General features: G+C 45.1%; 4 protein-coding genes, 1 long non-coding RNA gene and 2 other non-coding genes across 9 annotated transcripts; 1 reads left to right on the forward strand and 6 right to left on the reverse strand.

Moving 5' to 3' along the window:
- Positions 1–458: 458 nt before the first annotated feature.
- Positions 459–6,360, reverse strand: TUFM (Tu translation elongation factor, mitochondrial). Its single transcript, XM_054995612.1, has 11 exons — positions 6,300–6,360; positions 4,018–4,064; positions 3,739–3,898; positions 2,884–3,050; positions 2,485–2,589; positions 2,162–2,326; positions 1,952–2,084; positions 1,697–1,801; positions 1,334–1,485; positions 986–1,105; positions 459–850 (listed from the first exon to the last, which is right to left on the reverse strand). The coding sequence occupies exons 1-11, from the start codon at positions 6,328–6,330 to the stop codon at positions 677–679; spliced, it is 1,359 nt and encodes a 452-aa protein (XP_054851587.1). The 5' UTR covers positions 6,331–6,360; the 3' UTR covers positions 459–676.
- A 2,203-nt stretch (positions 6,361–8,563) lies between these two features.
- RABEP2 (rabaptin, RAB GTPase binding effector protein 2) lies at positions 8,564–19,940 on the reverse strand. 2 transcript variants are annotated; one of them, XM_054994762.1, is made up of 12 exons: positions 19,707–19,940; positions 19,183–19,413; positions 18,735–18,856; positions 18,519–18,638; positions 17,696–18,010; positions 16,205–16,300; positions 16,008–16,106; positions 11,710–11,841; positions 11,423–11,600; positions 10,648–10,659; positions 10,473–10,543; positions 8,564–8,859 (listed from the first exon to the last, which is right to left on the reverse strand). In XM_054994762.1, exons 1-12 carry the CDS (start codon positions 19,711–19,713, stop codon positions 8,797–8,799), a joined length of 1,446 nt encoding a protein of 481 aa, XP_054850737.1. In that variant the 5' UTR covers positions 19,714–19,940; the 3' UTR covers positions 8,564–8,796. The 2 variants fall into 2 exon arrangements, 1 of the variants encoding a protein (XP_054850737.1); XR_008598000.1 differs by lacking the exon at positions 8,564–8,859 and having other exon boundaries at positions 10,475–10,543; positions 10,648–11,105.
- Positions 19,941–23,744: 3,804 nt separating this feature from the next.
- On the reverse strand, positions 23,745–32,740 carry LOC129338207 (integrin alpha-M-like). Its single transcript, XM_054992263.1, has 7 exons — positions 32,595–32,740; positions 32,161–32,244; positions 30,218–30,345; positions 29,598–29,743; positions 27,065–27,218; positions 25,482–25,632; positions 23,745–24,129 (listed from the first exon to the last, which is right to left on the reverse strand). Exons 1-7 carry the CDS (start codon positions 32,644–32,646, stop codon positions 23,918–23,920), a joined length of 927 nt encoding a protein of 308 aa, XP_054848238.1. The 5' UTR covers positions 32,647–32,740; the 3' UTR covers positions 23,745–23,917.
- A 2,570-nt stretch (positions 32,741–35,310) lies between these two features.
- LOC129339029 (uncharacterized) lies at positions 35,311–51,984 on the reverse strand. 2 transcript variants are annotated; one of them, XR_008597985.1, is made up of 5 exons: positions 51,782–51,944; positions 51,271–51,355; positions 50,178–50,283; positions 46,877–49,038; positions 35,311–35,393 (listed from the first exon to the last, which is right to left on the reverse strand). It is a non-coding gene; the product is annotated as an uncharacterized LOC129339029 (long non-coding RNA). The 2 variants fall into 2 exon arrangements; XR_008597986.1 differs by lacking the exon at positions 35,311–35,393 and having other exon boundaries at positions 47,933–49,038; positions 51,917–51,984.
- LOC129339028 (testicular acid phosphatase homolog) lies at positions 35,318–47,043 on the forward strand. Its single transcript, XM_054993629.1, is given in 12 exon segments — positions 35,318–36,298; positions 36,972–37,067; positions 37,266–37,352; positions 39,499–39,636; positions 40,082–40,180; positions 42,557–42,619; positions 42,622–42,657; positions 42,736–42,868; positions 44,112–44,194; positions 45,380–45,486; positions 46,656–46,828; positions 46,945–47,043. Coding segments are annotated over 12 exon segments (1,278 nt in total). The 5' UTR covers positions 35,318–36,121; the 3' UTR covers positions 47,031–47,043.
- Positions 49,989–50,078, reverse strand: LOC129340763 (small nucleolar RNA SNORD88). Its single transcript, XR_008598066.1, has one exon. It is a non-coding gene; the product is annotated as a small nucleolar RNA SNORD88 (small nucleolar RNA).
- Positions 50,834–50,927, reverse strand: LOC129340764 (small nucleolar RNA SNORD88). The gene has a single exon (XR_008598067.1). It is a non-coding gene; the product is annotated as a small nucleolar RNA SNORD88 (small nucleolar RNA).
- Positions 51,985–53,347: the final 1,363 nt, after the last annotated feature.

A 53,347-nucleotide genomic window follows, 5' to 3' on the forward strand; every position in this document is an offset into this window, starting at 1 on the left:
GCTTATTAGAGGACTATCTCCTGAAGATGGAACATGCATACTTCAAGAAAACATTGAACTAGCATAAAAGTTAATAGTAATTACCAATGCAATAGCTCTCAAACATTTCTATAGTAGCCTTGCTATTGTGAATGAAAGCAGCCCCCGTTACAAACTAGGTTCAGCATAAGGAGAGCAGCTCTTGGCGCTTAAACGCTAATATGCGTGGCTTGCTGCATCGCCATGAACCATGTTTAAAACTTTTTTTTCTGTATTAATCACTTTGTCAAGGTCTACCATATACAAGGCAAGCAACTCTGATTCAGGTTTGCTGATGGAGTTCCTAGCCCTATGATTTTTTTTAACCCCTATAAGGTTTGGGCTCGTACAATAGGGAGAAGCCTATATGCCCTTTCCATGCCCTACAGAAATAGATTTTTCTATACAATAGAACTTTTAACAAAAACACTGGTTGCCACTTAGAGGGACTTCAAAGTGTTTTATTTAAATGGTCTTTCCCTCTGAAATAAACAGGGCTGAGCAGAACACATCATGAACATTTAATATCCCCACCCACAGCCTTGAATGCGATATTCTGAAGTTTACATGAAAAGTCTCTCAGAAAATGCCCTCATCTCCTCTTTCCCAACAGCCTTAGTTCTGTCTTTTGCACCATCCACTGCTGTAGGATGTAACTTCAATTTTCCCACTTCTCTTTATCTGCTGGAGTCACTGGTAATGTCTTTGTGACCACTCCAGTACCAATGGTTTTCTGTCCATCGCGCAGTGTGAAGCGTTGCCCCACCTCCAGGATCATGGGGCTTCGCAAAACCATAATCAGAGAGGTATCCTCCCCTGGCATAACTAACTCCTATGGAAGGAAATTGGAAAGAAATGCACAAAACCAATGATTACTGCACTGTTCTCCAAGTGAAGCTATTTGCTGAAAGGATAAAAGTTTTCAGCAAAGCTTGAGAGAGACAAATGGAAGATCAGGAAGAAATACCTTCCCTGCAGGCAATTCCACACGGCAGGCCATGTCCCAGGTCAGGGAAAACATGACAGGTGTGAAGTTTGAAACAAATGGCTTGTGACGACCACCTTCATCTTTGCTCAGGATGTAAACCTAGGAGAAGGGAGTAGCAGGTTTAACTTAAGACTGCTGCACTACAGCAAAGAATTGCGGTATAGGGCTGCCACATCCATCAACCGTGACAGTGCTCATGGGTACTCCAAAAAGGACAGCCAAAAACCCAGATCCCTCTACAGTGCAGGAAAGCTCCCAATAAGACATCTTCCCATTTCAAGTCAACTCCAATCACATCCAGAGAAAACCTATTCTGCTCCTGCTCACCTGAGTCTCAACCTTCTGGTGTGGCTGGATAGATCCTGGCTTGCACATGACCATCCCCCGCCGTACATCCTCCCGCTTCAGCCCACGCACTAAAGCACCCAGGTTGTCACCAGCCTCTGCCCGATCCAGTTGCTTGTGGAACATTTCCACACCTGAAGCCAAGGGAATGCATTATGCTTTGCAAACATTTTATACTGTCTCTCTCTGTATCCCTTTGCCAGGGATTCTGTTTTCATATGAGAGTAAACCCATTGTAGCCAAAGCGTAGAAGTATTTGGGCCAGTCCCACCATGAGGAAAGCAAATTAAATATATAGACAAGGCTAAGAAGTTACTGGATATCACTTAAGTGGACAAGACTTACCAGTTACCACTGAGCGCATGTTCCGGTTATGCCCTATAAATTCACACTCATCTCCTTTCTTAACAATGCCACGTTCAAGAGTGCCAGTCACCACAGTACCCCGTCCTGGAAAAACGGGTTAGAATAACCAGGTCTGAAGCATAAATTAGAGAGCGTCATGACATCCACCCCCCACCACAGGAACCTAACCTAAATACATTTAATGGCATCTCCACTGAAACAAGGACCAGCTTATGGAAACAATGAGGCAAGCACCTGGGATGGAGTAAGTGTGCTCTATGGGAAGCAGGAAAGGTTTTTCAAGGTCACGCTCCGGCACAGGGATGTGTCCGTCCACTGTATCCAGCAACTTCATGACTGAATTCAAGCCCAACTCTGGGTTCCGATGCTGTAAAAAATAGGGACTGAGAATGAAGAACAGCACAGGATTCATTCAGATGAAGGACCGAGAACAATTAACCTTACCTCCAAAGCACATAGAGCAGAGCCTATGATAACAGGAACTGTCTCCCCATTGTAGCCAAACTCAGTGAGAAGTTCACGGATCTCCAGCTCCACCAACTCCAACATCTCTTTGTCATCAACAGCATCAGCTTTGTTGATGTACACGACAATGTGCTTCACTCCAATCTTGAGAGGGGGGAGGCAGGTAGGGAATCATCAGAGAAATTAAGTCCCACACGGCTACCACTCCCTTCTTCAAACTTCCAACTCTGCTTCAGAAAAGCACCCCACATATTCTCAAAAGCATGCAAGAAGTCACCACAACCCCCAGATCATAGCCTTGCCTGTTTAGCAAGTAAAAGGTGCTCTCTTGTCTGAGGCATCTGACCATCTGTTGCAGCCACCACCAGGATACAGCCATCCAGAGGTGATGTCCCTGTGATCATATTCTAAAGGGGGGGGGGGAGACAAGAGCATTTACCAGACTTAATTGCTCTATTACACAAGTCCTTTTGAAAAAGTAGATCCTTGCATATCTCAGACAAAAGTATTCCATATCTACTAAACTGTTCTAATTACCTCTTTTAAAAATACTTTTAATGTGTACATTTACTTCTAACCATCTTTCTATTCAAATACTTGATGCAAATAATACTTGATTATCTTCAGGCTAGGAGTACAGGATGAAATGAGGAACTTGCGAGTTTTCTAGTACTCTTCAGACCCCATCACCTCATACCCACCTTGACATAATCAGCATGCCCAGGACAATCTGTGTGTGAATAGTGACGATTGGCTGTTGAATATTCTACATGGGAGGCGTTGATTGTGATCCCACGTGCTTTCTCTTCTGGCGCATTATCAATCTCTTCGTATTTCTTGAATTGAGCACCTCCTGACTCAGCCAAAACTGAGAGGAAGGGAAGATGAGATGGGCAAAAGTCAGGAGTCTACCCTCAAGTTTTCTAGAAAGAAAGCTGGGTTCAAGTACCTTCATTGATAACTAATTTTTAACAGGGCCTTTTTTTCAACAGCAAAAGCTGAGGTACCAGCAACATTTGTGTTGTCTGGTGAAGGAGTGAGCCAATGGGCTCTTTAAACTCCTCTCCCCATGAGAATAGTGATCAAGAGTTTGGCAAAAAGTTTTGTTTAGACCCTTCGCTCCCCTTTTCTTATGCCTTGGCTTCTGCAAGGAAGCAAGAAGCTCTGGCTCTTGCCCCTCTGGAGAAGGAGGGGTTCAGAAGCTCTTTGGTTCTTGTCTCAGCATGGAAGACAGCAAGCGAGATTAGCCCTTTTCTCACAACTCAGTTTGGGAAAAAACAAGTAGGTATGGAGCGAGAGAGCCCTTTGCCTATATCAACTTGTAAGAAACAAAATGAGGTACATAATACTGAGTGGATATCTTTGGGATCATGGTTCTGCTAGAGACAGATGGAAAGCATTTGGAGGCCTTCAACTGCCTTTACTTAGTTTAATGGCTTCTAGGGAGCATGAGAGATGGTGGAACTTTTGAGGGAAAATGAAAACCTTGATCATTTCCCTTTCTACAGAAAGGGTCTTCCTGAAATAATTACTCTCCAAACCCTTTCCCCTCTCACTTTTGGTAATAGCTGCTGTTAACGTAGTCTTGCCATGATCAACGTGCCCGATGGTCCCAATATTGACATGTGGTTTGTCCCGTACATATGTTTTCTTCGCTTCAACTGCAAGTCCTCGTACTAGGAAAGTTTGTCCATGGAAAGTTGAGCAGGGCAATGGCTGCAGGAGAATGAACAAAAACAATAATACCCATCACCTTTTCCCCTCTGTAAATCTGAGGACCAAAACAACCTTTTATTCCCCTTCCCCAAGCCCTCCCAAATCAGGATTCTTCTTACCGTGGCAAGAACACCCTGCAAGTAACGAGGCAAGCAGCCATGTAGGCCTGCAACATAAACACAAGATAAGCATTCACAATTGTCCACTCCTACGAATTAGAGTCTTTTTGTACATGCTAATGTTCTTTTCTGTCCTGATACTACTTAAGATCATAAGACACAGAGCCAATTCTATGTAAAAAAATAAATTACTGGACTGATTAATAGAATTGTATATACTTAAGGATTATGACTGCGTATCTGGAAGAATGTTGTTACCCGACTTGCATATGAACAGGCATTGACAAGTGGCTATATAGTCTATTGGTTTGTTTAAAAAGTGGAGCTGAGAGTAGAGAGTGCAAGCAGTTAGATTGTTACAGTGGTGTTTTTCTTTTTTTTCATTAGAGTATAAGTATCAACAGCAGCATATGGCTTTTGGAGGCAGAGGGGATCACCATACTGCACAGAAGAATTTTGCTAAAGTATTTCATTTAACTCAATGCCATCAGTTCTAGCACTTCTACAATATTATTTTGAATATGCATACACATGAAGAGATTGTTTAGGCTGCTGTATGCAGTTTTGGCTGCCACATCTTTATAAGGACATTGAAGAGCTGGAAAAAATGCAGAAGGTGACTGAGATAATTAAGGGGTTGGAGCACCTAATGAAGTTTTGGGACAGGCAAGATTTGGAAAAGAAGAAATATTTCTTTACTGAATTAAGTAATTACACTGTAGTATTTGCTACCACAAGATGCAGCGATACTGACAAACATAGGCAGATTTATGGAGGATAGATCTGCCAGTGGTTACTAGTAATAGAGACCACAAGCTCCACCTTCATTGACAGCAAACCCCTAAAATCAGTGAAATTATCAAGGGAAGGCCTTAGCCTCTATGCTCTGTTTGTTGACTAACCAGGGCAAATGGCTGGCCAGTGTGTGAAACTGGATGCTGGACTACAGTGGTCTGATCCAGTGGGACTGCGCTTATGCTAAGAGTTTCTGGAATGTGGCTTAAATAAATAAGATGAAAACTAGGAGGGAGGAAAAGCCATAGACTTCATTTACTACAGCCTTGGTGGCAAAGTCCCTACTGCCTCCGACTGATTCAAATGTTCCAAAAACCTTATTTACATGACACTTTTTGCAAGACAACAGGCCTCAGAGGATGCTTGCAGTAACAGAACTCTAAAAGCACAATAATGACTAATCAAAGAACCACATTTTTGTATCCTCCTCTCCCCAATGAACGACACAACTCCCTGTAGCCTGTTCATCACACAGCCTCCCCAAGCCATGAAGGTTGGTGGTAACCTCTTAAATGACAGCAGAGTCACAGTTAACATTAAATACAGGCTTTGTCCCATTGCCACAATCTACCTAACACTGAGCACACTTGTATGTGCTGCAGTTGCAAGGGACTCATGTGGAAATGACATCCCTTCACCACCAAGGAAAAGGAAGAGCAGCAGCAAGAAAGGATTGCTTCAATGCCACTACTTAAAATGCCAAGCAGGTAGAGCCGCCTCCTGCCCCTCACTGTAGGGGGAGGACAAAGGGAGGCACGCTTCTCCTAAGTTCTACCTTTCTACTAGGTTGCCAGCTCTAGGAAAGGAAATTACTAAAGACTTGGGGAGCTGGGTGAAGCCTGGAGAGAGCAAGAGACCTTAGATGGGTAATACCACCCACAGTTGGGTAAAATGCCACAAAGCCCATCTTCCAAGACAGCCACTTTCTCCTGGCGGTAGAAAGTACAGTCAAATAGCAACTGACTTATGATGACCCCATGTTTTCAAGGCAAAAGGCTTAACAGATTGTTCGTCTCTTCATAGCAACCCTGGTCTTCCTTGGAGGTCTCCCACCCAAATAACCAACCAGGGCCGACCCTGCTTAGCTTTAGCGAGCTGACGAGATCGGGCTTGCCTCGGCTATGAGCTCAAGACAGTCCTGGAGACGAGTTGTAATTCTGCGGGACCTCTACCGCCCACCTACGTATTCAAAGCGGGCCTCTGGCTAGTTCACAGCTCGGAATCTCGGAGCCCCCCTTCTCTCGCGAGGGGCGGGCCAAGCTCGCGGCGAGCTGTGCTGCAGCAACGCCACTGGGAGCTCCGCAAAGCACGCTGCACGGGAGGGGAACGGCCAGGAGGACACGGAGACACAAAGGTCAGTGGAGCTCCGCTCAAAGGCGCCACTGATCAAGAGATCGACGGGAAAGGGGGGCGCTTCCCGCTTACCTTTCCCCTCCCCCGCCCGCCCCGGCCCGTTTCCACCCACCGACAACGCCAAAAACCCCCACCTCGCGCCACCAGCAGCGCACGGCTCGCCATGTTCCCTCCGCCCGGAAAATACGTCACACCCGGCGCGTGCAGAAATCACAATAATCGCCGCCCTTCTGCTCCCTTTCGGATAGGAAAGCGTTTCCGGCGTTCTAGCCCTTTGTCTTCATGGTTCGGGCTGCCAACCTTTCTTATCTCCAGAAGGCCGCCGAGGCAATCCTACTCTATGGTCCCCGTTCGTCCCCACTGCTGATTTTTTTAAAAAAAACATGGACTTTAAATGTCACAAAGGCTTAATTGGCTATTCCAGTCGTAAGATGCAAAGACTAGAAGGCCGAGGGGTTTTAACCGCGCCTAAAAGATATTATTCAGCGACCACAAAGAATCATCGACAAAATCCCCCACCCGCAACGTTCAAACTGAGGTTTATTTTGTTTTGCTCTACATAAAGACTTTCTCCAAACTCTATGGTCCTAGCTAAAAAGAGTCATTCTATCCTGATGTTACAGTCTGTCTAAGGCCCTCGGATTCTTACCAATGAAAAATTTCCCGGGGGGAAGCCAGGTTAGGATCTTGCAGCAGAATCAAAAAGGAGTCTTATTTCCTGTTTAAAACTATCAGATTTCTTGAAGCACAATATAAGATACACCTGTGCTATCTGGAACATTTACATCTCATCTCCTTCCAAATATTAGCACCCAGTGCAGCTTAGTATAAGAAATGACAAGGGTTTTTAAAACAACAATTTTTTAAAAACAATATGGAATGTGTCAAGTGAAATCACCATTAGAATAGATACAAAGTAGATGCAAAGGGGGAAATGCAAACAGCTGAAAGATCATGAAACATAAATTTTCGCCTTTCTCTGCAAGGGCAATCATTGGTAATACTGGGTAACTTAGTTTTGTTAACTGAATAACTGCAGTGGCTACAAGCCATGTTGATGGTCTCCAATGCCTGGCTTATACAACTGAACCAAATGATAAATTCTAATGCAACAATTTCTCATTGGGTTCTCCCTCTGAAGTTCCTTTAATAAAGAATGACAGCTTTCAAGTTGAGTTAATGTCTCTGATCAGACTCTGCAACAAGTCCAGATGCCAACCCTGTCCCCATCTCCAGGCACCATCATCACAGGACCTGAAAACGTCAGCCCAGCCCATCGGCTCATTTACTTTCTCATCCCCAGCATCAGGCTGTAAACAGCATCCTTCTGCTCCCTCAATCATACAAATATGCAAGTCACAGGCATGGATTCCATATCAAAAAAACTAATATTCAAAAACCTGTGGCAGTACATTTTAGTCTTCTGGAAAACTCTTGCTGTTGCCATGAAAAGTAGCATTCTCCAGTAAAGGAGCGTCTCACCTACACACCAGGTATGTTATTCAGCAGTCTCCTTATGGTTGCCTCCCCCCCCCCCCCGCCATTAGGACCATCTGCCAGGATTTTTCTGGGGGTGGGGCGACCAGTCCTTCAGAATGCCCTGCCAGAGTGGGTGCAGGACAGCTTCGCTCACTGCATGTAGGAAGATAGGGAAGAGAGCATTTGGTGGAGGGTAAACAAGAGCTTTGGCTACAAAAATTTACTTAAATGTCATCTGAGGATGATCAAAAAAGTTTTGAATCAATCTGTGAGGATTTTGTAACTTTGGATTTTGTAACTGTTGCAGCAGTGTGCCTGCTTTGAAATAAACCTAGACAAGTACTTTGAAAACTGACTCCAGTTTCCAGATCCTTTAGGTCTTTGACTGTTTGTTCCAGTAAATATTTTATGATCTCTGCAGGTTTACTACCATGGATTTAGGGCTTACTCAATCCCACCTGGAGCTCCAAATCCTTTGGACCACAATACCAATAAGAAGACAAACGTGCTTAATCCTGATGAAAGCAGAGCAGGAAATGGGGAACATTTGAACCATATGAAAGAGTCTTGAGTCTGAGAATTCTGCAGGCAACATATTTGCCTTTTACTTTGTGATGTGCTTTGAGGAGTCAGTGTGGGAGAAATGTAGAATAAAGATTTTTAAATAAAAGTCATGTTTTACCTACCTGGCTACAGGGGTTTCAAGGCACTCCTGTAGTGCAGGAATACAAAGTTTCAAGGTGAATCACACTAAGAAAATCACACACTGATCATAGTTTTTCCTTTTTTCCCTCTCCAGTGTACATTTATTAATGATGGAGCTTGCACTTCATGCATCTACTGAAGCGGGACACTGCTACCATATACACAACCCCCCCATCCATCCACTAAAAGAAAAGAGACAAAGACTAGGGGCAAATAAAAAAAAACCTCCTTTATTGTGCTCTGGAGACTCCAGTGTGGTTAAGGGGTGGGGGAAGGTACAAGAGAAATTCCAGCCCTCCTCCTTCCAGAGCTCACGCTCACCTAATGCTGTCCTAGAAAAGCTCTGGAAGACAGAGATGGCCCTTTGGTGTATGACATATTCTGGTTCCCTGAGGTTCCCATGGTGCTGGGAGGGGTGGGGGGGGAGAACACCCTCTAAACTTCATTCTAAGGCTTTTTTCCATCCTGAAAGCTGCAGGCTTCTTCCCCGGAACAAGCATCAGTCCGCACCTGTAGTGATGTAAGGAAAGAAGGAAAATAAGCCTGCCAACATCTGATAATGCATGACTTTATCAAAGCAGCATCTTGCACACATTGGAAGAGCAGCAAATGCTCTTCTCAGCAAGAGAGCCAGCATAACTCCCCCCCCCCCCATAACTGCTACCACAATGAATTGCCCATCACAGCACCTCAGTACCACTCCTGTCCACTGTGAGAAACATAAGCATGTGCTCATTCCCATAATCAACTGTAATTTTCCCCACTCATTTTTCCTACTTGGATTAGTGTGATGTATGCACAGACACATAAGGAACCTTGTCCTTTGGCCTGAGCCTTGCAAAGAAGGCTGGAGAGCTACACAGGACTGCATTTGGTCCTTAGCAGACACTGCCCTCTGCTTTTCAAACCAACTCTTGCAGCCGTAAGGGCTAGATGCTTGCTTTTAATTTTAAAATAAATGATTATTGGGATCTTGTATTCTACATGTCTAGTGCCCATCAAAACATACACACAAGCCTGGCAACAGATTCTAAGTGCAGCATGAAAATCTCACAACTTGAAAAGCTAACAGAGAGGTGCAAAGGTGATTTTGCACTGCTCTCTGCCCAAGGGGAGGAGAGGTCACAGGAACAGAGATGGGGAGGGCTGAAGAAAGTCACCTCAGGGCATTGTCTTACTCCCTGCACAAAGAAACAAGCAATGGATCAGGGAGCCAGGATAGCACCCTGGCTCGGTGAAGACTAGATGGCTCTAGGGAAGAGAGGGCCTTGCTTTTCCAAGATCCTTCCCTCTGTGACTTTACAGCATAGCCTGCAAGAACGTGGCTCCCCTTCCTCCTTTTGCTTGTGCCTTGTTAGTTCTTGGGACTAAGAGATGAGGAAGAAGCTGGACCCCCAAAGTGCCTGAAACTACTGCGCCTCAACAAAGTCTACAGAAGCTGTGATGTAACAAGCAAAACACAGTGTGGCCAATCCCTACTGTGGCTTGCCAACCACTCCCTTTTTAACAGTCCAAGACAGGCAAGAAAATTAGAAGATTGTCTGAGCCCCCTAAAAGGCAACTGCTGTATTTCTCCTGCAAAATTACATCAGCAACAGATCTCAGCTTTAAAAAAAGTTCAATTGCATTACCCTTTCTCCATGCATGCTGGTTTTTTTCTTTTATACCCACTGTTCTTCCCAAGGGGGACCCAAAGCAGCTCATGTCACAACAACCCTGTGAGGTAGGTTGGGCCAAGAGGGTATGCCTGGCCCAGGGTCACCCAGCAAGCTTTCATGGCAGAGAGTGAGGATTCAAACCTGAGTCTCCTAGATCCTTGTCCGATACTCTAACACTACACCATGCTGGCCCCTCTCCTTTCAGGGGTTCTCTTTCTTTTTGGTAAATATGATAGGTATTACCACCTGAGAGGCAGGAAAAATTTAACAAGTTGAAAGCAGAAGGCACAGATTTTGTAGCACAACAGAAGAAAGTGTAAAGTCTGGACAGGAACACTGAAGAAAATCCTCAGGAGGGGGGGGACTCCCTTTCCTGAATTGTTCTCCTTTTTTCCCTTCCCTCCATGCACTGACAGCCTCATCAGCAGATATTTCGAACAAGGACAGAGACTCGCAGCCGCCTACCTGGCTGCCATTCCCCTCCTCTTGTCCTTGCTGCAGTCTCTCCATTTCACTCTCAATGCTGTTAAAGGAAGCTGGAGGTTGGAAAGAAGAAGAGGAGGCTGAGTCCCCTCCGGGCCGTGATGCACTCCCAACCCTTAACAAGCACTGCAGGCACTCCCTCCTTCTTAAACCTTACCTTGCAAGAGTTCTTCCAGCCAGAAGTGGGGCAGGAAGGGGGAAAGAGAAGGCAGTTAGTCACGTGCATGGCAGTGGAAGGATATTTGACATGGCTAGGTTTTAGTCCAGTGGCACCTTGGAGACCAACAAGATTTTCAGGGTGTACGCTTTTGAGAGTCAGAGCTCCCTTCTTCAGAAGTGATTCTTGAAAGCTCACCCCCTGAAAATCATGTTGGTCTCTAAGGTGACACTAGACTCAAATCCTGCTGTTCTACTGCAGACCAACACAGCTACCCACCTAGAACTATTGCCATTGCTAGATTCCACTGCGGCATTAAACCTTGAGATTGCTGGATTTTTGAGTCCCAACACCTCCCGAGTCCAGGAATCCATTCCCATTCCTCTAGTTCAGTGATCCCAACCTTTTTTCCATGGAAGAACCCTTAAATTGATTTTTCAATCCCGAGGAACCCCTACCTACGAACACAAGCCAGAGAAAAATTGATGGAAGGGAGCACAATTCAGTTACGATTAAATTATTGTCATTTGTATTGTCAATGCTCTGAAACAATACAAAATGAACACAGACAATGTACAACTGAATATAACCTTAATAACCATGATATTTTGAGAGATATTTGCAATTTTTCATGGTATTTCAAAGAATTTATTCATTACACAATTTCTCGTAGAACCCCTGATAATTTCCTGTGGGTCCCTGGTTGGGAAAGACTGCTCTTAATGGACCCCCACCTCTGTAATCACTGCTGTCTCTGGACTTTTCTCCCTCCTACCTTTTTCTTCTCTCTCTTTCTCCAGCACCCCCTGCAGTTCCAACCGGGCTGCTATCTCTTGGTCTAGCTGCTCCCGCAGGGACATGATCTCTATCCGCAGACGCTCAGCCTGGTGCTCCGCAAACCGAAGCTGCGATTCAGCCTCCAGTCTTTGCTGGCTGACCTGGCTCTGCAGGTCCTGGGGAAGAGAGGAGACAGCCCGTCTGTTACCTGAGAACTCTCAACCCTCCCACATTGATATCCTGCATCTCCATCACAATGCAAGGAAAAGACGGGTGCAACCTTACCTGGATGGGGTTGGGCGAGTGCCGGCTTTTGTCATCGGGCTCTCGGGAAGAGGCTGCACGCAACCCCTCATTTTCAGCATTGAGGCGTTGCACTTCATAGCTCAGACGCTTGTGGGATGCAGCGAGGTCAGCCTAGGAGGCAAGAACAGGGAGACGTATCAGAAGCCTCAGGAATACAGAAGATTAAAGACAGGATCAGCTCAGCTTTCCCATGTTATTGAGAATGTCCAAAGAGCAGTCTCGGCAACTTTGACAAAGGAGGTTCACATATACCCTATGCAATTAAAGTCCTTCAGGGTAAGATGTTATCCCAACTTATGTAAAGATAGGATTGGATGGCCCCAGGGTACCAATGTGTCCAGTTGTGTGGCATACCTTCCAGCTCGTGCAGTCTACAGGATGTGGATAGAATTCTTAGAAGTTTGAGCCTACCATGTCCATATATGACCTTTGGACTTTCTAGCTGCTTAAATCTGCTGGAGGGGGAGGGTGCTGGTAGACCAGTCTGGGAAAGAGGGCAATGGTGCATCACTCCTGCATTAAAGCTGTCAATGGTGCATCACTCCTAAAGAAACGTGGACCCAGGAGAGTTGAATAACTACCATTCTATCTCAAATCATCTTCTTGAACAAGGTGATTGAATGAGCGGTGCCTGGCAACTTCAGGCTTTTCTAAATGAAGTAGATTGTTTGGATCCATCCCTATCTGGCTGTAGGCCAGCTTATGGGACTAAAATGGCTTTGGTCACCCTGGTGGATGACATGAGCTGGGAGATGGACTGGGGGACTGTGACCCTGTTAATTCTCCGGGACTTCTTGGTGGCTTTTGCTACCATCAATTGAAGTACCCTTGTGGACCTCCTTTCAGGACTGGTTCTGGTCCTACTCTGAAGGCAAGTTCCAGAGAGTGATGCTAGGAAACTGTAGCTCTGCACTTTGGCCTCTGGCCTACAGGTGCCTCAAGGTACCATCTTGTCCCCCATGGTTTTAAACATCTATATAAAGCTGTTGGGAGAGGAAATCTGGAGATCTGGGTAGAGTTACCACCAATATGCAATGAAATTCAGCTCTATCCCACACTTTCAACAGATCCGAAGGAGGCTGTGGAAACTGAACAGGTGCCTGGAGGCAATTTTGGCACAGATGTAGGCTAACAAAACAGAAACTTAATCCCAACAAAACAAAGTATTGGTGGGGGAAACATCTGACCTAGGAACTGGAGTATCGTCTTTCTGGATAGGGCTGCACTCATCCCAAAGGAGCAAGTTCGTAGTTTGGGAGGTGCTCCTGGACCTGGACCTGGGCCTCTTGTTGGATAAACAGGTGGCAGAGCTGGCCAGCGGTACCTTTCACTAGCTTTGGCTGGCGAGCCAGCTACAGCCCTTCCTGAGGGGGACAGTGTGGAGATCTTGCCACTGTGGTGCATGCCCTAGTAACATCTAGATTAGATTACTGCAATGCACTCTACATGGGGCTGCCTTTGAAGACTATACAGAAGCTACAACTGGTAAATAATGCTGTGGCTAGGATATTAACTGGAATGAGTTGTAGGAACTGCATCATTCCAGTCTTCTTCCATCTACACTCATTGGCTCACAACTGGATTCTGAGCCCCTCAAGGTACTGAAGCCCTATATGGTTTGGGCCCAGCACAGCTTAAGGATCACCTTGTCCCATATGAACTTACCCATTTACTCCGGTCATCTTGGTAGGCCCTGCTTCAAGTGCTCCTGCCATCTGAAGCTAGATGGCTGGCAACCCAAGAAAGGACTTTCTCAGTTGTGGTGCCAAAACTGCACAACTCCCTCCCCAGGGAGATTCATCTGTCTCCCTCTACAGTTGTCTTCTGCCAGCAGGGGAAGATTTTTTGTTCTGTTTAGCATAACCCCAATAACTGATTGGTCTCCATCCTGGTTGTTGGTGTTATGTCTATTTATAGGTTTTTTTACTTAACTATTGTCTGTGGATACCATGGACTGCCAAAAAGACAAATAAATGGGTACTAGATCAAATCAAGCTGAATTTTCCTTAGAAGCTACAATGACAAAACTGAAGCTATCGTATTTTGGTCACAAAGACAAGATTCTCTGGAAAAGTCAATAATGCTAGGAAAAGTAGAAGGCAGTAGGAAAAGAGGAAGACCTAAAACGTGATAGCTTGACTCAATAAAAGAAGCCACATCCTCCAGTTTGTAGGATCTGAGCAAGTCTGTTCATGATAGGATGTTTTGGAGGTCTTTCATTCATAGGGTTGCCATAGGTTAGAGGCGCCTTGACGGCACATCTCTCTCTCTCTCTCTCTCTCTCTCTCTCACACACACACACACACACACACACACACACACACACACAGTACATATACTTCATTTTAAACATTTTTAATGTTTGATGTTCACTGCCTTAGGGACCCTATTCATGTGGAAAGGCAGCATAGAAATGTTTTCAAGAAATAAAGTCCCCTGTGGTCTAAAATTAAACTTGACTGGCACTCTAACTTCAAAGACAGAGTTTTTCATCACAGAAATACTGCGGCAAGCATTCCTAAAGTCCCGCCTATCTTCCAGGGCTCTGAACCAGTCTTTCCTATTTAAGCTTATGGAAATCCAAGTGACTGCCAGCCAGTCAGAGCCCCTGGAACTCCGCTGGTTGGATGGAGGTAAGCCAGTCTCAGATTAAGAAGAGAGAAGAGATACTTTTACCTTCAGACCTGGAAACTGCATCCCTAGAGAACAACATCATCTTAGAAAAGATTTGTATTTTGGCTTTTAGTTAGGATTTGGAGTCAAGTTAGGGAAGGAAACTTGTTTTCAGTGAAGTAAACAAGCACCCTGTTAAGGGCCCATTAAATCTAACTTTCTGCATACAGGTTCTACAAGCAGGATCTCTGTGAGTTAAAGGAGTGGCCTGGAACCTGCGTAGTAAGCCTTTTCGCTGTGGTAAAAAGGTTACCGTTGAAACTTAAATGCTGAAGAACCATGTTGGGAGAAAAAGGAATCAAATCCCCCCTCAGTGATTGTGTTTGGTTGACTAAGGCACAGTTCAACATGATCTCGCAGTAGGGGGGAAATATAAACTCTAGGGAACACAGTTGAAAGCCAGTTGTAAACTCCATATTGATTATTCCAAACTAAACCTTAATCGTGTTAAATCTTATTTTCCACAAATAAATGTTTGTTGTTCAGTTCCATCTGCATTGCATCTTGTCTGTAATGTCAACATAGTTGTGTGAAAGAAGTTACACTTTCCTATCAAGTTCCATATTATTCTTCTGGGGTCACAAATAAGAACCCTTTAGGGAAATGTAAAGCTTACATGCTACCAATAAAGTTTATGTCTCCCCTTTTTTACTGGTTGTGGGAGGCTGATGGGGGTTTTAAACAAAAAGAGAATCCAGAGTGTGGGATTTGGACAGCTGTTAAGTCCATGAGGGCAGTTACCTCAGACATCTCACTTCTTTCTTCTTCTCTCCTATAAAAGTAGTGACAATGCAGCCATCACAGATGCCAGGTGACAGAAAGCCCCTCTGTGCCCACAGGCAATGGCTGCTCTCAATTTTGGCAGGAAATGTGTCATGTTAGCCTTCTTCTGCTTCTACAACGAGAAGCTAAATACTTCAGCCTGTACAGAGCTTCTCAAGGACCAGCGTCAATGTCACAAGGCCCATGAACAGGACTCTGGAGAGCGCTTCCCACTAGCAGTGGGCATCACGTTTAAAATCTTCTTGGTTTATGCATTTCCTGAAATGCACGTAAGAGCTCCATGCCAACATTCCTCACGACTGGCAGTAGGGATGCTACATGCCCAGCCAATTATATGCAAGCCTGGGAATGCACTGTCAGCGAAGCAGAAATTCCCACACACCCCACTCTTCAACACAAAGCCAGCCATCACCAGTAATGGGAGGGGAGCAGCTGTGGCTCTGTGGAAAAGCATTTGCTTTGCACACAGAATGCTCCAGGTGGAATCCCCAGCATCTCTAGAACATACTAACTTTGACAGGACAAGGGTCTGACTCAGCAGAAGGCAGCTTCGTGTATTTTGCGTGCTGGCATGGAAAGCAGCATGCAGTGGGGCCAATGCACAGGGTAAGAGGCTTTATACTCCAGCCAACACAGTATTTTGAGTGCAGCCACAGCCAGATGTTTTCCAGAATCTTCCACAGGAGGCTGGCAGAATGTCAGCCAACACTCACCCTCAGCCTTCCTAAACCACAGTCCTGCAGACCTCGACACATGCTGTTCCACCACTGGACCACCCTTTCCCAGGCTATCCCTCCTTCCGCAATGGCACACACACTCACCATCTGCTCCTGAGTCTGTCGCTGGCTCTTGCTGACCGAGCTTTGGAGGGCCCGGAGAAGCTCCTCAGAGTTTTGGACCTGAGAAAAAAGAACCCGGACCTGCTCCAAGAGAAAATCAACAGGTCACGGAGGATGGAACTGACAGGATGCAGAGCAAGGGTAGGTTTCAGGCCCACCAGCGCACCACCAAGATGTACCTGCTTGCTGCAGTCCTCGCTGCTGCGCTTCAGAACCTCCTCCAGGCTGGCTTTTTCCTGAGATGCCTTCTCCACAGCCTCCCGTTGCTGCCGCACCTGGGGGAAGGGATCAGGGCCACAACATGGGTAAAAGAAGGCAGCTGGGGTCCTACGGTTCCTATTTCTCAGCTTCTTGGGAGGGAAAGTGGCTTAATAGCAAAGAATCTGCTTGGCATGCAGAAGGTCCCACTTTAGTCCCCAGCATCACCAGTTAAGAAAGGATCAAGCAATGTATAATGCAAAACACCTCTGCCTGAGACCCTGGACAGCAGTTGCCAGTCTGAGTAGACAGCACCGACCCTGATGGACCAAGGGTCTGATTCTGCATAAGGCAGCTTCATGTATTCTGCTTTGGGTCCCTTCCCCCCACACCAAGAAGTAAACGGGATCGCTCTAGGGGTCATGATTGTCCAAGTAGGATGACCCAGAGACTGCAGGCTGCAGCTTATCAAAGCTCATTGTCCGATGAATGTAAGGGATAGAAAGGTGCTGCATTTACAAGGGAAAGCAGAAGAGGCCCAGCATGTACCTTCTTAGAGTGACAGGAGTACTTTGTGGCCTTGGCCCACTAAAAGTACTAGCCGAAGGGTAGCACCCTAAGAAGATTTACACCCCTCTAAATCCATTGAAATCAATGGGCTTAAAAGGGTATAACTCTGTTTAGGATGGCACCAGAGAGGTCCTTCTGGCCCAGGGTCTTGTTCACACATCAGCCATCCAGAGAGTCTGGGGAAGTCACCAAGCAGGCCAGGAATGCGGTAAGTTTCCTCTCCTGTCTCACTCCTACCTCCTCACTCCCCAGCAACTGATATTCAGTGGCATACAGCCTCTTTACCTGAAAGCAGCTAAACCCAGAGGCAGGATATCCCAGAGGAATCCTTGGTATACAGTCCGTCCTCAGGGAAATGCCCCTCCTATATAGCCAGACATCAGAAAGCATCTTCCCTCTCTGAAAGTTTCAAAAACTACTTTCCCACCACAGTCCCAAGCACGTTGACTTGAAAGTAAGCACCACTCATTTCTGTGGTACTGCAACCTTAAACTTTACATCTCCATGTATTTATTATGTACGTAATCACTGGTGGTGGTGTGGCCTTTGAACTCCAGCTGATGGGAAGTTCCAACAAGCATCAATACTATACTAGTTGCCTCCAAACTTGACTGTAATATCTAGAATACTCTGTTCCGTTCTGCCCTCATCCAGCAGAAGAGATCCTGGGGCTTTGCAGATACTTCTTTCCCCTTTTCTCTCACTAGCTCCCACCAAGACAGATCAAATCCAGCAGTCTGTTTCCGACCCCCTGGTTCAGCCAGACACCCCCAAGGGAAAAGCTGTAGCCTGATGTTTGCTCCAATCCTCTGATATTTAGAGGCACGCCACCTCAAAGCATACATACAGCTTCCTAGTCTTCCACACCACTCATTCCACTCTTTTCCTGCACATACACACACCACGTTGTGAAGCTGCATCCATTCTGAGTCAGGCACCAGCTGGTACCCGGCTGGCGGTAGGTAGATTGTCTCCGGCACCAGGGTCCCACTAGAGGAGGCAATGGATACAGTCTCAGGGCTGGGGGAACGTCTGCGCCGGATTGGGGGCCCAGGGCTTGGTACCAGCAAGGAAGAAGAGGCGATGGAGACACTGTCAAGGCCAGAGGCAAATTTCTCAGCCACTCCTCCTTCCCCCAGAGTAACATGGTCATCTCCTGGCCCGTCAGGGGGGACTGGGTCAGGGAGCAGGGATTCAGATGAGCTGAAAATGCAGCCCTGAAGGCAAACAAGAAATGAATTAATAAGAGACTTTTACAGAATCAGAAAATCAAGATTACCAGCTGGTTGGGTTGGTGTTGCTGGAAGGAAAAACAGTAGCCCTGCCCTATAATTTCGGAGGGGGAGAGACAAAGAGAATTCACCAAAATACATGAAATTGGATAACTTCTAATTAGCAATGCAAACCTGGTTTTCGCAAATGAGTCATCCAGTAGGATTTTACCAGTCCAGCAGCCGTCACATTCTGACACCAGTTAGTCAAGTTTGTGTCATTTGCTAATTTGCATGCTGACCTTCTTTTGGCTTAGGAAAAAAACACTATGTCGTCCAGGAGCAAATGTGTCGCCCTAATTTTCCAATGTTGCTCACTGAAATATCTGTTTATTTGGGACTACCCATTCCCTGTGAGCACTTTCTGCAGACATCCCACCCTTCCAGTTGCATTCTTACCGCATCCAGGCTACTGTGGCCTTTTATACCCCTTTCCATTCCCTCCCTATCTCACCTGCTCACCCTGCAGCTCCTGAACCAGCCCCTCCGCCCGGGCCAGCTTCCCCTTCAGTTCGTCGATTTCCTGCTCCATTGGCAGCACAATGGCCCGGAGCCGCTCTGTGTCTTCCTGTGCCTGTGGGGGGGAGAGGAAGCGCACCAGTTAGAAGCCATCCTGGAACTCTCTGCCTCCCCAGCGGACCACAAAGAGACCCGGTTGCTCCTTGATCACCTTTTCCATCTGTTTCTCCAAGGAGTCCAATGGGTTGCTCCTTGGCAGGAGGCGACTCCATACATTCTCTCGGCTGTCACGCTCTAGGGCTGAGAGACGTGCCTCGTAACTAGAGATGGTGTCTATAGAAAGAGAACTCTTGTACTGGCATGTACACAAAGCAAACTCAACTCTGAGGTCCTACTCCCCCTCCCCAAATTCACAGAGGGATCATTAGAGAGCCTGAATGGAGCCTGCATGTTCTGAGGCAGTGTACTTTTGAATGGCACGTGGCAGGAGGAGCAGCATCAGAGGGCGGCTTTGGCCAACATGCCCCTGCTTAAGCATCTTCCAGTCCACCATTTGGAGAAACAGGTTGTTGGACTAGATGGCATTTTGCTTTGATCCAGTGTTCTTAGGCACAGCCCCTTTCCTTCTTCCTCTGCCTTGACACCTGGGAGGGTCTCACCTTTCAGAATAGTTTGCAGTGAAGCTACTTCTTCTTGGCAGTGGCGCCGAACAGCCTCCACGGCCTCATGTTTGGTGCTTTCGCTCACAGCAGCAACAGCCCGGACAGTTTCTACCTCTGCCAATGCAGCTGCCAACTGGATCTGCAGGTTGCGGATGGTCTCCTCGGGATCAGGGTCTCTAGGGAGATCTGGGCCAGGGGGAGCGCTCACCTCCTGCACCCTCTGAGGCTCTTGGAGTGGGGAGAGAAAATGAGGGGATTATAATGGGTCTGAATCCGAACCTAGGACCTCTAAGCCTGCCTCTAATCCTGCTCTACACCTTTTGACTTTTAACCCCAAAGTGATCCATCCTCAGCCTGAACTGGGACAAGCCCCTCTACCCCTATCCCTGACCTCTGATCTCCCCCACTGTTTGTGACGTCAAGCGCAGCACGGCTCCAAGGGGGCTCGAAGGGCGTGGCTTCCCGTCGTCCCGCCCACTCTCCCTGCCTTGATCGGGGATGGAGGGGGGGCTGCCGCGTACCTTCCATACTGCGGAGGCTTCTGCCGCTGCTGCCGCTCCGGAGGCCGAGCGGAGTCGGAATTGCCCGAGCGGAACCGGAAATAGCCGAGTAAACACGAGAAGAGTCGACAAGAAAAAAGAGCCCCGCTCGACCGGGCAGGGACGGAAATGTCCGAGCGGAAACGAAAAGAAGCGAATAAACACGAGAAAGGTAGGCAAAGAAGAGTCCCGCTTTGTTGGGTATGGAGGGAAATGTCCGAGCGCAGACGAAAAGGCGGTTCCTCTCCACCGATTCGCTCTTTTCTGAGGGGGGCGGACCTCTCGGAATTTTCCGAACAGTTCCCAAGAGAGCCGAGGCGGAGCGGGACCTGAGTCGCTCGTAGAGGGCAGGGCGGGGCGCGGGGCGGGGACTGAGGTGGTCTATGGAGACTCGCGCTCTGCCTATGCTCAGAGACCACATTTTTAAAATTATTTATTTATTATTGCTTAATTGAGGTGACATTGAGACACAATTTCCAGGGCTGAAAATCAGTGTTAGGGGGAATGTTGTCGGTCAGAACTGAACTCACTGTTATAACGTTGGAGAGGCAGCTGACAGCCTCCCATAATTCAATGGATGGAAGACCTTAACAACTTTATCTATATTTGAATGTATGGCATATAGATGACATATGTGGTTGGACTTATTTTTAGATATCTGGAAACTTTTTATGGGTGCTTATATGTAGATTACTCACTAGTGTTGACGTATACTTTCTATTATCTGTGAGGCTTATTTATTTTTTATTTTCAAATAAAATTCATATTTTAATAAACTATGTATTCTTCCTATGTGTTTTATTGAAATATTTTTGATATTGACTGTACTGACTCATGCTTTGTAATCTGCCTTGAGTCTCAGTGAGAAAGGCAAATTATAAGTAACAAATAAATAAATAAAATACCCCGGAATTACAACTGATCTCCAGGCCACAGTGATCAGTTCCCCTGGAGAAAATGGCTGCTTTGGAGGGGCAGGGGTAGACTCCATATGGCATTATACTCAGCTGAGGTCCCTCCCCATCCCAAATCCTGCCCTCTCCAGTCTCCGCTTCCCTAAATCTCCAGGAATTTCCCAACCAGGAGCTGGCAAACCATGTTCCTTGATTTTTTAAAAAATAAATGTGAATGGCACACACTTAACCCTTTAGGATCCCTCAAAATATTGGTGGTCTTATACAGTAGGGCCAGCTCTGCCCCAAAGAGCCCTTCTGATGTTTTCTTGTTTCCACCCTCGTTGATCAAACAGTGCAAATTTATGACCAGCTGTTCCACATGGCTTTCAGTGGGTTGGATCCAAAGGCTGCGCCGGGCTGCACTAAGAGGGAGAGGAGGCAGAGTGGGTGAGACTGAGCCGTTGAAAAAGTTGGTGGTATCCAGCTCAATGCCAGCTCTACATCTCAGTTAATTTAGAAAGCTCTTTCACCTCCTTTCCAGCGCAGTCTGAAACTGAAAGTCTATGGCTTTGGAAGGGTGTAACTCTGTTTAAGATTGTATTGTCTGTCATTTAATGCCTTGCTAAGTGCCAGGGAAGGGAGGGTTGAATACAAGAATGGAAAGCAGGAAAAGGGAAGGGAAGTCAAGAGCGTTAGAAACGATCATGACGATCTAGGTTTCAAAAGCAGTACCTGTTTTTCTGGCTGCTCCAACACTAATAAGTTATAAAAGTATTCTGTTACATTTGCTGGGGTGTTGCATTTTGTATTGTTTTTGAAATGCTGGAAGAGAATACTTACCAATGGAGAATTACACACAACCTTAACACCAAACACAGGGCCAACCTGACACCCCTCCCAAACAGTTCTAGTGGAGAAAAGAAACTAGTTCTTACAGGGTCAGTTAAAGCTACACACAGCTGCATACATTACTGAGAGTGTTTGCAGCCCCCATCAAATCTAATTAGAAAGACTCTTTTAAAAGGGCATTTCAACCCCCCTTCTAAAGTAGTATTCAACACAGCTTATAATTTTAAAACATACAATTATATTCATACAGAGGTGTAAGAATAATCCTCAGGCAAATAAAACGAAGTACCAGCAATTCAACAGCAATAAATAGCCGTACAGCATTAGCGATAAAAAACAGAAATTTAAAAAGTACTGAGTCAATAAAAGACCAGTAAGAGAAAAATAATTTTCTCAAGAGATCAGAATGGTTTTAACATCTCCAGGAGGCCAAGAACAAAGGAGCAAGATGGTTTAAGTATGGGGGCCCATAACCAAAAATGTTCAGAGCCCCAGTAGAATAGGAGGAGGCTGGGGGAGGGGTGTGTGGCTAACGGTAGAGCCTCTGCTTGGTTTTCAGGAAGTGTCAGGTTCAATTCCTGGCATCTCCAGTTAAAGATTTGAGTGATGGGTAGTTTGAAAGAGCTCTGCCTGAGACCATTTGTAGAGTTAAGATTTAATATTCTTATAAGGGTTGAATAGAATTTTGTGCTTTATACACATATATTCTTAGAATGAATTAATAGTGCAAAGTGTCTTTTTGCAACCCTTCTTTCCCCCCCCCCTTCTTTTCTTTCACATATTGTTCAACTTTTGCTGAAAGCTGTTTTTCAGAGAGAAACAGAACATAACCAACGCTGAAAATGTTTCTCTTTTCTCAGTTGCTTAGGAAACTTAAGATAAGGCCACATTCTTTGAGCTACTGTCGCATGAGAAGAGAGGAATAGATACAAGAAGAGCACAGTCACTGTATCCATAACTCTTGATTCTAAAGTCTGAAAGTCAGCAACAGTGAGAAATTCAAGTCAGCACAAGGATAGTGACCAAATAAGGGGAATGAAAAGGTTACATTGATTGCGAGACTAGAAGTAGCCAATTGAAAGAACTGTAGAGATCAAATGTATGTAAAAGACCAATTGCAAATTGTTTAGCAGGTAGTTCCATTTGTACTAGAAAAATGTCTTTAAAACTGCTTGTAAGCTTTATGTTCTTTGGTACTCATGGCTCCTTTGAAAGCTGGGTACCCATATTACAATATTCAATACAATCATTGAAAAGAAGCACTTGTCTGTCTCCTCCTTTTGCTCTGAAGGATCTGGGTAAGGGCAGAAGGGCACCATTTGTGTAACACCTGGAAAGCCACTGCCAGTCTAAGTAGGCAAAACTTACCTTGTTGGACCAGTGTTCTGATTCAGTATTTATATGTACATATGCTTGGGATAGCAAAATGAATTGAGCTGGCCATACTCAACTTTGGATGCCCTCGTGTTCAGATTCCAATTCAGGATACATTTGTAGCATTGACTCAAACAAGGAACTAAAAACTCTAGATAAGGAACTGAAAACCAACTTCACCCCTAGTTAGGTAATGTGGGTTTTTTTTTTAGTTCAGCCCCAAACTCAGCCATTTCTTCAGTGGCTGGCTGTTTTCGTGCCACAGGAATTTCCAAGTGATTAGATGTTGGTCTGTTTGGCTCTGGTTCTGTTGCTTTTATTATCCTTAGCTTTGGAGATTCGTTAGCAATATATACAAAAGCGATCCCCCACTGCAGCTCCTCTAACAGCCCACCACCACATTGACTGGATGGACTCAGACCATGTTTTATTGCTACTGTAAAGAAACAAACACACTTAGGATTCCCCCCCCCCCAATTGCCTGGCAAAAACCAGCCTGGCAGCAGTAATCATATATAAGGCAAGCATTTGCTGATCTCTAAGTATATCGGGTAGATAATTCCTAAGCCACAAGATTGGTTGTTGAAAATAAAGGAGATCTTCACTTTTGTAAAGTTAACTGATTATAAGAAAAATAGAGATACTTCTAGAGTAGATCTTTTATGTTCAAGAGTGATACAAAGAATGGAACTGGCAATTGTATAATTGGAAATAGTATTGATATTGTCAGTTGAAGGTGACGGGTTTTATATGTCCATGGACGCAGGACAGAAGGGGATTTAGATTGGCACTGTACCTTATAGATAATTTGTGTTTGTTTGTTTTTGTATATCTTTGTATATCTCTATAACCTGTTTATTTTAATAAATACATTTTATTTCAAAAAAAGAACACACAACGATTGTGAGCAGGTGAATTTATTGACATCACGGACACATCAACATTTGGTCTAAAACCAGATCAAACTTGTAAGAGGACTTCTATGTACCACTTTCCATCTGGCCTGACTTCAAGCTTTCTTTCCTACCAGTCATCTTCCAATGTAGACTATATTATCAGCACCCACCTCCTGGCTCAGGAAAAAGGATGGGAATCGCGCCCACATTTCCCCTGTCTGATGGCCAGTGAGTCCAGTTTGGCACTAATAGCATCCAGGCCACTCAATACCCGCTCCAGTTTCTGCAGCACCTGTGGATCAGAGTGTGAAGCACAGCTGTCTGGTGCCTGTGATGGAATGGAGGGCTGTGGTCCCTTGGGAGGAATGGGGGGCTGTGAAGCAGCTGGACCTACAGAGGGCACAAAGAAGAAACTTGAATCAGTGCAGCTATATTCTCGAGCCACTAAAACCTCCTAGAGCATAATGAGCAAAATCAGAAGTGTTAGAAAGGAACCAATTTCATTGGTTTTAGTCTGGAGGGGAGGGGTTTACCAAAATGATCAAAGAGATGGAACAACTTCCTTTTGAGGAAAGGAAAGCTCAAGTGTTTGGGGCTTTTTCTTAACTAAGGAGGAAGGGACATAATGAAAGATTTATAAAAAGATGGGCATGGTAGATAGAACTCCGCCCCCCCCATAAGCTGAACTCAGTGTCAGTCAATTAAATTGACTGGCAGTAGACTCAGGACAGACAAAAGGAACTATTAGATAGTTATACCTTGCTTTTCTCCCCAATGGGTACTGAAAGCAGTTTACAATGTTGTTCTGCCCGCCTTCATTTTATCCTAACAGCAGCCCTGTGAGGTAGGTTAGGTTGAGAGAAAGTGACTGGTCCAAGGTGAGCTTCCGTGGCTTAGGGATTCAAAAGTAGATCTAGCCTAGAACTCTAACTGCTACACCACACCTTCTTTCTTTCAAAAGGTAGTGCAAACATGTAATTAATTTATCAAATTCACTGCCACTAAATGGGGTGAAGCCTGCAAGGTTCTACAAACAGCACCAAAAATCTACGAGGGTCACTGTACACGTCACTTCTTTTACGAGTTCTCCACGGAGCCAATCTGTGTTCCATGCAGTCACAAAGCACACCGTTTCTATTTTAAAAAGAGAGTGCAAATGGACTTAGAAAGCTGCTGCCAGGGGAGGGAGAGCTCCTGCCTTTCTCCAATGCTTTTTTTCCCCCCATGCAAAAACAGTGCAGAGGGAAGGCTTTTCCTCATTTCTGCTGCTCCATGTGGAGGTATTGTGTGCACATGCGACAGCAGAAATGGACTCACTCCCTCCCTGCACTGTTTTTGCATGTGGAAAAAAGCTTGGGAGAAAGGCAGGAGCTCTCGCTCTCCCAGCAGCAGTTTTCTGAGTCCATTTGAACTCTCCTTCTTTAATAGAAGCCATTCTTCCAGAGCTGCTATGTGAATGCGCAGAGCATGGGTTGGCTCTCTGTGGAGAACTCCTAAAAAAAAAAATAACACGTCGAGTGACCCATATTATCACAGCAGATCCGGTTCAGTCTGCCACCCCAGGGCTTCTGCTATTTAACCAGGCAGAATACTTTGCTGGCTGTTGTTGCTGCTGAAAAACTTTCATTAAAAAAAAAAATTACAAAGTGGCATGTAAAAGCTGCCCATTTCTGACTTCCACGACATAGAGTTTCCCCCAGTCCCCCCTCTTCCCAGTCCCTTTCCCCCACAGATCCTCATACCGCGTCTGGAACAAATCTTCTCTTGCAGTTGCTGAGGGGTATCCCGGAGGTCTGTAAAGTGTCTCACATGGAGTACGTGCTCTGTGGTGGGATGGGAGGCAATAGCACGGAGCTCCTGTTGCGCACTTGTGCTTATGAAGCCCAAACCGACCTTCCCAAGAGAAGCACAATCAATAAGGGGCACCAAACAGTGCCTTAGAGAGCTACACAGGGGTGAGGATAGACTTGAAGGAGCCAGGGAAGTTTAGTAGACTATCTGAGGCATCTCTCTGAGAGTGTAACTGAAGGAGGACAACATGGAATCCTGCCCCAAGTGCAGCCATCACACAAGGCAACACGTAATTGGTGTACTGGGAGCAGCAAACAAACCCCAGAAAACAGATTTGCTGGAGTCCAAAACTGACACCGCCTTTCCCATACAGCGGATCTGTGGGTCTTCACCAGGGCACATCTAGGGGTATACAAGGGCCAAAACTTCATTGTTGAGCAGAGGCGCCCTGTAGGAAGTATGCACAATGCTCTTATCACACAGCAAAGGGACCTGATTTTCATGTGGGTAATGTATAACCTCATCCTATCACTCCTGATCATTTACAAGTCTTAGCTAGGCAATTATTGTTCCCATTTTACAGATGGAGAATCAAGGTTGCACAGTTAGTATGGGGCAAAGATGAAGTCTGTCCAATTCTTGCCCTGTGGGCACAGTGGGCCAGAGATAGGTGAGTAGACTGTAGAACCATAGCTGACAAAACAGCCGCACTCTGTTGGAGGCACTCTCCCCTCACAAATCTGGTTGACTTCTCTGGTGGTGGGGTGGGGAAGAGAAACATCTCCAAGATGGCTCAGCGCAAGCTCCTCACAGCAGCATTCTAGGACAGGGGGTGTTCAGCCTGTTGACTGAGACTCTCAGGTAGGTCAGAGAGCCCTAGTGCTCAAGATCCTAGATAGCCTCAATTTTATAATGCCTCCTGGAAGGACCTGCTACTAGTGAGCATGCACAGAAAGCAAAGCTATATGCCTCCACCTCTCAGCACACATGCTGAGAGGCACAGCAGAATGGTGAGGCAATGCTAGTTGACTCAGTGGTTGGAGAGGATTCCTCCAGGGCTCTGACTCTTGACTTGTCGCTCACTACAGGTCACTTCCTGGTGCTTACTTTGCATTTCTGTCCTAGGCTCTCTTGGACAGCTGCCCCCAGGTCCTGGCACTGCTTCTGGTGAGATCATAGCTACAGCCCCTCCTGTTCCTGTCAGGTTACAGTATCACAAGCATGCAGGTTACAGTATCACAAGCATGCATCACCTGATGCATGCTTGCAGCTCAATGGATCCCATATTTTCAAATTCATCACAGGTCCTGGAAAGCTGCAAGCTTATGTCTAGGAGTGGTACTACGCTGTAGACTCTCCCCCATTCTGTTTCCGTCTCTGCCACAAGAAGCTGTAAGGGAAGTTAGGACCTCAGGGTAGCATATTCTAGACAAAATCTGCCATCGCTAAATTTGGCCTCCAAATATTCTGCCTCATGTGAAAAAAAGGAAGTGGGCAGGGAAGAACAGATAGTTAGGCCGGTGGCCGCCCTCACCCCAACTGCGAAGCGCTCAACTCCAGCTCTGTCTGCCACTGTGACAGCCTCTCGGTACTCTAAGGGGTCCCCAGTTTTCAGCCCATCTGTCACTACCACAAGAATCTTGGTGGCTGTGTTGCGGGCGCCTCTGTGTGGGGTGAACAGGTCCCTTCTGAATAGGGGAGAGAAGAGAGGAATTAGGTATGAGGGATAAGAGAAGCAGCCATTAGTGTTGCCAACTTTTAAACTGGTCCCTCTTGTCTCTCCATTTAATCTCAATTTGATTGGCAGCAAATACCAAGTGAAAAGCTTCAACTGCCCATGGCCACACATTAAGCTTCTGTTAAAAGAACGGGACATTTATCTCCTGGCCAGTTGGCAACCTTATTGGCCATAAAATTGTCATTTTGCTTTTCTTGCCACAACTTCTGTGCCTCTGGCCAGTGCTTTATAGGACCATAGGATGAGAAACAGTGGGTGTGGCCCACCTACTTGTGTGTGTGTGTGAAAAATTGCTGCTTTTCCTCTTCCAACTGTCTTCCATTGAAAGAAAGGGGAAAAAATTTAAACTAGGAAAACTCTTAGTTTTAAAAAAATAATGTGTCCAAACAGGTAAGTGCTCCAAATCTGGCTCACCGAAAATTTTCCTTGCCTTGGGCTGAATTTTTCAGGTTTTTTATCAGTTTTTAATGATTAACCCCTGATCTCCAGAAAAATCCCTCTTTAGCTACAATGACCCTAAAAGCATGGAAGCGTTCTTGAAAGAGAGACTAGTTTATTTCAAGAAAGTATAATTTATTTTTGAAAAATGGTCATTGTAAGCAGGTAAAACCTTCTGAACTTAAAAATCTTATTTGATGCATATGTTTCTGATGCTTGCAATTCATAAAGCATTTGGGTCTAGTGACATGGTTCCAGAATTTTCTGTGGGTTACCTACGTGTTTATTTAAATATTGATACCCTACTTTGCCACTCCCATCATTAAAGGGTAGCTCAAGGCAGCTTACATATGCAGTCATGAACCATGCTGCACAAATATACTAACAATTGTATATATATATGAAGAGACAGAAAATGGCACTAAAAATATCCCTGCCGTATGCACTCAGGTCTGGCATTGATGTGCAGCATTATGAGGTGGTGGTAACAGTGTAGACGAGCCCTGAGGCCACAGAATGGACTGTACCACTTCAAATTACAAGTGAGGGATAACATTTTGTTAAATCCTATAATATCAGGGCTTTTTTCAGGTGGAATGCGGTGGAACAGAGTTCCAGCACCTCTTGAAAATGGTCACATGGCTGGTGGCCCCATCCCCTGATCTCCAGACAGAGGGGAGTTTAGATCACCCTCCATGCCGCTGGTGGTGTGGAGGGAGATCTAAACTCCCCTCCGTCTGGAGATCGGGGGCAGGGCCACTGGCCATTTGACCATTTTCGCCGAGGGTGATTTAAACTTTAAAAAACTCCCCCTTTGTTCCAGCTGACCCAAAGTGACATCATTATGCAGTCCTGGGAACGTGTGTGCACTTTGCGCATGAGCATGTGGTACCAGGGGCACCACCTCCCGCCAGCAGTTGCCCCCTATGCTGGCAACCCACTGAGTTCCATCACCTCTTTTCCCAGAAAAAAAGCCCTGTACAATATGAATTATTTCTTGTAAGTCTAAAACTTGCACAGCATGCAAAGGGTTAGGCCAGAACCTTTCTTCCTGATGAACTGATGCTAGCCTCTTACAGCCCTTTCTTACATGCCCAGGGTAATGCTGATCGCCACTTTGGGTTCAGGAAGGAATTTTCCTCCAGGACAGATTGGCCAGGGATCCTGGAGGTTTTTTGCCTTCCTCTGGGCATAGAGCAGGAGTCACTGGGGGAAGTGAGGGGGAGAGATAGCTGTGAATTTCCTGCATTGTGCAGGGGGTTGGACTAGATGACCCTTGGGGTGCTCAATTGATGTGCTCAATTTTATTTGCAGGAAGTTATTACATAGTTATTACATTTAAAGAAATGTAAATTCAAGAAATGTGGCCTCCCTACCTGCAGTCTGAAATGGTGTAATCCATTCTACCTGTGGTTGCCAATTTTCTGACGGGGCTTGGAGATCTCCTGGAATTACAACTGATCTCTGGACTACAGATATCAGTTTCCCTGGAGAAAATGGCTGCCTTGGAGTGAGGACTTTGTAGCATTATACCCTGCTGAGGTCCCCCCTTCCCAAACTACAACCTTCCCCTGGCACCATACCCCAAATCTCCAGGAATTTCCCAACCCAAAGATGGCAATCTTAATTCCACCACCTCATTCTACTGCATGTGTAGTTAGTGAAAACAGTTCCCCTAAATGAGTAAATCTCTGACCATTGGCTTCGGGAGCACAGCAGCTGGATACAACTGCAGTACACAACAGGTAAGACATTCCGAGGTGAAACATTTCCCCATCACTACATCTGCACAGCAGCAAAAAGTCTCTGTCTAATTTCTGCCCTACCAGAAAAGGAGGAGGGCAGGCCCTGATGCAGGAGGGTGAGAAGGAAAGGGGGCAAAGATACTCACACAGCGTTCCTGATGGCAGAGGCTGTGTGTGTGGAGCCCCCCAGCTGCTTGACCTGGCTGAGGAGTTGGTCCGCATCGGGATTTCTGTGAAATTGTTTGAAGTCAAAGTGCTCCTGAAAGCGGCTGGAGTATTGCAGGAGGGAGAACTAGAGAAGATGGGGAGAAATTAGCAGGAAGGAGAAGGAAGCTTGGGGTGGCAGAGGGGGTGGCAAATGAAGAGCAACTCTGCTTGCCAAGTCCTGCAGCATCCTACCAATCACTACAACCAATATTTATTTATTTTTTATCAATTTATTTATTCTGCACCTGGAATTTTGTACTTCTGTGTTTGTCAAACAACTTTTAGACATACAGACAGGGCTGTAGCTCACACAACACCTGATTTGCAGGCAAAAGAAACCAGCTTCAGTAAGGCAACTTCCAGTGAAATGCAGCAGGGGTGGAGAAAGACCTTTTTTCTACATAAAACAAAACTTCCCTGTGGCTAACATTACATTTTGACCTGAATAAAAGAGTGCTTTCTAGAAAGTTCTGACTATCTCAAAACCTTGGACAAAACCCCAGGTAGGACCCATCACACTTCTTACCCTGTTGCCTGTAGTATAGCACCCTCTACTAACCTGTGTGTTGTTAGGAAAGCTTTTCATGATGAGTTTAACGAACTCCTTCAAGTGCATAAATTCTGAGGATCGCATGCTGCTGGAACCATCAATCACAAAGACAATATCTCTGGCATCATTTGGACACCCTGGGTGGGAAGGAAGCAAAGCAGAGCAGATCATTCAAAGGTAAAACTATTCATAAGACTCAACTGCATTCCATAGACCATTGAGGGGCCATGGTTCTGTGTATAGCACATGCCGTGGATCCAGACAGTCCCAAATTCAATCCTAGACATGTCTGGTTAAAAGTCTCTGAAAGCAGGTATTAGCAAATAACTTCAATAGGGCAGTTTCATACTATTTAATCTGAACCAAGATTGGTAGCTTTTTTCCTGGCAGGGCTCTTGTGCCTTTAACAACCACACGCTCAGAACTATAGTAGGCAAATCTTCTCCCCATCATTGCACTTCATGTCAAGAAAAGCTTCATCCGCTTAATTTCTACTATTCTCTGCTAGAGAAGCTCTGCTGCCCAACCCCCAAAATATTGGCCACTCTCACATCCTCAACACCTGTTTTTAGTGCCACAGCCAGGGCTTTTTTTCAGGGGGAACGTGGGGGAAGGGAGTTCCGGAACCTCTTGAAAATGGTCACATGGCTGGTGGCCCCGCCCCCTGATCTCCAGACAGAGGGGAGTTGAGATTGCCCTCCGCTGAGCGGCATGGAGGGCAATCTCAACTCCTTTCTGTCTGGAGATCAGGGGGTGGGGCCACCAGCCATGTGACCATTTTCTCTGAGGGCAACCCACTGAGTTCCACCACCTCTTTTCCCAGAAAAAAAGCCCTGGCCACAGCCTATGCCTGGAAGAGATGAAGGAGGAATGCTCAGTGCTCTTTTAATCCAGCACACATAGTCCAACACTCCATAGATACTAAAAGACACATCTATATGATATTTGAGCCTGGCCACAGGGTTATAGAGGTTGCTGTTAGTTACGAAGGAATCACCAATTTATTTGAAGCCCAATTTAAGAGCTTGCCAGTTTTACCAAGAGGAGAGGATTGGATACAGCCCTGATGGAAGATGCCACAGCTGTCCTGAGCAACCTCTTCCAACACATAGCCATTATTCTCCACCACTTCCCTAACAATTCTAAATTAATCCCTAGCAACATACTAAGTAAGGACAGAAATTGTCCACATACAGGACACAAAAAAGTTGCCTATTACTCATAGCAGAAGTTTGGCCGTAGAGCAGGTGTCTAGTGCCGCTCTCTTCATTGGGACTTTTGTGTTCTCTGCAACTGTCTTTGGGGTATTTCATCCCCTACATGGTTCTGTACTGTTTTAAAAGTCAAGACGTTGTTTGTTCTTAGCTTAAAGATATACTAGAAAAAGACAATCTGTAGAGAAAAGGTGCATCTAGCTCCCCCAAGCAGAGATTTAACTTCTCAGGGGTCAGTTCTAAAGAATGACAACACCAGCAACTCTGTGTGAGAGGGCATTCTCCACACCCTAAACAGGGACAGTTCCAGAACACAGGAACTGCCCCTGGTTAGGGACAGTGGATGGGTGTGACATCAGCACTGGACTTTCTCATAGGCTACAGTCCCATGTACATTTACAAGAGAGCTCAAAGTATTTTCAGAGTGATGTGAGCTTCTGTGTTATGTTCATCCATACACCACATAAGGCTGTATTCACACTGAGTGTTCTTGTCCCTTCTTTCATTGTGGATATGCCTGGGTTCTAAATGTTGGTGGCTGTGCTTTTGAAATGATTGATAGCCAGGCAAGAAGCCATTCACACACTCCTTTCAACCTTCCTGCTTTTTAACAACATGTGTGATTTCAGCCTATGTCTTTTGTTGAGCAAAAACCTTTTAACCAAAAATCTTTTCACTTAGGCTTTCACGACGTGCAAAGCTCCATCCCATCCAACCTTTTCCAGAACTTTTGCTTACGTCCTGTCTCCTTTTTTTGTTGTGGAATGTCTAGCCCAGCTAAAGCATCTGAGAGATCAAATTCAAAACCTTCATCAACAGACTCTGTGAGAGAAGAAAAATAGGTAAGAACGTGCCAAGGTTATCAAAACACTGAGACAAGGAAGAAATTGCCTCAGCCAGAGAAAAGGGTACAAATGATAATGGACAGACTGACTCTTTAAAGTTACCAGGAAGGTTGGTTCCTGGTGGGCCGCTGCCGAGGAGAGCTGCTGGTGGCCTGAAGCAAGACAAACCAAGCCCCAGTTGTGCTGCCCCAGGGCTGAGGCCACTCTCAACCCAGGCCAGTGGCAATGACAATGGGTGACCCTATACTTCTCATTGTAATTGCTCCTGGCCATGTTCCCAGTCCACCCTTGCAGGGGATCTTACAGTAGGAGGGATCTACTACCTACCTGTTGCTCCAAAGAAGAGGAGGCAGATGATGAAGACTTCAAATGCTCCCATGGCTTGAGTGTGAACCTCCCTTGCGCAGTGGGCTGGAATTGGTGCAATGGGGCAAAGACTGTTTCTGAGTGCAGGTAGGAGGCCAGAAGGGCACTGACCGGGAAGGCGGGAGGCAAAGAAGCTCACTCATATTTGGGACAGCAGCTGCTCTTTGGTATGCAAATATTTGCACCAAAGAATGTGGGAGGGGAGAGGGGTTTACTCCTTTTCTCCCCATCGAGCCACTCGGCTTCATGGATCATATAATGAAGTGGACAGTGAAAATGTATGTCTGCATGCAGTGTGTTGGATCCAGCCAGCTTTTTTGCTAAATCATGCCCACTTCCTCTCTCTAATACGCTCCCCAGCACATATGAATTTTGCTCATGCAGGTCCCATGATCTACAACATAGCCTATTGGGTGGCCACATGAAACTCCCTCCTGTGTTTTTCACTAGCAGGAAAGCTGGCTGGATCCAACTTTTTGAGCCAGTTTAATGTAGTTTGCTGGATGACTTTGGACCTGACGCTCTCAGCCGAACCTACCTCACAGGGTTAAATTATGCAGTTTTAGAAGCTTGCATGCTTAGCATAACAGACAGCGCAGTCCTTCGTTCTTCTAAGTCAGTGAGCTTAGAAGGGTGTTACTGTATTTAAGACTGCATTGTTGGTCTACAATTTGTACCATTTACTGAACATATTAAAATACATAACAGTGAGTCAGATCACTGACCCATCTAGTTCAGTCTTGTCTCTTCTGACTGGTACCAGCTTCCAGAGGCTCAGGTAGAGCGTGATGTCTCCCAACAGCTGTTATTTTAGATTCTTCCAGCAGTTCCCAACATGGTGCCCGCCAAAACCTTTCATGGAGCCCATCAAGCATTTTTTAGAAAGAAGGAGAAGGGCCAAGTGGGGCTTCTGCCTACTAGGGCTTCTTATTGGCCACCAGAGATCTGGTTGGCAGCGCAGATTAAAAGGCAGCCTGCTGATCGGAGCTTCTGCCTGAAATGTTGAAGAATTACTATTAGCAGGGCTTTTTTTCTGGGAAAAGAGGTGGTGGAACTCAGTGGTGGAACTCAGGACCACACAATGGCATCACTTTGGGTCAGCTGGAACAAGGGGGGAGTTTTTTAAAGTTTAAATCGTCCTTGATGAAAATGGTCACATGGCCGGTGGCCCCACTCTCTGATCTCCAGACAGAGGGGAGTTTAGATTGTCCAGAGATCAGGGGCGGGGCCACCGGCCATGTGACCATTTTCAAGAGGTGCCGGAACTCAGTTCCACTGTGTTCCCGCTGAAAAAAAGTCCTGACTATTAGACTTATATGCATGACTTCATTTTGTGGTTGGCTTTACCTCCTGCAGCAGCCATTTTGTGGTTGAGCCCACCACCCTATGTCAATATTCCCAAAGTGCCCACAGGTTCAAAAAGGGAGGGGACCCCTGCTTTAACTGAAGATGTGCAAGAAAGTTTCTGCTCTGCTATTGAGCTACAGCTGCCCTTCCTATTTTGCTAATCTTGGGGATTATCATTTATACTCTACCCGCACACTGCTGGAAATCTTATTCAACAACTTTTCTGGCTTCTGAGGTTTCAATGAGCACTGTCTGTGCAAGCATATTTTCACATCTCTCAGAGCCAAGCTACACGTGACGCCTGACACAGGTTGGACACTTGTCAGCTTCCCTCAAGTTTTGATGGGAAATGTAGGCATTCTGGTCTTGCAGCTGTAATGGAGAGCCAAGCTGTAAAACCAGGACGCCTACATTTCCCATCAAAACTTGAGGGAAGCTGACAAGTGTCCAACCTGTGTAAGGTATCACTTGTAGCTTGGGTCTCAGTGAAAATATGTTAAAAGAAAAGAGCACATTTCCTGGTAGATTCCATGGCACTGAGTTCTGTAAATAAATGCTGCATTAGAAGAAAATGGGCTAATCTTTTTTCCATATCTCCTGCATAAAATGTCTGCATAGTGAAGATTCATTCTTTGTATGATACAAAGATTCTTTGTATGACACAAACAGTATCTGAAGAAGTGGGTCCACAAAAGCTTATGGTGGAATAAATTTTTTTAATCTTCAGGGTGCCACAATACTCCTGTTAATTTTTGTTCCTGTTTGATCACTGTCCCTATTTTGGCCTCAATGTTCTGCTTTTGGGAAGGTCTCATTAAAATGTGTATAGTAGAAGTTGCTAGGATAGTCATGTTTCAGAATTCAGCTTTCTCTCTAGGGTCCCAGAAGCTTAGGCAAGGGAGCCGATACATCTTACCTCTGATGCACATTCATATACGTATTTAGAGGTAAGAAGTACTGGAGAAATTGTTATGGTGAGGACAAGATATATCCAGTCATGGGAGCCTGTCTCATCATGACAATGCTCTCCCAGTTCTGTTCCTGATACACCCCATCATCAACATTTAGGCACCGTGCAGTGCACACCTTCCCATGATGTAGCCCAGGGCTAGAGCGCTGGACAAGGATTCAGAAGAACTGGATTTGAATCCTCTACTGTGCCTTGCTGGAAGACCTTGGGCCACACACTCTCAGCCTAACCTACCTCACAGGGTTGTTGTGAGAATAAAAGTGAGGAAAGCAGAACAATGTCATCAGATGCTTTGTGTCCCCATTAGGGAGAAAAGTGGGGTCTAAATAAACAAACATAAAAGCTGACCTTGCTGATTCCTGCAGACTGAGTTGCTGTCAGACGCCCAGCAAGCCAGGAGCGTTTCCAAGTGAAGGAGAAGATAGTGATGTCTTAGGCCCCCGCTGAGGAGAATATAAAACATAAATAAACATTGAATTGCTAATGTTAACTGATCTCAAGTGCATTTTTCTATAAATTTTTAATCTAAAAATACATTTTTTAAAATGTAGGAAAGGGGATTATAGAATAAAGGCACATACCCGGTGTGTGGGGGGAGGGAACTTTACCAAAAAGTAAGGAATACCCCTATTTTCATCATGAAATGTTAGAGAGTGGGGCTAAGTGATCATAGCTTTCTTACACTAGAGTGAGTTCTATTGAACTTAGGGATCAATGTATTAACACAAACAGGTTCCAGAAAGTAGAGACCACCCATGTGAAATAAGGGCTTTGAAACATATAGAATTCATCAGGTGTAGCTCCCTCTTACTGCATCTCCATGATGGAGAAATACTGCTGAATTTCTGCCAGTCATTCTGCAGCTACAGACGTAGGAATTTAGCCAGGGGGAGGGGGAAAGAGCATTGCAACCAGTGGCCCCTACGCTCAACCTTTTCTCTGCAGATCAAACCTGCCAGACATAACGTCTTGGCTGGAACTTGTAATCAGAGCAAGTAACATACCACCCTCCTTTGGAGACTGGCAGGTGTGTGTGGGGGTGGGGGGAAGGCATCACAGGTACACAGGTAAAACTGTTCCCCCTCCCTCTTTACACACTTCATTTGTGGTGGCGCCTCTGAAATCTGACCAGTCAGCAAAGGAAAATGAGAGATGATGATAGGGTCTGAGAATGGGCCTATATAACAGAAGAGTCTGCCAGCCCTCCCTCAAACAACCTGCGTCCAGATGGTGCAGCTTTTTCATCGCTATGAGGCCGTCTGTAACTTTGGCCCCCCTGATTATCCTTATCCTGACTGATCTGCCGCCTTCAGTTGGCCAGGAAAGGACTCTACGCTTCGTTACATTGGTACATGGATTGGGGAGACATGCCCAGGCTGGGACGCTTCGGTTCTCTGGGAATGGAGGAGGGCTTAGCACCTTAGCGCAAAAGAGAGTTCCTGGTAGGGACGGGACTGTGTGGAAATTAATGGATTTCTGTAGGAAAGACTGGGAGCGAGGGCTCCTGGATTATTTGGAACATGAGTGAAGACCCAGGGTATTGGTAAGCTGCAGAGAAATGATCAACCTGACAATCAACTGGGCAATGAGAGGGTCAATATATTGCCAAGGGGGTCCAGTGTGTCTCTGTATGCTCTGCACATTTCACCTACAATGCTTAATTGATTGACTGGACTAATATAGCCTCCCCCAAATCATTAGGTAAGTATTCTTCCCTATCTTTCTGTCAATTTGAACGAAAGTTTCTTACAAAGCCTCTGCACATGATTGGATTTTGCCTTGCAAGGGTGTAGCAATCTATTGGGTGGGGTGGGGGAGTGAAACACAGAGAGGAGAGGAAAAGAGAGAAGGTAAGAGGACAGATAGTAAAGGACACGTTATATGAAAGTTCTCATTTTACAGGTGAAAGGGTTTTAGGTTTAGAAAGGCTGAAGGTCAAAGGCCTTGTGAGTTAAGAGTCAAGGAGTTGTTGTTTCCTGAGTAGTTGGTGATTTCCTTACATCCTTTTCCTTCCTCCTCAGGTGTATCGCCATGGTGACCGATCCCCTTTGGGCACCTACCCCACAGATCCCCACAAAGCTGCAGCCTGGCCCAAAGGCTTCCAGCAGCTCACTGAGGTAGACTCTAGAGAGGACTGGATTGTTTGTGTTAATTTGTTCTCATCAATGTGTGTGAATATGATCCATGCCTCACCCCAGATTCCCATCTTTCCTTTGTGTTAGAACACCCTATGCTGATGGGTGATGATGTGTGTATGTGTAGATTTCAGTACTTTTCATTCCTGGTGTACTATTTCCCCACTTTCCCTACTACAGGTAGGTATCTTACAACAGAAGATACTGGGACGTTTCCTCAGGGAAAAATACACTGGATTTTTGAGTGCTTCCTACAAACCACAGGAGGTAAATAGATCTTCTCATAACATAGCTTTGATCTTCTCATAATCCTTAAATCTACCTAACTGCATCAATGTACCCCCTTGTTCAAATACAGGGCCTGAAAGACTGACCGAGGCGCATGTTGCTGTTGCTGCAGCGCTGCCCTTTAATTTCTCTCCTTTGTTGTTGCTGTTGCTTCTATATAGCTACCAGGTCACTGCTGATTTATGGTAGTGAGAAATATTGCTGCCTTGTAGAATTTCTTTTGCAGTCTATTTTTGGATAGTTCTGCCCCAAAACACAGGTTTAGCTATAGCTATTATTCTGTGGTTGTTAAATGAAAACTCTTTATTCAGAGACAATATACCTATGAATACCAGCGACTGGGAAGGTATTCCAGAATGAAGTTTGTTCTGGATCTTCACCATGTCAAGTAGCTAGACTATACCCAAGTGACACTGCAATAAATCAGGGCAAAACAAGAAGCAACTGTGGCAAATATTGGGAGTTTAAACCTGGATTAGCTCCTGTCATGTAGAAAGAGGGAGATGGTGTATGTATCCAGTTTCCCTTCAAATACAGGAGCTCAGAAAAGAAGACAAGTGTGTGGGGGGATCAGAATGTGGGGTTTAGTATTCCCCTTTTGTTGTGAAAGTTGGACCACCACCACTCTTGTGTTTGTGATTGGTGAGAGCCAGTTTGCTATAGTGGTTAAGAGCACGGTACTCTAATCTGGAGAACCAGGCTGGATTCCCCACTCCTCCACTTGAAGCCAGCTGGGTGACCTTGGGTCAGTCACCGCTTCTAGGAGCTCTCTCAGCCCCACCCACCTCACAGGGTGATTGTTGTGAGGATAATAACAACATACTTTGTAAACTGCTCTGAGTTGTCCTGAAGAGTGGTATATAAATTGAATGTTGTTATACTCACATTAGTTTCACCTTTAATTAACCTTTGAAGTGCCGCAGAACTCGTCTTTGAGACCTCTGGCACTAGACCAAATTTCCTTCCTTAAAACACCCATACACAAAAGGAGTCTCCATAAAATTTCTAAAATAACTCATAATTTTGCTTTTCATAATCCAAACTGCTTTATAACTTGACTAATCAAAGTACATGCAGCCTTCCTGCCAGATATTAGGACTTGGGGGGAGGAAGCTCCTATTCTTGTGACCTGCAAGGGATTACACAAAAATGAGTTTTTAAAAAAACAATCGACTGGGTACAATACAGATGTATGACAGGTTGTGTTTGAGTTGGTGGTCCACAAGTGCTGCAGGCCTATCCTATTTTCCAGGGTTTTTTTTTTCCTGACAAGGCTCCTATGTCTTTAAGCTGTTGCCTCATGGATGGAAATAGCAACAAAAGAATTCATTTACATTATGGAGGTGGAGACAGAAAAAAGCTGTTCCTGTCCTGCATCTTCCTGTCATGGCAAGCCCTACCCAAAATAATGGGCAAACCCTCCAGCTTCCCTATTTTCTCCTCAGGCCAGCCAGGAACTTCTGCTGGATCCTATAATATTGTTGCATCTGATTAAACAAAAATTGTTTGGGGAAGAGTACAAGTAAATAAAATTGGCTATGAATCAGAAAATCCTCAATTCAAAAGTCACCTCTCATGAACTTGGTTCCGCCATATGAGGATAATACCAATTTACTTCAATATTTTGTATGGATGACAATTTATGCAAAGTTCCTTGAATACTATAAGACTAACAAAATTCGAGATAGTGTATGAGCTTCTGTGAGCCATATAGCTCATTTCTTCAGATTATATATTGCACTAAATATCACTATATCTAATAACTGTGGCTGGACATCATTTCAATCATGAAAGCTATCTACAGTCAAGGTAGATGTGTTTTGTAGGATCTCCAGGGATGCAGAAAAATATGACAGTAAATTTAACAAAAGAAAGCTGTGGAAAAGCCACCTAATGTAGACTGAATATGCCTCAGGAGGCAAGGAAAGTTGAGAGCAGCTTTGAATTATTTAAAAGGAGAAAGTGAGAAAAAATATGCCTGCTCAAGGCCTTAAGGACTTGAGTTTTCCAAATAGTTCCCCTCCCATAATTCCTTGCCTCCTATTGTGCTTCACTTGGTTGAGGCTTTGTTAACACCACATTGTGGCCAACACATGACAACAAAACATGTTTGTGCCCGTTTCAGATATACATCCGCAGCACTGATTATGACCGTACCATAATGAGTGCTCAAGCTAACCTGATGGGACTCTATCCAAGCTCAGATCCTGAGACTGGCTGGACCCCAGTTCCCATCCACACAGTGCCTGTTAAGTATGACAAGGTAAATGAGTAGAAAACTGTAATCCCGAGGTTTTTTACAAGGAAATTATGTAATTGTCTGTGTTCTGTGCCAGAATGTTTTATGACATATATAACTATAGTATAATGGATCACCTGTAATCAATTATTTTGCTGTTAGTTTTGTATGGTTTTCCCCATGTTGTAATTCACGTGGTGACTGAATAGTTCTTATATTTATAATCTGCCTCGAGTCCCAGTGAAGAAGGCAAACTATAAATGAAGGTAATAAAAAATAAAAATAACATAACTGATACATTTGGAATCATGAAAATATATTTTTCAGTGAGTTACCATCTAATATACCCTACCAATCTCATGGCTTCCATACACTATTGTTCCATATAGTTGTACCCAAACTTTAGCTTCTGTTTGACGGATGATGCCGGTGGGAAATTCAGTCCGTCTTTCCTACTTGTCTCCTACAGCTGCTGAAACCACCAACCCGGACCTGCCTACGATACCAACAGCTAATGGAGGAGACAATTAATTTGCCCAGCTATCAGGCAAAAATGAAGGCCTGGAAGGTATCAGAGAATGGGATTAAAGTCAGGAGGAAAGGCAAAAAAAAGGGTTCTGAGGGGAAAGTTTTCATTCATTTTGTGGGAACACAGCTGCTGAGCAAACATGAGGTGGTGGCTGATGAAAAGCCATTTCCATGTGGTGGGGGCTTCCCACTGAAACATTAATTAACTTTAATTAACTGACTTTAATTAACTCTGGGGTGAAGTTGTGAAAGACCCAGCCCAGTGCTAAATCTCTCAGGAAGTTGGACACTAACATGGTTGTTTCAGACACAGTGTTGCTGATTGGTGAAGCCACTTAGAAGAGCTAAGGCAGCATTGTTGCAACGGCTCAGCGGCACAGCATCTGCTTTGCGCTTGTCACAGGTCATAACTTCCTGGCATCTGTAGCTAAAAAAGATCAGGTAGTCGGTGATGTGAAGAACCTCTACCTGAGAGTCCAGAGAGACTGTGCAGCCAATCAGAGTGACTGTGGCAGACTGGGGGGTTTGACCCAGTGTAAGGGAGCTTCACGTACTGGCAGCTTCTGAAGAGACCACCAATGGGAAAGGCTGCCAACTGACTAGTTTTTCCATTGGCATTAATGATGTAGTGGTTAAATGAGTTGCAACGTAGTACTTCGCTGGTTCAAATCTCACTACTGCCATGAATTTACCAGGTGGCTTTGAGTAAGCCTCTCCTCTCAGCCCAGCTCCCCAGCTGCATTGTGGGGAGAATAACACCTTGTTCACTGCTCTGGTGGCAACAAATCAGTCCAGAAAAGCGGTATACACATGAACTTTTATTGTTATTTTTATCCCTTTTGGACTGTTGTCAGGCAAGTTTTCCTTATAATGCGGTGCGGGTGCAAGGGAGAGAGGCTGTTTGTTGTTTCTCCCATGGCTGGAATAATACAGCTCACTTTGGGCGAGACCAAAGAGTTCTTTCTGGTTTCCTACGAAGTGATTTGTCTTAATCATAAAGGAGAAGCTCCTGGATTAGGGCAGTGGGAGAGGGGCAAGGTTTACAAAAAAACCTTATCGGTCCATTTAAAATCCAAAACCAAGAATGAAATCTGTGTAAAATGATTTTTATTAGGTATTAAGCAGATTGACACAAAAATCTTGTGCACCAGAACTCTTTGTCAGGCTTGATTTACAAAATTTAGAAAGACAGAAGGGTGGGAAGCAGATTTTTGAGGCCAGGGTGTTTCGCTCTGATCTTGCAGGCATCCTCTGGGAGATGCAAGCAGGCGATTAGCTTACCTTTGTTGCTGAGGTGTTGAGTTACAGCAGGTTCCCTGGGCAGCTGTATTCAATCCATGTCCTCCATTCACCCCTGGTGTTGGCTCACCCTTTACCACTCCCACTTCCTACTACCTCAGCTTTGTAGCCAGTACACAATACCTGATTTGTGCCTTCCAAGAATTGGTAACTACCCCAAATTTGCAAGAATGCAGCTGTTCTATTGTTTTCTCCTTCATATCTTTTCTTGTTTTGGTATTTGATATTGTAAATGGGCTCCCATGCACAGGCAGAAAAGGTGATAAATGAACAGAAGTGCCACTGCATTCAGTGGCTTGGATCCTATGAACCGTGTGAACGTTCTGAGACCTCCTTAATGCTGGTCTGGAGATTGCAGGATTTGCTTGTACAATCGAAGATTTCCAAGGAGGCTTCCATATAACAGTTAAAACAATCAACAGACAGCAATAAAAACTACAGCCATCCAAACAGATCCAACACAAAACCAGCACAAGAGAAAAGCCCTACCCACACATTCAACCAACATAATGCGAGCCCTGAAGGATCTGACTAAAGATCCACAGTCAAGCATCCTGTCACCCATATTGGTGAAGCAAATGACCAGCAGGGGCACAGAGACCAAAGCCTCCCCACTGAAGCCTCCGGTGATTAATAATCAGTGATATATTGCCTCTAGGCATGGAAGTTCCATTTCTCCATCATGTCTTCCATTACTTTGACTAATTCCCTTTTAAAGCAAACTACTCTAGTGGCCATCACTACATCCTGTGGTAGTCAGTGCCACAAGTTAAGTATGTGTTGTGTGGGGAAGTGCTTTCTTTGTTCTGTCTTGAATCTACCCCTGATCAATTTCACTTGGTAACCCTGAATTCCTAGACTTTGGGGGAAAGACAAAACCCAAATAAACTAAAATCCTAGCTGAATAGAAACATGATTAATTTGGTATCTAAATCTAAAAGGACTAGACATTCAACAGGCAGGTTTGGGGAGGGAGTTCCATAACTAAGGGGCCACCATAGAAAAGGCCCTGCTCCAGTAGCTGCTCATGTCACCTCCTAGGGAAGGGCTTCTGTAGTTTCGGCCATATGGAAGCTCAAGTTCCCAGACTAATTCTTCAACCTTCCTTCTCTTGCAGGGGTTCATGACCAAGATGGCCAACTATACAGGCCTAAAACCTGAGCAACTGACCCTGAGCAACTGACCCTCTGGAGGGTGCATGATGCTCTCTTTTGCCAGGTAGGCTCAATCTCACTACAACTCCTCCCGCAACAATGAATAACCTTCAGGCACACCTTTCTTTTCCAACCTTTGCAGAAAACCCATAATCTGAGCTTGCCTAGCTGGGCCACACCACGGGTACTGACTATGCTTCAGGAGATGGAAGTGTTTAATGTGGAAGCCCATGTAGGACTGCATGCCAGCCAAGAGAAGGCCCGATTTACTGGAGGTAAGGACCAATTCCTCTGTAACTTTGGGATAAAGTGAAAATAACAAGGTCATGGGATGCAGTAAAAGTGTTAAGTCAGTTTTACTTGCTGAATATCTCAAGGTACTCTGCTCCTGTCATAAAAGCCACCTTGTTCCAGCATAAGAACTTCAAAGGGAGAACCTAGCATGAAAAGACACTGTTAGAATTTATTAGGAAACTTGGAATCATCCGGTTAGGACTCAGTCACAATGCAGGACTCCTCTCATCCTACATGTATTTAATAAATCTAGCAAGATTGTGACAGTTGTGGAATATCGCTGTTTATCTGTTTGATTGTAATGTGGTGTTCTCACTGAGACTCAAGGCAGATTACAATCAAGTAAGCCATTACAATCAGTTGGCTAAGACATCTAATAAACAATGTAATAGGACTAGGACTGCAGAAATCTGAAACAAGGCATAAACCTGAAACATGACATGTTAAAACAATGTAAGAAATGGTATTACCTAAGCAGAAACACAATTCTGCGAGAGCAAGATAAAAACATACAGCAACAGATACATAGTAATTGTATAGTTATGTTTGTTCTGGCTTTGCAAAGAATGTCCCTGGCCTGATTAGATCTCTTGACCACTGTTTACTACTCCCCTCCCCGTCTGTTTTTCTGTGTATTTAACAATAAGGTTTAACAACTGAGGACACACATGCCACGCGCAGGGCTTGTTCACGGTGTTTTGCTGCCCCAAGCAAATCCGCTCCCTCTGATCACAAGAGCAAACGGAGCTCTAACAGGGCCACGGGCTTGGCCTGAACCCAGCAGCACTAACAGTTGTCATGGGGGACGGGTCGAAATCCAGTAGCCCCGGTCCAGGAAGTGACCACACAACAGTCTCTATTGCCTTCTCCTGTGCCACTTATGGCCAGGAGTAAGCCAAACCCCTGCAGCCCTTCAGTGCCCTTCATGTGCCACCTTGTTCATGCATCTGATAAAGCGGTTCGTCCATGAAAGTCTGTTTATTTTTATACTTCCTTTTTGCTTTATGTGAATGTTTGATGGCACCCCCAAGTGGCAGGAGCTGGTATTTCACATGCCAGAAGAAATAGGATTCGGCAAAGTGGCTTCTTCTAAGCTTGCTGCACCGCTCTTGCCCCTGCCTCTGGTTTGCAGAGCGAGTGCTGTTGTGCCTCTCCATGGAGCAGTTGCACTTTCCCCATATCTCCCTGCACTTCTTGATCTACGTTTTCTCTCTTGCTCTGCAGGGCTACTCCTGAGTGCCATTCTGAGCAACTTCTCCAAAGTTGTGTGCAGAGACCTACCCCTGAAGATGATTATGTATTCTGCAGTGAGTCCTCCCCAGCTGAACATTTCAAAAGGCTTGAGGGAAAGATGCAGATAATCAAGGATGTCTAGGGATTTATTTTATTGGCTTCATTTATTTCCCTGCCAGGACCAAAAGCAGCTTAAATCACTTTCCTTCATTTTATCCTCATAGTAACGCTGCGAAGTTGGTCAGGCTGAGTGAATACAGCAGGCCCAAGTTCACCCTGCAAGCTTCCATGGCAGAATGGAGATTCGAACCTTGGTCCCCCAGATCTTACTCTAACCACTATACTAGTCATTATATTGGCACCGTGCTTTCCAGTGCCTTGTTGGAATCCTCAATGTAATCCTTACAGCAACTGTATAAGGTAGCAATGTGAGAACAGCCCTGTTAACTTGTAACAGAGAAAACAGACATGTCTTGTGCATCTTCAAGACGAGCAAGTTTGCTTTCACAGAATAGGGCTCGCTTTGTCGGATGCACCTGTATACGTGTGTGTGTGGTGCACATTTGACATAGAGGGCTCTGGCCCATAAAAACGAATGCTAGAATAACTTGTTAGCATTTAAGAAGCCACAAGAATTCCTGATCACTTTTCCTTCAAGGTAGGTTATTATCCCCTTGTTGCTGGTGAGGGTCTAAGAGAAAAAGACTTGCTTAAAGCCACCTTGTATATTCACACCCAATGTGACAATTGCACCAGAGATTACCTGAACCATAGCTGCCTCCAGTGCTTTTTTTATATATAAAAAGTACCAGTGCTCATCAAGTTCACCACCCTGGGGGCCAAAGCCCATTGGCTGAAAGTACTGGTACCACCAGAAAGAAAACTCTGCATAGCTCCATCTCGTAGCTACTAAGGTCTCTCAATTAATGACAGCATCCCCCAGATTCCCAAGCTGCTTCTTTGCAAAGAACAGTGGGAATTCGTTTTCCAGGTACTGGGAAGTCAGAACTATAGTCTTCTCTCTGAAATAAATCTATAAATGAAACCTGCAATTTCAGGACCCTGCTTAGAATATGACGGCAAAAGGGAGGGTAAAATATTAGCACCTAGTCTGCCATTGAATTAGAAGGCATCTCAATTGATTGAATAGGGTTTAGATTGATGGGTGAACGTGGTATTTTAGGTAGGGGAGGGTGTCCTAGTGTATTACAGTATGTACAATCACATTTTGATAAATTATTTCTGTTCACCTGATTTAGCATGACAGCACCTTAATTGCTTTGCAAGGCGCACTAGGCATTTACAATGGTCACCCACCACCATATGCTGCCTGCCATGGATTCGAGTTCTACCAAGAAGGCAATGAGTATGTCCACTTGATTACTTTTATTTAAAAACATGGGGATTGGGTGTGTCCTGCAATTATTCCTCCAAATACACAGAAATAGTAGTTGTAGGCATTTGCTGGCACATTCGTAGAAGCCAGACAGCGATACTGACCGCTGATGCAATATCCTGTTACTAGTTTTAAAAATTAAAGTTTTCCAGCTCACCAAGAGGAAAGGTTATATTAATGCCTAACCATCATAAGCCAGAAGGGGCCTGAGTGCCCTGCAATGCTTGGTCAGCCTTCCTATCACAAGTAGGAACTAATACATTATACAAAATTGTTTTGAACAGGCTGCAAAATTTTGAATTGTTTAAAAGTAGATTATATATAGTTTCTCTCTGCCCTATATATGAATTTACCTTCCCCTCCCTTTAGTCAAATTTTTATTTGTTTAATTTTTAATATATTTTTATTTATTACTTATTAATAAATTTAAATTCCCTTTCTCTAAAGAACAGGACAGTGTACATGTTTTTTTCTTGAAAAACTTTCAAAGTAATTAACTTAAGGAACTCCCTGCCAGATTCTGAAGAAAGTCAGAGAAATCCATAGAGGGAGTTGAGCCAAGCCTGTGAAGCAGAACCTCCGTTTTCAGAGGCAGTGTACCTCTGGACATCAGTTACTATGGGGAAAAATCAGGGACATGCTTTTCCCCCTTTCACTACTTGGGAGCTGTCCAATTACATCTTGTTGGTCTCTATAACAAGATGCTGTATTAGGCTAATTTTTAGATCAGCTAGGCTTTTATCACATTCCTGTCCAACAACCCTGTATGGTAGGTTAGGATGAGTAACTGGTCCAGTATCACCCTATAAGCTTTCTGGCAGTTTTCCAAGGTTAACACACTCATCACATCGCAGACTCTTTTCCTACATCATCTCTTCTGGGAAAGGCAGTACCTAAGTCCAAAGCACTTAACTTCAGCCAAGCACCCTTGCAGCATAAATCTGCCCTGCAGTCACTTATTAGCAACTCTAGTTGCTGATGCTTAAGTGCAGAGCAGAGGAGGTTAATGAGGAAGCTGTGGAAGGTTGTTAAGGGCTGGAGGGGAAGGAAAGCACTATGTCTCTGAGGAACTCTTCTGCAGGTGACCACAGGCCCAGAGAAGCATCTTCAACTGTTCTCATTTTCTCCTCTCATTCCAGTTCATTCAGCGTCTCCATGTTCTACCGTAATGAAAGCGGACAGCAGCCCCAAACGTTAGCCTTGCCCGGCTGCCCCACACCTTGTCCTCTGCCACTCTTCATTCACCTTACACGTGCAGTTGTACCCCAGGACTGGGATGCTGAATGTCAAAACCCTCAAGGAGGGGGGCCAGGTAAGAAGAGACTACATTTTCCCCAACCTCATTTCCCTTTTCCCCTACCTTGGTTTTCCTCGAGTAAAGGAGTCAGGCAAGTTCCACTTATACCGGCTCCTCTATTTTGTTTGCAGGACGCACCGTAACTGCTTTGGCTGTGATAGTAGGTCTGCTGAGCATGGCATTAGTTTGCATGTGTGTCTTGTACTGGAGAAGGTGAGAAGATGGGCCAATGGCAACAAGAAAACCTCATATTCAAATAAAGCCAGTCACTTCTGTTTTCCAGAACATGCAGTTTAGTAGCGGCCTACTAGGCCCTGTAGCGCAAGAGATGCTGGGAGGGAACAGCAACAGCTCATAGTCAAGAAACCAGCCTCTCTGCACCGTGCTAGGAGAGATTCAGTATAAATAATTCTTATTTCCTCCTCTCCTCCACTTTCTTCTTAATAGCATACATAGTTCTCCTTTCCTCCCCTTCTTCTCCTAAGAATCTTGTGATATAGGGGAGGCGGAGAGAACATGACCAGCCCAAGGTTCCCCCACCCCAAAACAATGTTCTCCCAGTCCTACTCAAACACAACTACTTCCCCTGCTGGCTGTATGGAAAGTGAAAATAAGGCACCTATTGCATATCGTCCTGTCTGCGTGATACTCATGTATGTGCAGTTCAGTCTCCTGCACACAAACTTCCCCAGGGGGGGCACTGGGGGAAGTTGAGAGCTACACTATGTGGGCCCAATTGACCAAGATAATTTTTAGGAATCAGGGCTGTACATGCTCCTTTTCAGTATCTGATGTTCCCACACCTAAGAGTTTTGCTCACTAGCAATTTTACTGCTATTCAGGGAAAACAAGCAAAGGCAGTTCTTAGAAAGAGAACGGTAGTGCCAGCTGGGTTAAGCACAGCATAAAAGCTGTGTATAATTTGCAAATGTGTGTGGAGCTGGGTTATTCTTTAATATTCAGCAATGCCACTTGAATGCACGTCTCTCATTCCCACTTCTAATCACTCCTGTCTTCCATTACCTCACCATCTAGTTCCTCCGGTCTCTTCCTCCAAAGTTAAACTTTATTAAAACAAAGCATAAGTTATGCTAAAGAAACAGACATTCAGACATTAAGTTCAAACTACTTTGAGCATTTTACTGATCATACAGAATACCCAACAATTCCTGTCTGAAGGGATTAGTACAAAACTAGATGTGTGGGAAAATCCAATTTTAAAAAGCTTCTGGATTTCTGCAGGGCCAGCCCCATCACTTGGTATCTTGAGAGTTTATCCCAAGAACTGGGACATCAGCTTGCCTGAGACTAAACGGTAAGAAATATGCATTAAGCTTTAGCTCCAGGGCTGCTGTATATACTCCCAACAGACAACCTAAGGTATCACTGTTCTTTCCCAGAAATCCAAGTGGCTTCGGGGACTGAATCTGGCCAACATGCCTGCAAAGTCCTAGTGCCTCCTGCCAGTTAAAATTCTATATCCAAACCAAAAATTGTTTAATTCTTGTTTTTAATTAGGACCAACCAAAATTATATGCATGCTTTCTCAAGTTTTCTAGAACTTCAGAAAGGAGGGAGTGGGGAGAAAGAAATTATGATTCAGGTCCTATACATTTGTTTGCATCCTGTGTAGAATGCAGATAGATCTGAATAAAATGGTGCTGAGCGGAGGTGGTATCAGGTTGCACTCTTTAGCATTCTAGAAAGAAAGGATAATGGCAGCCTTCGTATGCAAAAATAAAAACCAGTAGCCAGTATCTCTCCACCACCAAATAGAACACTCAAGTCCTTTTAAAGGTCCTGGAGTCTGTCAGGATCAACTGGAGGCCACCATTGTTTCTGAATCCCAGCAAACCAAACATCCACGCTGATAGCAGCTCCACCCAACACCAACACAACACCATCTATTCCAACCTGCCAGGCATTCTACATACCAGGCAGAAGAGAGACCTTAAGATCAGGATTTAGTTTCTCCCCCATCCACAATTTAACTGGAGATTCCTAGGGCTAGACCAGGGACTTTTTGTATGCAGGGCAAGCACTGAGCCACTAACCTGTGATGTCTTCCATGTGGCACAGCTGTGCTTGCAGTGCACTTTGTTTGGCCCCCTTCCCCTCAATCCCAAGCAGCCTCTTATACCTGCAAGCTCTCAGACATGGATCAGGTTGCGTCCTTCTAAGAAACAACACTGAAAGGCCTGGGTTTGGAAGACTCCGTAACCAATCTGCAGAGGAAAAAAAAAAAGCAAACTGATCAACAAAGTAGAATTCCCTGCAACGCTAGGATCCATATCACCAACAGTACAAAATTCCCACCCCCCATTTTTGACCCTGATCATCTTTGCCATTTTGTGCATCTCTTTGCCCAAATTACAGGTCTCCTTTCAATGAGTTGTTCTCTGGTTGCTACCCCTTGAGCAGAGGCTGTTGAAAACTTGAAAGTATAACAGGACAAAAGATTCATCACCTGTTCAAGTTTTAATTGCATTTGCAAAGTATATCCCACTTCCTTTCTCCCATATATCTATCTTCATTGTGCCAATCATGCTTTTTACAACCCTGTAGGGCTAACTACATATTACATGCTAAGGAACAATGCTCTAATGCTGCTTTTTAAAGAGAAAAGCAGCTGGGGAAAGGCCATAACCCTTCCCTGTTCAACTCTTCTGCATTCCAATTCGTCCCCCGCATTGCCGTTTTTCTCCCACAGGTCTCTAGATACATGTTTACGAGTAAAATGTGGGGAAGAGAATATTGAAAGGCAAAGCAGCCACTGGGGAAAGCAATGTATTGCTTCCTGCATCTTCTCCACTCTAAATTCTCACCCCCTTAAGTTTTTGGTTGTTTTTTTTTTAAAAAAAGGGGTGTAATTTTGTTCCACATTTCCAATTTAATTTAATTTATTATATTTATATTCCGCCCTCCCCGCTTTCGCAGGCTCAGGGCGGATAACAAATACAAACATCATTAAAAACATTTAAAAACATTAAATATTCCAAGTGGTAACAATTCAGGTATTTGCCTAGAGACCTGCCACTAACTAAAAGGCATAGCTTCCTTTATGGTGTCTCCAGACCTATGTATTACTTTTAAGACTACAGCAGTCTCAGGGCTTGGAATCCATGGCCACTTCAACATGCGAAGTACACGATTGCATAAACGCTATCTGTTTCAGAACCCCCTCAGTCTCCTGGGGTGTCAAGTCCCCAGGAGGCACAGATGACTTCATGGAGCTCAGAGCCCAGTGCTGACATCATCGGGGGACTTCTTCCACCCTGAGCTTTGTTCTTTTGCTCCTCCAGCATCTTCCTTCTACTACTTTTCTGGCAGTCGCTCCAAGTGAACTCCCGCCAACCTTTCTTACCTTATTCTGACAGCGGATGCCCCTGAAGGCAGCCATATTTTCCACAATGTGGTAATCTTCATCCTGGGGAGATCGTCAGGCCCAGGCCCCAAAAGGCTGGCACCATCTACCAAGAACAAAGCAACTTTAGTTAGCAGCCAGAAATGAATAGCAATTCTTTGTCTATTCAGTCCCTCACTATGTAAGTAACCCTTCTGAGTGGCTTGGAGGAAGGGGGCAGAGAAAGATGGGTCACCTCCCAGATAGTCACAATCAAAATTTATGGTTCTGAGAGGAGAGCAAAGAAATAGGGTGTTCCTACTTCCAGAAGTGTCTTGCCTCTCCCTGCCCCTTCAGGACATAAAACTACATCTTCATATTTTTAAATTAATAAACCACTCAATTTCTGTATGAAACGCCCATTAGAATTCCCTCTAAGGACCAGTACTTGAAATATAGGGAGAGGTGCGAGATTCTGAATGAATTAAGGCCAATAAACTCAAGCACTGGTAAGGAAGCACAGAGGAGAAAGAGGCAAAACCCTCTTATTTAAGCACCTCAACAAGACAAACAAAATGGCAAAAGGAGGAGAATGTTGCCTTGCTTCCCCACAAACTGCATCTCGATGGGAGGGCAAGTCACACTAAAAGCCTGGTGCCCCACCTCAACCAGGGATTCTACTCCTCAGTCCCCTCATGATGTCAAGGACATGGGGGAGGCACAAGTCATCGCCACAGCAATCCGAGCCCAGTGCTAACATCATTGGAGGAACCCTGTTATCATGTATAACTAACATCCTGGATTGACTGTAATGTCTGAAAGGAAGTATCAAGCCATCGAGGAAAGACTGATGTGGGAAACTTTCTACTTGAAGGAAAACATATCTGGAATTTCCGCATGTTTTGCCTTCCTTGTTACAAATGATTCTGGGTTACTCGAGGAGACACCTTGTTCTTACACAAGGCTGGGCCAGGCCTGTGCAGTGCACAAAGCACACCCAATGCACGCAGCTCTGCCTCAAAGAGAAAGACCCAAAGTGCAGTTACTTTTGAAACCACCACGATTCGCTGAAGCACAATCCAAAGAGGCAACTCCTCCCCAAGGTAATGCTTACCCAGTATAATAAGATCACAAAAGGACTGGTGGCCTCAAATTCATGCTTCATCATTTGCAGTGGGTGTGGGTGAAAAGAAGAGCACCTGCAAGGAAGACAGGTGTGTGCAATAACTCACACAGACCAGGACCCCACCCCTCTTTTCCCAGACATCTCCCGTTTTCAACTTCAGTTTCTTTAAACACTGCAATTCTGCCCTTAAGTGCTCTCTTCTTTAACCCTACAGAACAGCACTTATTAGTTTCTTCTTCCCATATGCACGACCCCCTCCTCACTTCTTCAAGAGAATAACCTCGCTAAGACCCACACAGCTTCCCCTGCCCATGCACGTCTCCTCCGCCTATTCAACCTCAGCACCTTTACAGCGAAATCTCTCTCCCAGGGCAAAACCTCTACGCGGGTTTCTTTTCCGCACGATTACATGCCGACAGCGACTTCTTTCACCACACGTCCATCTCCTCCTAAACAGCCCTGATCCCAGCCCCCACACAGCTCTTCCTGAGATTCCTACCTCCAATTCTCCTGCTGCTTTCTCCCCTCGTGCAAGGCAGGCAGACACTCCAAGTGTCCCAGTAGTAAATTGCCCATTACATTGGACAGTAAAATGCCTGCTAAACCCGGGGTTCCCTCACCCCCACACACACACCTTCGCCACGGCGCCATTGAAGAAAGGCCAAAACTACCGCACGTGGCTCTTTTATACTTCCACTCTCCTCTTCCCCCTCCCTTTCCGGATGGAACTCTCCTACCTTCCAGTTTGCTATTTGCACATGCGCCTAATTGAGGTGGGCTCGCCGGGCCCTCCTGCCTCGCAGTTTCGCTGATGCGCATGCGCAAAAGGAAGTGGGCTGGTGGGGTTGGTAAAGGCGAATGAGTCGGTTGCTGCTCCTTTTCGTAGCTTCCTGTTCGTGTTGTTCAGATTAGTCGTTGAAGAGTACGTCTCTTATGCACTTGTTTTGAACGGCAGGACTAAGTTTGTTTGCCAACTCTCGTTTGGAAATTCCTGGAGATTTTGAAGGGGGGGGGAAGGGCAGGGATTTGGGAGGAATCAGTAGCATATAATGCTATAGAGTTCACCCACCAAAGCAGTCATTTTCTGTTATCTGAAGAAGTGAGCTGTAGCTCACGAAAGCTCATACCCTACCGCAAATTTTGTTCCTCTTATAGGTGTTCCTGGACGCTTGTTCTTTTCTACTTCTACAGACAAACATGGCTACCCATCTTGATTTTCTCCAGGGAAACTGATCCTCGTAGCCTAGAGATTAGTAGTAAATTGCCAGGCCCTGCCTGGAGGTTGGCAACCTTAGTACTAAAGTATGGTTCACACATGTAAGTTTTCAGAGCCTTCCCGATTGCCACTGAGGCTGTAGCGCTCCACGCCACAAAGGTTTCTGTACTCTTTAGCCTTTTAATTATTACTGTATTTCTAGGGAGGCCAAAATTTCTGCTGAAATGTTCCCTTGCTGGTCTCAGCGATTCCATTTTTTTAAAAGTGGGTAGCCGTGTTAGTCTGCAGTAGAACTGTATTGGCACCTTAAGAGACCAACAAGATTTTCAAGTTTTTTGCAGAAGTATTTTCAGAAGGGAATTTTAGACTTTTGAAAGTGTATACCATGAAAGTCTTCTTGGTCTCTAAGGTGCCACTGGAGTCAAATCCTGCTTATAAAAAAAATCTTATAGCAGTTCTCCAAGTGGGATGGGGGCTTCCCAAGGACATTTGGTGAGGTTGTGGCAGAGGCAAGATTTAAAGCAAGGACTGTCTAGTTCAGTGTTTCTCAACCATTTTCCGACCATGGCCCCCTTCCGACCTTGTTTCCTTCCTGTGGCCCCCCCTGTCCTACCGGTATAAAGGTAGCTATTTTATATGCCAATAAAGGTGTTGTACTTGAAGGTTGCTATTTCAATGTCTTGTTTGTAAATTGCGCTTTTTCTTCCTCATATGGAATACCCCTGCTCTTTAGCTCCTCCTAGTGGAGTCAGGGTTACACTTGCATGAAGAAACAGTACCCCACACACTTGTCTTTTCTGTTTTCTTTTCTCAGTCACTTCTCTGTTTTCTTCACTTCTTACTTCCCTC

Source organism: Eublepharis macularius, chromosome 12 (assembly GCF_028583425.1).
Source record: "Eublepharis macularius isolate TG4126 chromosome 12, MPM_Emac_v1.0, whole genome shotgun sequence".
Lineage (NCBI taxonomy): Eukaryota > Metazoa > Chordata > Lepidosauria > Squamata > Eublepharidae > Eublepharis > Eublepharis macularius.

Excerpts from the sequence above, each read along its gene's own strand:
- TUFM (XM_054995612.1), bottom strand. The coding sequence starts at position 6,330 with ATGGCGAGCCGTGCGCTGCTGGTGGCGCGAG. Across the intron at positions 4,065-6,299 it reads TGCGCTGCTGGTGGCGCGAG|GCCTACATGGCTGCTTGCCT; the intron begins GTGGGGGTTTTT and ends TTTATGTTGCAG. Across the intron at positions 1,486-1,696 it reads CATGCGCTCAGTGGTAACTG|GTGTGGAAATGTTCCACAAG; the intron begins GTAAGTCTTGTC and ends CCTTGGCTTCAG.
- RABEP2 (XM_054994762.1), bottom strand. Across the intron at positions 16,301-17,695 it reads GGATGCAGCTTCACAACGTG|GTGCGGCAGCAACGGGAGGC; the intron begins GTGTGTGTATGT and ends CCCTTCCCCCAG. Across the intron at positions 16,107-16,204 it reads GCGAGGACTGCAGCAAGCAG|GTCCGGGTTCTTTTTTCTCA; the intron begins GTACATCTTGGT and ends CTCTTGGAGCAG.
- LOC129338207 (XM_054992263.1), bottom strand. The coding sequence starts at position 32,646 with ATGGGAGCATTTGAAGTCTTCATCATCTGCCTCCTCTTCTTTGGAGCA. Across the intron at positions 32,245-32,594 it reads CCTCTTCTTTGGAGCAACAG|AGTCTGTTGATGAAGGTTTT; the intron begins GTAGGTAGTAGA and ends CTTCTCTCACAG. Across the intron at positions 30,346-32,160 it reads ACAAAAAAAGGAGACAGGAC|GGTGTCCAAATGATGCCAGA; the intron begins GTAAGCAAAAGT and ends CTTCCCACCCAG.